This window comes from Mesocricetus auratus, unplaced genomic scaffold (genome assembly GCF_017639785.1).
Source record: "Mesocricetus auratus isolate SY011 unplaced genomic scaffold, BCM_Maur_2.0 Super-Scaffold_100676, whole genome shotgun sequence".
Taxonomy (NCBI): domain Eukaryota; kingdom Metazoa; phylum Chordata; class Mammalia; order Rodentia; family Cricetidae; genus Mesocricetus; species Mesocricetus auratus.
Window position 1 is genome coordinate 130763697 of NW_024429266.1, and position 72089 is coordinate 130835785.

At 38.2% G+C, this 72089-nt stretch overlaps 1 pseudogene and 2 gene segments (V, D, J or C); 1 reads left to right on the plus strand and 2 right to left on the minus strand.

Annotated features, from left to right (window-relative positions):
* Positions 1 to 14335: 14335 nt before the first annotated feature.
* Positions 14336 to 14958, minus strand: LOC101836294. The segment is given in 2 exon segments: positions 14336 to 14730; positions 14910 to 14958. Coding segments are annotated over 2 exon segments (444 nt in total).
* Positions 14959 to 28828: 13870 nt separating this feature from the next.
* On the plus strand, positions 28829 to 41177 carry LOC121136539 (annotated as a pseudogene).
* Positions 41178 to 51743: 10566 nt separating this feature from the next.
* Positions 51744 to 52386, minus strand: LOC101839661. The segment is given in 2 exon segments: positions 51744 to 52066; positions 52190 to 52386. Coding segments are annotated over 2 exon segments (372 nt in total).
* Between the last annotated feature and the right edge of the window lie 19703 nt (positions 52387 to 72089).

The following is a 72089-nucleotide window of genomic DNA, read 5'->3' on the forward strand; positions in this document are numbered from 1 at the left end:
TATTTGGCTGTTGCCACTTAGAAGTCAATATTACTTAATGAGGGACAACAAGGGGGTAGATTCAGAAGGGAGAGGAGTTGGGAAGGAACAATGAGGAGTAGAGGTAAGGATAACAATAATCAGGATATATTGTATTGAAAGTCCCCTACCCAGGACGCCTAGAAAAAGAAAAGCAAGGCCAGGCTGTTGCCTAATGAAAGAAACCTAGACCAGGTGTCTCACCCTCAAAACAGGATGTCTGTGATCACTATAGCAGTCATGGCACCCGGATAATAATTGCTGGAGCATGCTAGGAACTTTCATATGACAATACCAGGACACCTAGTCCTTGGCAACTACCCTTGCCCCCAGTTGTGTCTGATCACCATAGTAGTCATGGGACCCAGATAATATTTGCTGAAGCGTGCTGGGGTCTTTCATAAAGTAATTCCAGGAAACTTAGTCCGTGGGAACTACCCTTGCCTCCAAGATGAGCCAATGAAATGCCTGTTACTTATGTAACCATTAAAACTCTATAAATATTGTACTCCCTGAAAGCCCGGTATGCTCTACACCCGAGTTGCAGTAGCATCCGCAGGTGCCTGTGTACTCAATAAATCACCTCTTGCATTTGCAGCCAGTGGTCTGGCCCCGGTTCTTGGGCAGAGGGTTCAGTTCAGTGCCTGGCACTTTGATGCCGAGGTCTTTCAGTATGAGAAAATTTTCTATTTTCAGTAAAAGAAAAAATGAAGAAACTAATATGGTTTTTGTTTTCCAATGTGTTTCTATGTTTTGGTTATTACAAATAATGTTGCTATGAACATAGCTGAACAGATGTCCTAGTGGTATGAATGTACATCCTTTGGGTACATGCCTAAGAGTAGAACTGTAAGATCTTGAGGTAGACTGATTCCCATTTTCCTGAGAAACTGCCATACTGATTTCCAAAGTGGTTGTACATGTTCTCACTCTCACCAGCAATGGAGGAGTATTCCCCTCAATCCACATCCTGTTGTCATAAGCTGCCACTGGTGTTTTTTACTTTAGCCATTTTGACATGTGAAGTAATCATGCCACATATCCACCCCCATAATACAGCTGTGGAAAAGAATAAAGAAGCCATGCTGTGGTGTGGTTTTACAATTCAAAGTGAATTTTTTAAACCTAACCTGGTTTCTCCATGGTCTTTATCTCTTGTGTCATTTTACATTAAATCACATGGTTTAAAATCTTCCTGTCAAAATTATAAAACTCAGATGTTCCCTTAGGGATATTTTTCTGAAGTCTCTTTTTCCCTGGACCACACCATGCCATCTCTCTCTTCCCAAAACTTCTCTATCATTGTCTGTCTCTGTCTATCTGTCTGTCCCTGCCTCTTCCTTTCTTTCTTTCTTCCTTCCTTCCTTCCTTTCTTTCCTGCTTTCTTTCTCAATCGCTCTCTTTATAATCTATCAACATTAAAAAATTCCTCCTCAGTTTTTAACTGAAGGCATCTTTCTCTTTAAGATTGTGTTATATTACCACAACACTTTTTAAGTTATAATATTTGCTTACATGTACACATGTGCATCTTTTTTTTGGTTTTTCGACACATGGTTTCTCTGTATTGTTTTGTTGCCTGTCCTGGAACTTGCTGGGTAGACCAGGCTCGGTCTCAAACTCAGAGAGATCCACCTGCCTCTGCCTCCCGAGTGCTGGGATTAAAGGCGTGCGTCACCACCGCCCGGCACACATGTGCTTCATGTGTTCATCTAATGCCTGTGGAAGCCAGAAGGCTTTAGAGTCAATTGCAGCAGAGATAAAGATGGCTGTGATGTGCTTGCTGGGAACCAACCTGGGTCTGCCTCAAGAGTAATAAATGCTCTTCAACACAAACCCATCTCTCTAGCTCATGCTGTTTGGTTTGGGATTTGTTTATTTATGTGTTTGTTTGTTTATTCATTCATTCGTTATTTTAAAGCTTTGTCACCCCAAGACATGGATCCTGATCTTGACAACCTTTCTCATTTTATACCTCAATCCTAAAGTGTTAGTATATGACTGCTCCTTTAGTAAGCCAACAGCCACACCACACTTCCCAATTTATTTAGCAATTGTGAGCCCTGGGTGGAGAAAAATAGTCTTAGAGTTACTTAAGTAGGAAATGATTAGCCACAGGTGACTGGCATCTCACTAAAACTTGTCAAAAGCTTTGTGAAATATAGTGGTTTGAAGATGCAATGTCTCACAACTTCGAGTTTAAATACATGATGCGAGATGAAATCATATTTTGGAATTGTGCTGGTTATTTTTTGCTTGTTAGGCTTTTTCTTTTTCGTTTCTTTTTTTGTTGTTTGTTTTTGCCAACTTGACAAAAGGTAGAATCATCTGGGTGTAGGAACTTTAAGGGAGCGGTTGCTCAATCAGCTGGCACTGTAAGTGAGTCTGTGGGGAACTTTCTTGATTACTAGCTGTTGTGGGAGGTCACAGACCACTCTAGCTAGTACCACTCCTGGATAGGTGGTACTTGTATATATAAGAAACAAGTTAAGAAATCCACAGTGAAAATACCAATAATACTCAAAAACTTTTAGAGGTTACTGAATTCCTTCCATGAATTCCCTTCATGATGAACTGTGAGCTTTAACCTGAAATAACACCGTACTTCTCTAAGTTGTTTTTCTTCATGATGTTTACCTTAGCGACAGCAATAATCTAGATAAATGAGTTTCTTGAAGCATTGGCATATGTCTTATCTGAGAAATGAGTCACTTGCAGAAGTTATTTGGACACATATTACTTGTGGCCATTTGTGTTGTTGCTCTCTGCTACTAGGCCCATGATGAGGTTAACTGAGAGACTGAAGCAAGCCTTCATAGTCATAATAGATTTTAACCACTGAAAATGGCTCAAATAAATCTTTTATTTAAATAAGAGCACTTTAAAAAAAATTTGAGACAAGCTTTCTCTGTGTGGTTTGGAGCCTATCATGGAATTCACTCTGTAGACTAAATTGGCCTCAAACTCACACAAATCTGCCTGCCTCTACATCTCCATCCAAAGTTCTGGGATTAAAGGTGTTCACCACTACTTTCCAGCTTCTAAAAAACATTACTACCTATTTTATATTTGGGATATGCAAGTATGACTAATAAAATGAGTCGTTTTTTAAGGATGTAGATCCTAAACTTGGGGATTCTCTAATGCTCATTTAAACTGCTAGTCTGAAGCAGAGAGCCTCCAAATTCTGTTGCACACTGGTTTGTTCAGGAGACCCAGTGTTGGTATTCGAATGATCTTCATTCACTACAACATATTCTTAGAATTTTTCTCATCCTTATCATGCAGGCAGTCCATGAAACTTTATGAAGATGATAGTTGATACTGAATCTTTTGCTTTTTGCTTCCATGTCTCATAATGTGGCCCCTAATTGAGGAAACAGTATAAGATAATAGTTATCTAGGAAGTACACTTCATGAAGAGCTGATAATGATGTTGCAGTGACAGTTATAATTATTAACAAAATAAGAGTCCTTATTATGTTATATATTGAAAAGAAAAAGAGGAATCTCATTTATATGAAACAGTTTCTATAGGCTCCATACCTTGTGATGCACTGGCATGTAGAACACCAAAAGACATAAAGTTATATTCTTTTAGATGAATTATATATTTAGTATATACTTATTATTTATTAGTATTATTTTGCCTTCTCCCATTGTTTTAGTTATATTGTGTTTCTCTTATTTGTTTTCATTTTGTTTTATTTAAAGAAAAAGATAATTACACTATTTGAAAATCCCATATTAATATACAATGATTGTGATTATTCTCTCCCACATATCTAATCATCTTCCTCCCATTCTTAATCCCTCCTCAAATTCATGTCCATCCCCTTTTATTTGATTGTGTGTGTGGTGTGTGTGTGACTTCATTGATTAGGTACATCTGTATGAATATTGGGTTGGAAATATTCATTGAAACTTAATGGAGTCTTCAGTGTGTGCACAGCTGAAGGCAATCCCCACTTTGATAGTTCATCAATGAATGCTAATGAACCTGTTCTCCTACTCCATCCATGATTTGCTACTGTCAGATTCATTATTGTGCAGCTGCCATGTGCACACTCCACAGACATTGTGTTGGTAATTGCCATGTTTTCTGCAGAAGATGTATTCACAGGTTTTCTTCCTGTTTTCCAGCATTACCTTTCTGATCAGTAGAGAAAATGGTATGAATGACATGTTTATGGCTTAGTATTCTTCATTTGCTTACAAGAACTCTGTGAAGCCCTGAATTTCTAGACACCCCAATTCACTGTAAAGAAGTTTTTCTGATTAACAATCCACAAGGAGCTTTTCAATGCATATAAATACAAACATAGGTGGAAGCTTGACACTTTTTCACACTCTAGTAGAATATGGTAGAAAAGAACAATTATTAGATACTATTTGTTCATTTATTCAGTACAAGCATTGGTAATACTGTTAGTTTACCAAGTATAACTTCACTTGTAACCTGGAATATGAGTGAACCAGAAACATATCTGAAATATTGGGTGGTTGCCCTTAACAACCTGGTGACTGCCATGTTTGATTCTTTAAATTCTTGCTTGCTTGCAAACCACTTGCAGTATTTAGAGAATAAAATGGGAATATAAACTACACCCTGAATCAAAGCCTTTCAGGATATATGTTGGGTTAAGTCTTTCACTGGATTCCAGAATGGTTTATTCCAGAAAAATTCTGAGTAAAATTTTACCTTCATAATACTACCACTTAGAGTCTGTGATTTCCATGCCAGGTGAATTATTGTTGTTCTTGTTTCTTTGTTTTTCTTACTGTTTGATTAGTTTTCCCTTGTTTAAGGTACAAGGCATAGATGCATTCCTTTGGAGTTATTCTTAAATACAATCAGAAACATTTGTTATTTAACAACAGTGCCACTACCATTCAGATGGTGCTTCTTTTTATCCTCAATATATGTTTTTATTTAAATTAGAAATGTGAATGTTTCACATGTCAGTCCCAGCTTCCTCTGCCTCCTCCCTTGTCCATACACCAGTTCCCCAGGCCCCCACCCAATCCCAAGATCATTCCCCAGGGAGGGTGAGACTCTCCTTGGGGGGATCTCTAAAGTCTGTCATTTCCTCCTGGGCAGAACCTAGACCCTTCCACATGTTTCCAGGCTGAATGAGCATCCCTCTATTTGGAATTGGCTACCAAAGCTTAATCATAAACCATGGTGAACACTGATCTTCTACCCAAGGCCCTAGTGATTTCTGTGGCCTCCTCTCTGGCACTACATTCATGGAGTCTAGTTCAGTGTCCTGTTGGTTTCTCAACCATCAGTTTGAGATTCAAGAGCCCACCCTTATCCGGTCAGCTGTCTTTGTGGATTTCATCATCATGGTCTTGACCCCTATGCTCATCACTCCTCCATCTCTGTCACTAGCTTCCAGGAGTTCAGTTCAGTGTTGAGCTGTGGGTATCTGTCTCTGCTTCCATAAAAGCCTTGATGAAGGTTCTAGGATGGCATATAAGGTAGTCATCAACCTTACCATCAAGGAGGGGCAATTAATGTAGTCTTTCCACTATTGCTTAGTTTGCCAGTTGATGTTATCCTTATAGATCGCTAGAGATCTCACTAGAGTCAGCTCAATCCTCAAGCCTATAATGACTTGATCTATTATGGTATCTCTCATTCTGCTCTCCTCTAGTCTTACCTCGACTCAACCTTCCTGCTGCCCCATGACTTTTTCTCCCCTCCTCTTATCACCCTCTGTGTTTCTGGATTACCTCTACTTTCCCCCGATGTTCCCAATGTGCTTAGGAGATCTTGCCTCATTCCACTTCTCTGGGGTATCTTGTATCTCTCTTGGGAACCTCCTGTTTCCCAGACTCACCGGCACTGGGATTGCAGGCTGATACTACCCTGATCCATATCCAAAATCCATATATGAGTGAGTACATACCATGTTTGTCTTTTGTGTCTGTTTTTCCTCACTCAGGAAGGTTTTCTTCAGTGCCATCCATTGGCCTGCAAATTTCAAGATTCCATTGTTTATCTCTGCTGAGTAGTACTCTATTGTGTAAATGTACCACATTTTCTCTACCAATCTTCAGTTGTGGGGCATCTAGGTTTCTTCCAGGATATAGGTATTACATATAATGTTTCTATGAACATAGTTGAACAGATATCCTTGTTGTGTGAATGGGAATCTTTTGGGTATATGCCTAAGAGTGGAATTGCTGGGTCTTGTGGTAGACTCAGACCCATTTTCCTGAGGAATCTCCATACTGATTTCCTTAGTGGGTGTACTAGTTGGCACTCCCACCAGCAGTGGAGGAGTGATCCCCTTTCTCCACATCCTCTCCAGCACAAACTGTCATTAGTGTTTTTGATTTTAGCCATTCTGACAGGAGTAAGATGGTAATTCAGAGTTGTTTTGATTTGCATTTCCCTAATGGCTAGTGATGTTGAGAACATTCTAAAGTGTCTTTCAGCCATTTTATACTCCTCGATTGAGAGTTCTCTATTTAGTTCAGACTCCCCCTTTTAATTGGTTCTTTTGGTGTTTTGGAGACATGCTTCTTGAGTTCTTTGTAAATTTGGGAGATCAGTCCTCTGTTATATGTGAGGTTATTGAATAAATTTTGCCAATCTATGGGATACCTTTTTGTCTTCCTGACTGTTTCCTTTGCCTTACAGAAGCTTCTAGATTTCAGGAGGTCCCATTTATTAATTGTCGATCTCAGTGTTTGGGGTGCTGATGTTATGTTGAGGAAGCACTCTCCTGTACCAATTCTTTCAAGGGTATCTCCCACTTTCTCTTCTAAGAGGTTCAATGTGGTTGTATTTATATTGAGGTCTTTGATCCATTTAGACTTAAGTTTTGTGCATGGTGATAGACATGGATCTATCAGCAGTCTTGTACATGCCAATATCCAGTTATGCCAGCACCATATGTTGAAGATGCTATCTTTTTCCTTTGCATAATTTTAGCTTCTTTGTTGAAAATCAGCTGTTCATAGGTTTGTGGATAAATGTCAGGGTTTTCAATTCAATTCCATTGGTCTACCTGTCTATTTTTGTCCAAATACCAACCTGTTTTCAGGATTATAGCTCTATAATAGAGCTTGAAGTCAGGAATGGTGATGCCTCCAGACATTGCTTTGTTGACAGTGTTGACTTGGCTATCCTGAGTTCTTTGTTTTTCTATATAAAGTTTAGAATTGTTCATTCAAGGTCTGTGAAGATTTGTGCTGGGATTTTAATGGGTATTGAGTTAAATCTGTATATTGCTTTCAGTAAGATTGACATTATTACTATGTTGATCCTACCTATCCAAGAGCATGGTAGATCTTTCCATTTCCTGGTGTCTTCTTTAATTTCTTTCTTAAAAGACTCAAAGTTCTTGTGATACTGGTCTTTCACTTGTTTGGTTAGCATTATCCCCAGGTATTTTATGTTGTTTGCGGCAATTGTAAAGGGTGATGATTCTCTGATTTTTTTCTCAGCCCTTTTATCATCTGTGTATAGTAGGGTTAGTGATTTTCTTGAGTTGATCTTGTATCCTGCCACATTGCTAAAGGTGTTTATTACCTGCAAGAATTCCCTGGCAGAGGTTTCTGGATAACTTATGTAAACTATCATATCATCTGCCAATAGTGAAAGTTTTACCTCTTCCTTTCCAATTTGTATCCCCTTAATCACTTTTTGTTGTCTTATTGGTCTAGCTAGAACTTCCAGTACAATATTGAAGAGATTTGGGTAAAGGGCACAGCCTTGCCTTGTTCCTGATCTTAGAGGAATTGCCTTGAGTTTCTCTCCATTCAGTTTGATGTTGGCTATTGGTTTGCTATATATAGCTTTTATGATGTTTATATATGTACCTATTATCCCTGATCTCTCCAAGACCTTTATCATGAAGGGGTGTTCCATTTTATCAAAGATTTTTTCAGCATCTAGTGAGATGATCATGTGACTTTTTGTTTCTCAGTTTGTTTATATGGTGGATCACATTGATGGATTTTCATATGTTGAACCATCCCTGCATCCCTAGAATGAAGCCTACTTGATCATGGTGGATGAGGTCTCTGATGTGTTCTTGGATGTGACTTGCCAGTATTTTATTGAGTATTTTTGCATCAATGTTCATAAGGGATATTGGTCTGAAGTTCTCTTTCTTAGTTGTGTCTTTGTGTAGCTTGGGTATCAATGTTATTGAAGCCTCATAAAAGGAGTTTGGCAAAGACCCTTCTGCTTCTAATGCATGGAGTACTTTGCAGAGAACTGATGTAACCTGTTCTTTGAATTTCTGGTAAAATTTTGGAATGAAGCCATCTGGTGCTGGGCTTTTTTTGGTTGGGAGATTTTTTATGACAGTTTCTATTTCTTTAGGTGTTATAGGACTATTTAAATTGCTTATCTGTTCTTGATTTAATTTTGGTAAGTGATATTTATGCAGAAAATTGTCCATTTCCTTTAAATTTTCAAATTTTGTGGGGTACAGATTTTCAAAGTATGCCCTGATGATTCTCTGGATTTCCTCAGAGTCCTTTGTTATGTCCCGTTTTTCATTTCTGATTTTGTTAATTAGCATGCTCTCTCTCTGTATTTTGGTTAGTTTGGACAGAGGATTGTCTATTTTGTTGATTTTCTCAAAGTACCAACTCTTTGTTTCATTGATTATTATCAATGTTCTCCTGATTTCTACTTGATTGATTTCAGCCTTCAATTTGATTATTTCCTGGTGTCTGCTCCTCTGGGGTGAGTTTGCTTCCTTTTGTTCTAGAGCTGTCAGTTGTGCTGTTACTTCTCTAGTATGACTATTTTCCAGTTTCTTCTTGTGGACAGTTAGTGCTATGAGCTTTCCTCTTAGGACTGCTTTCAAAGTGTCCGATAAGTTTGCATATATTGTGTCTTCAATCTCATTGAATTCTAGGAAGTCTTTAATTTCTTTTTTTATTTCTTCTTTGACCCAGAAGTGGTGCAACAGTGTATTATTCAATTTCCATGAGGTTGTATGGTTTCTTCAGCTTGTGTTATTGTTGAATTCTAACTTTAAGGCATAATGGTTTGATAAGATACATGGAGTTATTCCCACTTTTTTGTACCTGTTGAGGTTTGCTATGTTGCCAAGTATGTGGTCGATTTTAAGAAGGTTCTGTGTGGAGCTGAGAGGAAGGTATATTCTTTTGTGTTTGGATGGAGTGTTCTATAGATGTCTGTTAAACCCAATTGGGTCATAACATCTATTTGGTCCTTCGTGTCCTTGTTAAGTTTCTGTCTTGTGGTCCTGTCTAGTGGTTAGAGTGGGGTGTTGAAGTCTCCCACTACAAGTGTGTGAGGTTTTATATGTGCTTTGAGTTTTAGTAATGTTTCTTTTAGGAACATAGATGGCTTTGCATTTGGGGCATAGATGTTTAGAATTGATATTTCATCTTCGTTGATTTCTCCTGTGATGAGTATGAAGTGAACTCCTTCTTACTCATTAGTTCAAAGTCTAATTTGTTAGATATTAGGATTGCTACCCCTGCTTGTTTCTTGGGTCCATTTGATTGGAATATATTTTCCCAACATTTACTCTGAAATAATGTTTGTCTTTGAAGCTGAGGTGTGTTTCTTGTATGGAACAGAAGGATGGGTTCTGTCTTCAAATCCATTCTGTTAACCTGTGTGTTTCTATGGGCGAGTTAAGACCATTAATATTGAAGGAAATTAATGACCATTGGTAGCTCATTCTTGTTTGTTTTGGAATGGTTGTTGTTGGTGAAATTGTATGTGTATTTCCTCTACTTTTTCTTTTGCCTGTTGGTAAAGTGGGATTATCTATTGCCTATGTTTTTCTGGTAGTAGTTAACTTCCTTGGGTTGGAGTTTCCCTTCCAGACTTTTCTGTAGGGCTGGGTTAGTGGATATGTATTGTTTAAATCTGGTTTTTTCATGAAATATCTTTTTTCTCTATCTCTATTGATTGAAAGTTTTGCCTGGTATAGCAGTCTTGACTGGCATCCGTGAACTCTTAATGTCGGTAGAATATTTTTCCAGGACCTTCTGGCTTTCATATTTTCCATGTAGAAGTCAGGTGTTATTCTTAAAAGTTTGCCTTTATATGTAACTTGGCCTTTTTCCATAGCTGCTCTCAATATTATTTCTTAATTCTCTATGTTTGGGGTCTTGATTATTATTTGTTGAGGGGATTTTTTGGGGGGTCCACTCTATTTGGTCTTCTGTAAGCTTCTTGTACCTTCATTGGCATGTCTTTCTTTTGGTTGGGAAAGTTTTCTTCTATTATGTTGTTGAACTTGTTTTCTGGCACTTTGAGGTGGGTTTCTTCACCTTCTACTATACCTATTATTCTCTTAGTTTAGTCTTTTCACCGTCTCCCATATTTCCTGGATATTTTGTGTTAGGGATTTGTTGGACTTAAAATTTTCCTTGGTCAGGCCATGTGGTGGAGGCACATGCCTTTAATCCCAGCACTGGGAAGGCAGAGGCAGGCAGATCTCTGTGAGTTCGAGGCTAGGCTGGTCAGACCGCCTCCAAAACAATACAGAGAAACCCTGTCTCATAAAAAATTTTCCTTGGTCGATGTGTCTAATTCTCCTAGTGTATCTTCAAGACCTGAGATTCTCCCCTCCATTTCTTGTATTCTGTTGGTTATGCTTGCATCTGTAATACCTGACCATTTCCCAAGCTTTTTGATTTCCCGCATTCCTTCAGACTGTGCTTTTTATTGTTTCTATTTCAGATTTCAGCCCTTGTACTGTTTGAATTGTTTATTGCACTTTTGATTTGTCTTTTGCTCCATTTCTTGCATTTTTGGATTGTTTTTTCTTCCATCTCTTTAAGGGTTTTTCTCATATGCTCTTTGAGGGTCTCTATCATTTCCATGAAGTTGTTTTTGTATCATTCTCTTCTAGTTAATTTGTGATAGGGTGTTCCAGTCTTGTTGGTGTTGGGTCTCTGGACTCTGGCGGTATCATATTTGTTTTTCTGTTGTTCTTTATGTTTTTATATTGTCTCCTTCCCATCCATTCTGGAAGTTGGTTGCAGAGGGTGCCTCTTCCTCTACTGATGGGTTTGGGACCACGGTTCCCTTCTGTTGGGTGTTGACAAGTCCACTGTTCTGGTAGTTCAACACTTCCTGGAGTCGTGGGTGGAAAAAGTGAACCAGGATGTTGGGGTGCCTTGGAACTCACTGAGATGCAGTGGTATACCCCAGGCACAGGAGTTTAGTCTGGAGACAGACCCTGTTATTCTTTGTCTCATGGATGGAGCAGGAGACCAGGATGCTAGGGTGAGTTTGCTCCTGCCTCTGGGATGAAAGCCACTGTGCCCGCCCTTGAGCACATGCAGCCAATCTAGTTCCCTGGGTGGAGCAGGGAACTATGGTCCTATGGCTCCTGCCACCTCTGCCAGAATTGAAGCCTTATTGGCAGAGCACAGGCCCAGGCAGGTGGACTGTAAATGGGCCCTGGTTTACCTGGACCCATGAGTGGGGCAGTAGACTAGGGAGCATTGGCTCCTGCCACTGGGATGGAAGATGCAGCAGAATACCCCAAGCACCGACAGTCAGTCTAGTCCTATTTCCATCCAGATGTCACTTCTTGCTTCTCATAGGAGTCTAGATGGTAAGATAAATAGAGAGATGAAACCATTGAGGTTTTGTATCCCCTAGCAAACTTTATGGCATCTTCCAGGACAATAAAAGCTAATCAACATGGAAGATGCTTCTGGTTTACTTCCTTATTTCTCTGTATTGTACATCTCAATTACATGGTGTAACCAGAAATATAGTATTATCTTGCAGCTCTTATATTAAAGCAAGAAAAAAATGATAAGACTCTCTAACAACTGGGTAATATCTATGTCATCCATAACCGAAAACTCAACAGTGATTAATTCGTCTCTGCGATTGGATATTTGTGCAGTAGTGCATTTCTGAGAATAACTTTCTCTAGACCTATGGAATATATACTATAAAACTATTTTAAATTTAATAAATTATATTCTTGTTTGGTTACAAGACAGTAGGTTACCATGTGGTTCCTTCATGTCTATACCTTCTCTTTATTGTGTTATTTGTTTACTTGATGCTTTTTCGGTCATTCATGTATTCTAGATATTAATTCTCTATTGTATGTTCAGTTGGCATGGCTTTCTACCACTTGACAGATTGACTACTTAATCAATTCACTGTTTCTTTTGCTTTACAGAAGTTTTATAGCCTCAGGAGCTCCAACTGTCAAATTTTGACGTTATTTCTTGAATGATCACTGTGTCTGTCACTCCTTTATTTTCATAAAGAGGCACCAGGACTGATACAACTGCAGGGAAGCATGGTGGCAGCAAAAGGGGCACTAAGAGTTTTATATGCAAAAACATAGGCAGCAGGGAGAGAGAGAGCATTGGGCCTGGCATTTCTGTAGTAACACAACTCATACAACAAGTCCATACCTACTGCACCTAGGCCAAGCCTCTTCACACTTTCTTGACTGATCATCAACTAGAGAATAAGCAGAAAATATATGAGCCTATGGAGACCAGTCTCATTCAAAGTATCCCTGTCCCAGTCCTATGCAGAATGTTCTCATATACTTCTACATGTTTTAGCAAAGTCCCTAGCCACATATTCCATAGCTTTTGGATTTTTGTGTTTCAAATTCAACTGTGAGGTATTTGGACATTTTGGAATCTAGCTTCCTTTTCTGTGTGTGCACATTCATTTTTCCCAGCACCATATTTTGGTAGTACTCTTTTTCCTCTTTGTTCGTTTGTGAGATTCTATATTCCCATGTTTGTTAAACTTTTGTCTCTAGCAGCTTTGATAAAGATTGAGTATTCAGATTTGTTTTAATCATCTATGCATTTTTCTGTGATAATCACTGCAGTGTTTACTATTACAACTCTATAGTATACTTTAGGATTAGATATGGTAGTACCCCAGCATTATTCTTTGCACTAAATTCCCATACAAATCTTAAGATTTTTCTATCTATGCAGTTTTTATAGATATTATTTCATTGTATCTTTATATCGCTTTGGGTTGGACAATCACTTTCACTATTAATTCTACCAATTCATGAGAATTTGAAGTTATTCTGTTATCTAGTTTTGCCTTGACATGTTTCTTAAAATTTTTAAAGAAAAACTTAATGAATTTCAAACATAAATTAACAGGACAATTTCAGAGAAATGATCTGTTACTAACAATGAGAAGACAGAGAAACATGGATAAAACTTTTACCAGGATGACAGAGGCAGTGTATTTTCAGTAAACAACTGTGCTGAAGGAGAACAACCTTCCAAAGGAGATTCTGAATCAGATAAGGAAGAAGAAACAAGGTGCAAAGCCTTCTGGAGACATCCAGGAAAAGGGCCCAGGAGAGATGCCAGCTATACTTTCCTTCAACTGACAGAATCAGAGTACAGAATAAACAAATTCTGCCCCAAAAATTACTTGAAGGAGAGCACTGAAGTACAGAGGAATTTCACAGAGAAATTTTATTACCCCAAAATGCAAATGACATTTTAAAGAAGTATGTGATGCACCATTTGAATAAAACCTTGTAAACACAAGAATTTCCTGTGGCTGGAAGAATAAAAGAGAGTCCTAATGCAGTCCCAATGAATGCCAAGATAATGAAGTCTTTGGCTATTTAATCCACCATCAATGGCCCCAAAGAGACTGAAAGTGTTGAGCTCTCACCCCTACATTTACTCCTAGAAGAAACCTAGGTGGAGAGGGTCTGAGAGGAGTCAGGGTAGGAGAACTCTTGAGGAAAGTATATTATACAATAGCTAAAAGCAATCACTTAGACCATACTGTGCTCTCAGTTGTAGAAAGCAGTGCTTCATGGAACTTTTTTAAACTTTTGTTTTGCTATTCTTTCTCACTTATAATGTCATTCTACTCCAAGATATTGGAGAATTTCAGTTTCTCCACAGCCATTAAGAAGTGTTCACATAGCTTAATGCACTCTGATGTACCTGTCTCTATTCTGTCTTTCTCAGAACTTCAAGGGAATCCAGCAGTCTGAAAAGCCCCACATCACAGTAGGTGAATGGGAATCACAAGATCAGAAGTCACTGGGATACTTGTAAGCATTGCTGGTGTTGAATATAATTTAATTACACAGATGACCATAATTGGTTAACCCTGCTCACTGCCAAACTTACTGTAGCCAGTGTCTTACCAGACACATTTCCATGACAAAATCTTTCATAATAAAAGACAACTCCTGTAAAAGAATCTGCCAGATTAATACAAAACTGATTGACATGGGAAGTGTTGAAAGTAGGCAAAAGAACATATCTCTAAACAACATCAATACTCCCTTAAAGAAAATGTGGGAAACCCTGACACATGTCAATTAAAACCTTGGCCACATTTCATCTCTTTGAGAAAGCATCTGGACCCTGGGGATACCAAGGGTTTTTGTTCCAGTCTGTAACACTGTGGGGGTGGGCTGCTACTCCCCTGCTGACAGTAGTAAGTAGCAGCATTTTCAGCCTGCATACAGCTAATTGTGAGATAATACGAAGTCTCAGACCCACTGCCAATGAAGCTACCATGGACTCCAGCAGCCAGGTAGGACGTGCTATAAATCAGGAGTTTGGGGGGAGCTCCTGGTTTCTGCTGGTACCAATGCAAGTAATTCGAGCTTATACTTGAGCTGGCTCTGCAGGTGATGGTGACCTTCTCCCCATTAGATGCAGTCATATATGTTGGAGACTGGGTAAGCACAATTTCTCCTTTGGACACTATGGCCAAGATAAAGTTATGACAAAAGAGAGCGGTTAGTAAGTGTAGATATACAAAATAAATTCATGTCAACCAATACTCAGAAGAAAGAACTGAAAAATAGTTCATCTTGAACTCAAAATTCCCTAGTAAGAAGAGAATCTTAGATTCTGAGCTCATAACTCCTCCCCTGTGTTACCTGTGACACTGATTAGAAGGAATCTAAAAATCTGCACCCGAAAATCCATTGTGCTTTCTAATCTCTGTCTCAGGCTAATTACTGATTTTCTCATGAGTATGTTTCTTTGAAACAACTGGGAGTCATTTGAGATTTATGAGTAGAAAGTATGCAAATATCAAGATGTATGTCAGGCTGTTCATGAGTATAAACAAAACTGGTCTTTATTTAGGGCAAACATGGTTAAACCAGATTCATTAATATATATTTGTAGATATTACACTTATGAGGACAAAAGAATGTGTTTGTCTTTTCCTCATGTTTGGTACCTCATTTACACACAGAGTAATGCTATTGTATTCCTGTGAAGTCTGGCTTAATTTCATCCTCTGGGAAAAGTCAAATCTACTCAGCAGTTTGAGGCTTAAATCTTCCATGAATAAATTCTGTGGAGGATGCCTGTTTATAATGTTCTCTGAGAACTTTCAGATCTTTTATCTGATTTTTGTTTTCTTGGATGCCACTCAACTGAAATCTGCACTTGGAAGCAAGCATCAAAGTGTATGGTCTGGAACTGCAATGTGCTCACAGAAATTTCTGCAATAGCCAGAGACCCCATTTCCAGGAGAGTAGGAAAAAGAGTGGCCACTGCCTCAGTGAAATGGATGGAAAAACAGGAAACAATTTTGTAAGACTCTGCCTCATGTGAAATTTAAGAGAACCCTGGATTGGAGGTTCAGGAAGACGCACTTGGCTAAATAACCACCATTAGCAATATGCACCCTGTTCTGTTGATATTTAGCTCATGACATATTATCATCTGTGATTATCTGAACACACTTCACAAATAAATTACATTTTAATTATTAAAGAGTGACATCTCCTGAATTTGAATATTCATATAGAGTTTTGATGAAAAACTGATTTTATCTTGCAGTAAAGTTCCTGTAATCTTGGAAGTTAAACAGAGTCCATGAGGGAGATGAACATCTTCCTAGTTCTCCCCTACAAAGCAGCACTCTCATTCCTCCCATCATGAAAGACTTCTTTCATTGAGTATCAAAGATTAGGTAAAATGATAATGAAAATTTGCACCTAGGTGCACACAGTGAGAGACACTGACCTAAATTTTTTAAACAAAACTGTAAAGAATGCTTTACTGAGCACTCAGTTCTAAGTACTGGCTACATTTTCTTCAAGAAACTCAGTGGTCTCATATTAAAATTTTTATGCTTACTAGTTAGATGCTAGCATTATTCTTTTTTCTTAGCAATTAAAGAGTTTCCAATATAATTATGAAAATAGGGTTTATATTTCACAAGTAAGGGCACTAAATCATCATTGTTGTTCTACAAAACAAGCACTTTAGCACATTGATGAAAGAGCTTCCTGTTGATAAAGGACGTTATCTCCATCACCTCATTCCTTAAGTTAGGGTTTGGTCCTCAAGAGACCCTCAAAAGCAATATTAATTGTCTTGGACCTACTAAGAATGAGGGACATCCACACTTTTCTTTCAATTTATTTTGGTTTATTTATTTTATTCTATTTATATGTATGTTTTGTCTGCCTGTATGTTTTACCACAGGGATGTCTGATGTCTGAGGAAGATAGAAGCGGGGTTACAAATCCAATGGAACTGATGTTACCAATAGTTGTGAGCCACCAAGTGAATATTGGAAACTGAACCTGGGTCTTCTACAAGAGCAACAAATGCTTTTAACTCTTATGCCGACTTTCCGTCCCATGGAAAATCCACTCCAGTCTGCTCTGGCATTTTTACTACAGCAAGCTGGATCCTAGAACCAAGGGATACTGTTTCTAGAAGTCAAAATTCTGGGAAAGGCTTACTTCCCCAGACAGTGGACTGTTGTTTAGTAAGATAATTGTGAGTGTGGTCAGTTCTAAAATAATGCTAAAGGATGTAAGCAGAGACTTGGAGAACTTCCCGGGGCCTAGTTGATCAAGAGTGTAGGTACTGCTTACTTTCTTGTGGTACAGTGACTGTACAGCTCCAGGGCTGGTGGTATTGACTAGAAATATATGCGTTAGTGCTGCCCTCTTCTGGTAAAATGGCTGTTTTCATAATGATCAGTGCCATAATCTAGTGTGCTTATGCTGAAAAGTCCAGAAAAATGTTCGTGATCAAAAGCTCAGACTGGAGTTATTCTTTCCTCCCAGCAGTCAGAGGAATAAGAGGCATAAGGAAGACTAATGTCCACATAGTCACACATATACATATACACATTCCAATTCTTGCCATAATTAAAGAAACATAAAGAAGAAAAAATTTAAACACAAATATAAATATGTCAAAAGTGTATGTGCAGAGTCATAGAAAACTATATCTGTAACATTCTATTTACCTTCTTCATAACATTGGTGGTACTGATTATCTGCTAGTAGTTCTTTAATAATTACTAAAAAACCAAGCTTTTGTTTTCTAAGAATTTTGGGCTATCTGTCTTCAGCCTTATCAAGTAGTAGTGGTACAATAAATTCTTGTTGAAATTCTTCTGTCTGTGTCTGATTATTTTTCTTCTTTTTCTTTTTTCTTTTTTTTGGGGGGGTTATGAGACAGGGTTTCTCTGTATTTTTTTTTTGGAGGCTGTCGGTCCAGCCCAGCCTCGAACTCACAGAGATCCACCTGCCTCTGCCTCCCGAGCTTATTTTCATTTATAAGATTTTCACCATATTGTATTAATATTGGACACAATATTCAAACTACTTTTATATTTGACACATAATCCCACTATGGCTATTCAGGATAAAATATTATTTAACACATATATAGTAATTATAAATGATATTATGTCAATCGTGGCTAAGTCACTTATCTTTACATTTTTTGCCTCTATTTTTAGTCATGTAAAGCAGCACCATACAGGGTTCTAATACCAAACATTATGATATTTCACATTCTCAATGTGGGAAAGATTTTAACTTTTAATGATACTTAACTCATTCATCCTGCATTGCTCTTTATAGGTGTCTTAGTTATGTAGCTGCAACAACAGAGTCTATCTAGGTGAAAAATACTAGACAGTTCTCTTTAATTCACTTGGTTCAGAAGGACAGAGAGTACATAGAAACCGTTTTATCAAAGAATATAAAGAATATGTGGTTTTTTAACTCTTTTTTATTTAATCCAGAAACAGTCTTATCTTACATATCAATCCCAGTTCCCTCTCCCTCCCATCCTCTCATGCACCCCACCTCCTTTCCCACTCCCCAGGGAAAGTGAGGTCTTCCATAGAGGATCATCAAAAATGGATCAAGTCATTTGGCTCAGGGCCTAGACTCTCCCCTATGTAGCTAGGCTGGGAGGGTATCCGTCCATGGGAGAATGGGCTCAGAAATTCAATTTGTGCTCTAGAAGTAAATGCTGGTTCCACCAAAAGAGGTGCCATAGACTACCTCGGGCTCCTAACTATGACCCACATTCAGCGGATCTGGTTCGGTTCTTTTTTTTTTAAGATTTATTTTATTATTTTTAATGATGTGTGGAGGCCTCTGTGTAGGTATACTCATGTGTATGCCAGTGCCCATAGATCCCAAAGATGTCAGATCTCCTGGAGCTAGAGTTGCAGGTGGTTTGTGAACAACCTGATGATGGTTCTAGGATCCAACTACAGTTATGGGGAGGGTGTTTTCTTTTTTCAAGACAAGATTCCCCTGTGTAACCTGGATGTTCTGGACTTGCTCTGTAGTCCAGGCTGGTCTTGATCTCAGATCTGCCTGTCTCTGTCTATAGAATGCAAGAGCAGTATTCACACTTAACTGCTGAGTGATCTCTCCAGCCCCCATAAACTATCCTTTAAACAGAGGTTGGGAGGAGGCCAGTTAAGATGGTTCAGTAGGTTAAGGCACCCGAGGAATCTTCCTTTTTTGTGTTTCATCATAGCCCTGTGTTGAAGAGACAACTTCTGTACCTCAGAGAAAATGTCAAAAGTCCTCATGTCTGAAGAATGCTACCTCGGGACTAGTGAGACAGCTCAGCCTATTAAGGAAACTGCTGCCAGCAAACTGTCGTCTCTCCTTCACACACTCACCATGGTATTAGCGTGGTGCATATGAAACACACACACACACACACACACACACACACACATGTGAATAAGTCAGAAAGATGCTAACTATACTACCTTCCTTGCCAGCAAGCTCTCCAGAGCCTAAGGCTTGGCTCTCCTCACCAGTTGTCTTGTGGAAGGTGTGTGCTCACCTCTCCAGCTCAGTAGCAGGAGCTGTCCACTCTAGTGTCATTGATGATCAATGTGCTGCTTCCTATTCTGCCGTGGCTGCCTTGGATCAATCCATGATGGCTATCTCCAGAGGCAGAGAAAGCCACTAGGTAGAATTTGAGTATGCAGAGCACAATCTAGGTGAAATGTGTAGCCCAAATGTTGTGAATTACTTTTCAGAGTCTCCAGTTTGAGTCTAGGAAAAAATCTCTCACTATAGAGCACAAGAAATAGACCTCTTCCACCCACGAGCAGGATAGAAGCACACTGATTTGTAGTTGGGTTTTTTTTGGGGTGGCCAGCTCCCAAATAACCCTGTACAATAAGTTTTTTAATATGGAGTTAGTATTTGTTAGTCATATATGGTAACTTACACTCTTATTGGTAATATCAAAACCACAATATGAGATTATAAATATGGTCTGAAAGCAGTTTCATGTTATGTAGCAAGGTCTCATCTAAGCATTTTGAAAAGAAATAAGTTACATGACTGTGTCTCATTACTCCAGGTCTTTATAAAGTGCTTTTAAACTGGTGGGATTGTAGGAGAGATACAATCAAATTTATCCGAATCTGTGGCAATACTTGGCCCTTGTAGCTACTTTTCCATTTTCATTATTACTGGCTCCCATGCAACCCTACTCCAGTACAATATATCATTTTGTGATTCTCCTTGACTCTCTTAAGAACTTCAAGGGAAGTCATGTATGCTGTGCCCTGAGTTTTTTTTAGATAGCCCATGATTCTTTTTTGTGAACGCTATGATCTCCAAGTTACACAACTTCATCTAAACTTTATACAAACATAGTATATACATACTTACGTAAGCATATCATATAAATACTAAGTAGTTATATTGATAATTATAGTTATATTAATTGTTCTATATTAATATTTTATATGATATTAATATTATATAGCTCAAATTATTAACTAAGTATAACTGGTCCCCTTGTAGCTTTTCCAAACATGCTTAGTATTATCATTCATCCTTTCCTTCCATTTCTTTGTTAGTTTCTTACTTACTCACTTTCTACCCCTATACCAGCTAAATTCCACTCTTCATCCCACTTTTCCAGTTATTCCTTTTGCATAAACAAACCATCACAATCAAAACACCAATTGACAGGACAGTGTAGATGAGGGAAATCTAATAGGAAAATTGCAGGCAATTAATGGCTGCTAGTAAAGGGAAAATCTGTCTTCTCCAGGAATGAATCATTCAGTAAGTAACCTTTCCCAAGAGACCACCTCTAAACACACACACTCACACACACACACACACACACACACACACACACACACACACACACAATAATATGGACTCAGTAGGAGCTATTTATAAATGTCTTTATCATCTTTCTGTTTTTCTCTTACTCCCTCACTCCTTCATTCATTCATTAACTCAATCCTCTCTCTCCTTCAAAGTGTGTGGAGGGATCATGGGTGTGTAACATTAATAATGAAGAAGACATCAAAAACTTAAGATGGCACGATAGATGAATATGGAGCTAATTGAACTGGAAATATGGCAGTTTAGGATTGATATAAACACCGAACTAAATTTATATTGACACCCTTATCCCAAGAGCAAATAAACATGGAGAGAATACACATATAAATTGAAAAGTGCAATTCATAGTTCTATTCTTTGTTTTCTCTGTACCTCACCGGTTCAATTTATTTCTATAACTTCATTGGTAAAATACCACCATTTTCATCCTCCCTAGGTTGAAACTGAACTTTTATATATTTTCTTCATTTTTCAAGCAGCACGAAAGCCCTTTTGCCCTAATCATTGTTCATTTTTTCCATGACCCTCATTGGTTTTCCCAGGTATCTGTCTGTACTTCTGCCTTTTCAGATTCTCAGGGTCTTATTAAATGAATCAAACAAGCAAATACACAGTGAACTAGGAAAATATTTTACTCAGAATACAAGTGAAGTAAAGGATAATTACACTGCAATTCAGCATCATTCTCTTTACGAAATGTATTCAAAGATAAATCTAGGAGCTTTTGTTTGTCATACACAAAGAGAAGATATTAGCTCCTGAAAGGTCTAATGTATATAATTTTCTGTATTGATTAATATTGTTTTTAAATGCACATATTATTTTCTCATTATATACCTAATTTTAATCATATGCATGGTAAATCAAAAACATGCATAAGATGGTAAATAGACATCTTTCATAAAATTTTCTTTTAAGAACAATGTTTTGCTACACAAAATCAAATGTAGACAGTAAAGGTCAACTACTCCTACTCAAATATATCTTCCTGTGTGTTGCCCATGCTTGAGGACACTATTAAGTCATGGTTTTGAATGAATTGATTGCCTTCTTGGAAGAATGGTGTTTATGAACATTTGTGAAGTTGTGGTACCCTGTTGAAAATGTTTTTATTGGAATGGAATTTGTCCATAAATCAATCTCAGTGATCCCATGGTTGCTAAGCAATGCCTACACTTACCTGCCCAACTCTAACTCAACCCTTCCCTATAATGTCTTGGAAATTTCACTTGCTATGGTGAGAACGTCTACCATAGGTTCACACAATTGAATGTTTGGACACAAGTTATTTAAACTTTTTGGGAAATATTTGTTTATGGAGCTGTTATATCACTGAAGGTGAGCTGTGATTTCCAAATTTCAACCCTTTCTCATTTGGTTTTTTGCCTCTCTCTGCCTGCTATTTGCACTTAACAATTTAAGCTCTTAGATAATGCTCCAGAACTATGAATGCTGCCTACTGCCATGCTTCTCACTATGTTGGTCCCAGAATAATATTTTGGGACTAAAAGCCACCAAATTAAATTCTTTACTTTAATATTACCTTGGTAATGGCATCTTATTAGAGTAATAGAAAAGAAAGCCATTAAATAAATTACAATAAAGCTACATTATGCAGAACCAGAGAGGGTAGGCATACAAGAAGTTACTAGAGAGCACTTGGATCTTCCTTGGGTGGGTAAATAGAAAAGACTTTCTGGGTGTTCTGGACCTAGGTGTGTCACGAATGAGAGGTTCACATAGGCAGGGGTTGAAATATGTGATTTAGGGAGGCAGTAAGAAGAGAGACAGCTACAGTTAAAGAGCATTTGAGCAACATTTGAAGGGCTATATGTACTCTTTATACAATGGAAACTTCCCACAATATAATATGCTGATCCTAATGACTTCTCCAAATAATTATGTAGACAGAACCCCTACTGGCTATCACTTGTCACAAAACGAAGCTTCCTATACCTGGATTGCATGCCATCCAATTGAGTTTCTGGCTAATCACTTCCATGAAAATCTTCTAAAAGCCCAGACTGTTGACAAGAGAATGTGTTGCTCTTCACAAACTAATGATCATTGATAAAGACAACACCCACATAAGTCATTGAACATAGAGAGTTCAAGCTGGTACCTAAATAAGTGTTCTGTCCTCATGTTCTACTGTCTATGATAGTAAAAGTTATTTTTGCAGCCTACCAGGTGAACACCAACTCACCCATAAAATATTTGATAATAATCTGTTCTGCCTGCAAAATATACTAGGGACATGGTGGTACAAATGTTGTGAAAGTAACCAACCAATGTCTGATTTGATATAATGAAACCCTGCTCTGTCTGATGATAGGTTGGTACCTTTTTTAACCATCATCCGAAAGTCCTCCTCTAGCAGCATATTAGAACACATAGAAAGAGCAATAGCAAGACATTTTTTAGAGAGAGATAGAGACCTAGGAATTCACAGCTCTACATGTGATGTCTCCATCAACACCTCTCATACACACAGAGCTCAGGAAACACTATGGCAGAGGAGGAAGAGGAAACAAAGGGTGTAGGAGACAGAATGGGTGAAGGACACCAGGAGAACAAAATCCTCCATGTCTGATGAGCAAAGTTCATATGAACTGAAAGAAACTGAAACAGCATGCATAGGACATAAGTTTGTCTGCATCAGGTCCTCTGTATATATACTGTAGTTTTCAGTTCACTTCTTTCATGTGAATCCTGACTGTGTAAAAGTGTGGAGCTATGGATTTTGGTGCTTCTTTTGGAGCTCCTTTGTTTCCTGTCACATTGTCTTTTCCAACTTCTAAATGATGGTTTTCATTTTATCTTATTTTTTTGTTCATTTGTTATTGTCTAGAAGTGTTTTATTTTTAATATGATAACAAAATGGAGTAGATCTGGATGAGAGAGGAGGTGGGCAACAACTGAGGGGAGTATTGGGAAGGAAAAAGTTTTGCAGATAAAAGAATAATTATTAAAAAGAAAGCACACCAAAAAAGTCACAATGAACAGTACTATACTAATCATCCCTCCATAAATATTGCACTTGATCCTGCCTCCAGCTTCCATCCCTGCTTCAGAAATGGACTATGATGAAGAAGTGAAAGACAAATAATGCCTCCCCTACCAAAATAAGAAGATTAAAAAGTAATTAAACAAAAAAAATAGTTAAACACCTGCCCTTCCAGCAAAGAGAGAAATCAACAAACAGTTAATAGAGGCAAGCTTCTTCTTCTCCATGCATAGGATAAGGGAGTTGACACCTTACCTTAGGACTATGTTGTCAGGAATATTACCCTCAACAAAAAATCAGATTGTCTGAACACCAGTGATTAGGGTTTCTCAATTATTTAGTACTTATTTATTTTTATGAGTACTGCTGATTTTGGTTACATATTTGTTGGTATACCATATAAGTACAATGCCTCAGAGGCTAGAGGAGTGGAATGTCTAAATCATCCTTGAATTGTAGTTATATGGAGTTGTTAACAGTCATATGTGTGCTGGGAATCACACTTAGGTACTGTAGAAGAGAAGCTAGTGTTCCTAATCCTAATATCAAGAGGAGACACAATCTTCCAGCAACTTTACTGATTCTATGGCCCTTACAGTCTGTTCATCAACTTTTTCCAAAATATTTCCTGAGCCTTGAGCTATGGGAGTGTTTAGCAGATAGATGTATTCAAGTGACTGTGCTCCATAACTCAGTGCAGATCTCAAAAGAAATCATCCTTGCTTACAATGATTCCTAGAATAATAACAAAATAACACTGGGAAATATGTTTCCAAATAACTTCAGAATCTCATGTAACTAACCAACTTGGTCAGTTAAACAATCTTGTCTTATTCTGTTTGTGACAGCTCAGGTACTCAAGAACTACTTCTATCCAGGACACAGAACATCATGGGTTTTTTGCTCCTTTCATCTGTGTATATGAGGTCTCTATCTAGGTTTGATTTAGATAAAATCTATTTCCAATATTAATGGGAGGTTTCAAATTATTGTAACTGAATTCATATTGTCTTCAAAACATATGAGTTTTTTCTCAAAAATGATTATGTTCTTGAAAATGGTGATAGAGATATGAGGTGTGTCAGAATAGTTAGGTGAATATGTTCAGAACATGATGGGCTTTACACTCAGTGACAAGGCTGACTCTAAAGTGTGTGGTCATAATTTTTGCATTGATGAATATATCAAAGAATCTGCAAAAGAGAAAGAATATTTACTACTCTCATTTTTTCCATTAATATGAGTATCTTTCATGTACTGACACCATATATTTACTATATGTTTAGACTCAGCAATAAAATCATGCTCAAAAACATAGTTTATCAAAATGGTAATTTGATTCTGAGTTGATAGCAATTGCCTTGAAAAACTATAGTTGATATACAAATGTTTTTCATCTTATTATACTGAAGATCATTGAAATTGTAAATAAAATTTTAAAGATCTTGTTTTTGTGTATACAATTGTTTAGTATGCTTATGTGTCTGTTACCCTGTTATATCCTGGATACTCTGGAACTGGAGTGTTTTCAAGCCACCATTTTGGTGCTGGGAAGTGAACTCAGGTCATCTACAAGAGGAAAATATATGAATGTTGAGCAATCTTTCTAATCAGACCCTGAAAGTTATATTTCAGTTGGCTTAGTTGTCTTTTGAAAATACACAGTAACATTTATAATTTTCCCCTTTCCATTAACTGTCCTTAAAACTCACCCCAACCACATACTTTAACACTTTCTGATGCATTTCTGGTGCATTCATTTCATAGAAGCACAGAACATTGACATGCACATTGATTTTATGGAGTGTATTTGTTCTCTACAGACAGAAAGGAGTAAATTCATTGTTACTCAGGCCTGAGGTCAATAAAGTTTCTATTGGAAGACAGTTTTTAGAAACAGAAGCTGCCCCACACCTGAGGAAATCAACAGAGAAGATCATTGTTTTGTTTTATTCTATGAGAATTAAGACTTCAATAGCAACATATCTATTTATGATTGGGTTGACACAGTCTCTGGCACTTTCAGTTGGCTACTTCAAACTTAACATCCTTCATGGTGTTGAATTCTCAGAATACTTTCTAGACATTAATGGTAATGAGATATGATAACATGGAAGGAACTGAGTCCATCCTTGTCCATGTTAAATTGTTCTTTCTCCAAACTCTTCTAGAAGCCCATTTTCCAGTACGAACCATTGACTTAGAAAAAAATAACAATACAGTTCATGCATGATCTAATTCTTGAACTGCTGGTTAAACCTCCATGACATCCATTACAGGTGTGTTAAATGATGAGATTAGGCAGAGGGAAAAATTTGTCTGGAAGATTATTTTCCTAGTTATAATATCATGAATGAGGTCCTTGGAGTGTGGTCTATGTACTGACTTGTGAAGGAAACGTAGCCTTTACACATTAAAATTGCTATTATTTAGTGATGAAAAAGAACAAGGACACAAATATTTCTCAGAGCAATAGCAAGATGTTGTAAGATCATGAAGTTCATAGCTTATTTTCTCATGGCCATAATAGAGAGGTGATGTTGTCTTGTGTCTCAATTCTAAGAAACTTTTGACCATCTTCCAAAGAGGGGGTAAAAACAGGGAAAAATGATTCATTTGCATGTATTCCTACCATTATCAATAGTCAAGATAGCAAAAGCAGAAAAAAACACATCAATAGCTAATGAAATGTCATGTCTTGACAGTCTTTCTAATTTCTATAATGATCCTTTGAAATTGGGATGGAGATTGGGATGTGAGGTGTATTGAGTAAAATGTTTTCTTTCAGACTGATTTATTGACATGATTTCTTTCTATGTCCTTAATGTTCTCAACTTAGGAAATCATTTGGCATGCTTACCAGCAATATCCCTTCAGGTTACAAGGTTATTTAATCCTGCAGCTGCATCAGCTCTGTGCAGGACTGAGGTATGTGCCCATGAAAAAGCAAACAGATGTGATACTGATCCTCCTATCAAAAAACGTGATTGTTTAGGAGCACAGACCAAAAATACAATTTTCTCCATCTGTTAAACAAGATGTTGTTAGGATGTCTAGCCTCTTCTGCCTGTGAGAAAGAAATATGCCCAGACCACACTCACTGAAGTGGTAAGGAATCATGGAAAATGCTGGAACACAATGAACAAGAAAGTTCTCTTGCCCATACCATTCTAATGAGTGACTGTCCAAAGTTTGGTGATCTTGAGTAGATTGATATGTATTATTGCCTCCTCTTGTGGAGAGATTATTAAAATGAGAACATGGTTGGTAACTTGTTCAAAGGGAATAAACAAAAATGATAAAGTAGTTCATGGCAAATTTTAATGTGCTCAGCAAAAATTAATGAATCAAACTTGGAAATATTTATTCCTGTAAGATAATCAGTATTAGCAATAATTCTACATTGGCTATCACACAAAAATATGTTCAAAACACACACACACACACACACACACACACACACACACACACACACACACACATGAAACTTAATCGCAGAATTCTTGCCTACTGTGAAAAGATAAACTTGAATTAGAGACACAACATTGAATGGAGGCTACTATATATGAATATATGTAGCTATACTTTTACATTCAAATTTTACAATTTAAATACACATTCTACAATGTTCTAAACATATCTTTTATGTAGTAGAATTAAGTCAAATTGCCATAAAATGAAAGATTTGCAATTTTCTCATATTAGTGCTTGGTTGTTCGACACACCCATTCCAACATGCCTCAATTATACAAAAATGCAGTAAGATGGCTAACTGTTGGTTGTTTCCTCCTCTAATCCTAGGCTGACCTGGTCTACAGAGGGAGTTCCAGGACAGGCTCCCAAGCTACACAGAAAAAACCTATCTCCAAAAACAAAAGCAAACAAAAAAATAGGATACTATCATCAAAATAAATTTTCCCACCTAAAGAATAGTTGATTGATAATTCTGCTTTCATTGTTTAGCCTCCCCCCTGGAGACACAGGCAGTCTCTGATGAAGGACTAATCTGCGGGAAGAGATTTTGTTCATGATAAATCTCAACTAAGGATGATTATAGTCAACATCAGAAAACCTGAGGCCATGGAGCAGCCTATTCCAAATCTGACAGCTTTTCAGCTGGGTCTCTGAGCCCACAAAGCCCTTGAAAAAACAGAGAGAGTGCCAATTTGTGATTCAGAATTCAGATATTTTCAGAGACATTTCCACAAAGGAAACACACCACTAATAACTCATTTCTGAAAGAAACATGGCAGAAAGAAGAACAGTTCAGCCTTTGGCTTTTCATAAGTTGTTTTTCCAAGCACACTAGGATTTACTCTTATAGAGTTTCAGGAATGCTTCTGAGTATGAGAAGCACGGAATATTTTTGTACAGGCAATTGTTACTATGAATTTCCCCTTAGCATCTCTGTCATTGTGTTCCATTAAGCTTGGTGTACAGTGTATTTATTTTGAGTTCTACAGCTTCTTGTATTTCTCTTTTTCTGTCTTGACCTATTTTTCATTCAGTAGATAGTTTTCAATTTCCATGAGTTTATAAGAGTTGTGTTGCCTCTGCTGTTGTTATCTAACTTTTATCCAAGGTTGTCTGATAGAATGCAGGAACTTTTTTAAATGTTTCTGTATCTGTTGGGAATTTTTTTGTGTTCAAGTGTGTGATAAATTTTGAAGAAAGTACCATGAGTGTCTAAGAATAAGATACGTTCTTTTTTGTTTAGGTGTAATGTTCTGTAAATATGTGTTAGGTACATTTGGTTCAAAATGTCTGTTAGCTCTAGTATTTATTTCTTTCTTTCTGGATTTATGCAATAGTTGTGTTCTTTTACAAACTTCACTGCCCTTGTGTTTGGAGGCATGTATATTAAGAAATGTTTTCATGGTGGATTTTTTTCCTTTGATGACCATATAGTGTCCTTACTGACTCTTTTGATCAGTTTTGATTTGAAGACCATTTTGGTAGACATTAAAATGGCTACACAAACATATTTCTTAGGTCCATTTTCTTGGAATAACATTTTCAATCATTTTACCCTAAGATGAATATATATCTTAAATTTGAGTTGTGTTGCTTGGATGTAGAAAGATGAATCCTGTTTTCATATCCAATAGTTTAGTATCTGCCTTTTTCATTTGTAGTTGACACCTTTGATACTGAGAGATATCAATTTCCAATAATCATTGATTCCTGTTGGCTTCTTTGATGGGATGAGATTGTGAAAGTAAGGTTGAAGAAGAATATATTTCTGATCTCTTGAGGATGGGGTCAGAGAGGGAAGTTCGATCACAATATGTTTCCTGTATAGATCTGGGAATAAGACTGAGGGACTAGATGTCAGAAGCAAGAGAACAGGTATATATCTGCAATTTGTCTACTGTTTGCCATGAGAGAAGCATCCATTATGTTAGCAGAGATTGCTATTCTCGAGGTAGAGTATGGAGCAAAGGAACAAGTTCGGGAGGAAAGTTCAAAGAGGAAGAACTGTGAGACCCAAGGTAGATGGGATCATGGAAACATAGAAGGCTGCCACAGGTGTTCTGTTGGCAGGTGTTCTGTTGGAGAGTTTGGGATGAGATTAGGAATTGGGTTAAAGAAGCAGAGAGGAGAAAGCCTATAAGCAGCTTACTTTCTTTTCTGGAAGAATATTCCTGCCAGATTTAGGGGCTTGATTACAATGACATGGAGGGGGGGATGGTTTGGAGGATATGATCTGTGGGACCTACAGGAGATATAGGCACAGTGGTCTTCTGTGGCACTTCCAGGGAAGAGACTGAGTGATTGGACCTGGAAAAATGGAGGGCCTTCTGTTTTGCCTTATGAGTTTTGTGATGACTCCAACATGTGATGCCACTTAACTGTTCCTGGTGTAGTAAGTGATAAACTTAACTTAATCAGGATCAAAGTAGTTACTTTTGTACATCTGAGGCAGAAGAGAATGGCCAAGTATTATGATGAAAGACACTTTCCAGGGTGTTCCTACTAACCATACAATGACCTTCCATTCTTGACTGCACCTGAGAAATAGTCAATTGAAGTTAAATTTGGAAGAACGGGGCTAGCCAGTCTCATAATCCTCTTTTAATGAGAGATTTTTGCTGTGATTTGTGTCACTTTGGGGGGAGTATGGTTGCAAGAAAAAGAGAAGACCAAGAGACTGCTATTGGGGTTCAAGCTTCAAGCTGAAGATCAGAAAAAGCAAAGCAGCCAAGCCACTAACTCTTGCCTCTACATTAGGGTAAAAGAGCTGATCACATCTCCATGAGCTCTCACCAAGCCTCAGATTCCTTCCTCTCCTCAGTGTGGCTAGAGAATAAATGCAATCCTACCCTCAACGTGGCTGGAGAATGATAGCCAGCTCTGAGACGCTGGTTCTGTGATTAAATGTATGCAATCTGAAGTGCTGCAGTCATTGTTGTGTGAGCTGTTTCTTTAGGACTAGATGTATTTTGTGTAGCTCAGTGTGGCCTTAAACTAATGGAGATTCATGTACCTCTATCTTCCAAGTGGTTGGATTAAAGGTGTATCTCACCACTGATCAGCTTCTATAGTTAACTAATATAGCTACTTCCCTTTTTTGATGTCCAGTGGCTTTAATAAATCATAAACAATATATCACCCCAGGGTATCATAACCCTGATGACAGTAATACGCTAGAGCATCTTCACACTTTATGCTGCGAAGGAAACACTATTTCCAAGATCCACTGCCACTAAACCCCTATGGGTCCCCATCTGCCAGATTGGATGCACTGTAAATCGGGTTCTTAGGAGCTTTCCCTGCATTCTGCTGATACCTAGATAACCACCTATCAATGTCTTCACTAGTCTGGCAAATGATGATGGCTCTCTCAAAGAGGTGCAACACAGAGGGTGGAATCCAACTCATCTGTTCATCACATCTGACACCTGGCAATAAAGACACAAAATGAATATTCACATGATTCAGCAGACTAGAGGGGAAATTAACAAAAAAAAAAACAGCAGCACTGATCACATTGAGCTAATCAAATCTGTACTGTTGTCCTTTCTTACCTAGGAACCAGATCAGCAACCTCCTAGGAGGTTAATGCCGAACTTCTCGTCCATGCTGGGTTCTGTATGATATTCACTTCTCCATATGAGGCTTAGCATGTGAAGAAGTCCTTAGGGCAGTTTGCTCTACTCTGATCACAGGCAAATATTTAGGAACTACTTGATGCTGAGTGCAGATAGAGAGAAGTTTTAGTTCATTAATCCTGCAAGTCTTTCCCCTCCAGATCCCTCAGGGGGTCCAAGTTATAACTGCATTATGCATACTTTTCTGCAAAGAATGTGTTGTCCTCTAGGGGTCAAATATTTTATTGTTCCCTGAGGGCATCAGACTACTATCTAGGTTTCCTTGCTATGCTTTCTTCAGGTAATTTGAGAAATACAGGCAAGTTCACAGACTCATTTTGTTGACCTCTGCCAGTATCATTGATATCTATTATCATTTCTGTAATATACTTTGTGTTTCATAAAGGAATAGTAAGAATACCTATAATCACACACACACAAATAAAAACATTGAGCCATAATTTATGCAGAAGGCAATACCTACTACCACTGACCTGCAATTTTAAAGTTTAAAGTTCTTCATCACTTCACTTGTGATGATATAATCATCTTACTTTAATCATAACCAAGTCAAGATGAGAATATTTTTCTTTCCTGTGTGAAAATGTAGTAACTCCCTTATTATATCTTCTTAAGGCTATCTATATCAATGCCTGATATGCATTAAATACTTTAGATTATTGAATCTGCTCTGTCTATCTTAATGCAAATAATTGTATTCAAAAATAGAAATCATGTCACCATCATGTGGACTTTCATGCCATTGATTCTTTTATGTTCTCTCAACCTTCATTTTCAATCATTATTATATATCTCAACTCCTTCCAAAATAAAGTTTGTCAACAGCTTTGGCAAGGAAAATAGGGCTCAATCATGATAAACAGAGGTTATCTCTACAAGGGGTGTTAGGGTAGTTGGTTCAGAGTTTCTGACTAAGAATCACAGAATTTATCTCTATAGGAATAACATAGATAAACTATTATGCAAGGGCATAAAGATGATAGTGACAACATAAGGAACATCAGAATGCAGCAATTGTGTAGGCATAGGTGAGGAAAAATTTTTGCAAAAAAGAGGAAGGCTATAATAGAGAAGGGTTTTCCATAGAGGTATTGGTTAAGCCAAGTTAACTAGTATGCTAAAGGATATATTCACCAAAAGGAACAGGAGTTTTATCCAGTTGAAAGAATCATATTTTAAAAAATGCATTTTGGAGAAACAATTAGTGATATAAGATAGGGACATGAAGAAATATCTCTGTGTGTGTGAATAGAGAGTTAGAGAGATGGATTATTTATTTTAGTGTTTATATGGTTTGCACAACTAGGCATCAGTAGCACCAAGTATCTATATACCATAATTCACTGACTGAGAAGAAACCATTTATCTATATGGAATGTGTATTCCTGAATCTTGCATGAGGTCAGTATAAGAAGGGCCTAAGGAACATTTACAGTAAGAAAAAACTATTTAGATAAAGGAAAAGCAAATATGACAACTATAAGTCAAGTTTATGTAACATAAATTGAAAATACTTGAAAACATTTTAGAAGCACAATTATCAATGTTTATTATGCTAAAATTTGAGGTTAAAGAAGAAAACATCAACTTATGCTGAAATGCCAAAGAACTATTGGATTGAAATCACTGATGTCTTCTACATAATTCCTTCTTGATGAAAAAGGGAAATTTATATATGCCACAGAGCATTTCATGCATCTTAATGCAGCATCTAAATGGGCATCATATAGTGAAGGAGGCATCCTGAATCATGAACCTTTTACATTATGCACAAAATTCCTCTGGCTTATGAAATGAGCTACATTTTCAGAATTTGCACATTGAAGTTGTAACTAGCAGTTTCTCAGAATGTGCCTGTGTCTGGAGACAGGGTATTAAAGCGATATCTGTTGCATGACAGTTTGAATGCCTTCTAATCCAAAAGGATTGCTTTCTTTATATGTAAAAAAGAAAACTAGTTAAATGCCTAGAGCTGATAAAAATGGGACATATGTTAGGGCTAATTTTAGATTTGGTGGAAACTCAGCTCAAATTTTCAAAACACAAGGAGTAATGTATATTACCTACACCAATATATAAGTGTTGCTTTTTTTTATGCTCAGCATCATGTGTTAGTGTCAGATCAGACCCCAATTTTTGCATTTCTTGGGCGACAAATATATTGACAGTTTTCTTATTACTGTGATAAAATACCTGATAAAAACCTGGTACATGAGCTAGATTATTAGAGCTATTCCTTAGGGTTAGATACCATACTCAGTATCAGTAAGACCATGATATAATCCTAGTACATGAGGTAGCTTGTTGGAGCCCATTCTCTATGGAGAGATGCTGTGTTCTGTCTTAAGGCATGAGAGAGGGGCCTGCCCCTGCCCCAGCATACTATATAATACTATGTTGACTTCCCATGTAAGCCCATATCTGTGAGGAGGAGTGGATTGGTGGTTGAGGGGGAAGTCCTGAGTATATGTCAATAAAGCACTGCTGGCCAATAGGGAAGCAAGATAGGTGGGACTAGGAGTCCAGGAGGACTCTCGGTAGGAGAAACAGAGGGAGTCATGATGTAGCCCACCAGAGAAGTAAGATGTCTGGCACTTTTCTCCACTAAGAGAAATACTTAGATTAACAATTATGGGATAAATACCTAAGTCAGAGCTAGCCAGTAAGAAACAAGCAAGGCCAACAGCTTAATAATTAATACAGCGTCTTGTGTGTTATTTGGGGACTACTACAATGCAGCAGAGCCCAGCCAACTGGTGGGGAAAAACCAAAGTGGCTGTCAAAGAAAAGACTTCTCCCTACAGGTGGTGGTCTAGGGGATACATGAGAGGAGGTGGGAGGAGACAAGGGCGAGGACATGAGGGGTGGGAGGGAGAACTGTACTTAGAATATAAAATAAAGTCAAAAAATAAAAAGTAATGCAAAACAAAACAAAACAAAAAACCTTAACTGAGGAAGGGATTACATAGGATCATAGATTAAGGACACAGAATTCCTTCATGATGGGACTTCATTTTGACAGCAGCTTGGGGAGTCAGACTGACACACTACTCTGAAGTCACAAGGCAAAGAAAGATTAATGCTCATACTTAGTTCACTTTCTCTTGTTTCATGCAATATGGGAACCTAGCCCTTGACCCTTGAAAAAATGAACTTCCATGTCTATAGTGGGCGTTTTCATCTCTAATAACCTAATCCAGAAAATTCTTCACAGTCATAAATAGAGATTTGTCTTCTTGATATTTCTATATTCTTTTAAGTATATAATAATATTAACTTTCACATTTAGGACAGCTACAGTTAGGTATTTACTCAAAGAATAACTTGTTAACACATAATAAATACATTTTCACATAAATTTCTTGCTGTGGGAGGACTTATCAAAATAATCAATATGACATATAATGAAAATATGGTTTACATGTATAGAATGACATATTTTAATAGGGTACATAGCAAGAATATGGTTAATATGTATAGAATGAAATAGATTTAATAGGACACATACAGAAAATGTATACAATGAAATATTTTCAGCCTTAAAGAAAAATAATGCTTTTCACATTTTCCATTTCATTGCCAGTGCTAACTGCAAAAGAGGTCATTAAGTCATGTAATTTGCAGACAAATGAATGTAGATGGAGACAATCATAATAAATTAATTATGAAATTAAAAAATATATATAAATAGCATGCCCTGTCCTTTATGTGTTTTACATTTTATAGATACATGAGATGACATGTGAACTAAAGAAACGAGTACAGACATAAAACTGTCTGGGAAAGAAAGTTGCTGCTCTGCAGGTTTGTGGGTAAGCAAGAAGGTACTAGTGGATTATGGTGTAGTAAAGCTCAAAATATATTATAAACATGCATGCAAACGACTGTGTATATAATGTCTAATAATAATTTTTATGTAATATAAAACAATTTATGAGAAGACTCTGAATAAGAAGCTTCAGAGGAAGAGCACACAAACACAAAAAGGCATTTATCTATAAGCCAAGGCAAGAGGATTCACAGAACAAAGATATTTTGAAGCCTCGATTATTCACAGATCAGTAATAGTAACAATAGATACCTGATTTATTGTCTGTTCAGTCTGTGGAGATTTAAGTGCATTCTTGGAACTATGTCTGCTAAGAACAAATAGCATAACAATGAACCAGTGAAAGCATTTCACGCAAATTTATGTGATTGACCCAGTTAATTATGTTAGTTGCTGTATTATGGGTTATTCTCCAAGAAAATTCTATCACTGATACGGCCCATTCTAGTGTGAATGATCATTCCCAGCAGTTGCTTCACCTGATCCCCATCTCAATCAGTCTTCACTTTATGTAAATTCTAGTAGCAAGTGGAGCTGGGGTGTGATTATGTATCAGTCTTAGGGTCATGAATAAGGAAATGTGTGGAATCTCAATCAAATCTCAACAAATGTTTAGCATAGAAAATTGGCTATGTGTAGCCAGAAAAATTCACAATTTTCCTTGTGCTAATCTTGTTACTGATCAAAATCATAGATGTCTATGTGAGCATGAAATTTCGTACGAAAAACATTATAAAGTTAATATTGACTTCATTATCTATCTAATTGGTTGTGAATGGCAGACAGTGAGATTGATAATATATTTTAATCCAGACACTTATTGCTTAATTTAATTTTCATTTCATTTTCATCATTAGAAACACTTGCATGTTTCGATTTTCAGTGTTGATTTTAGTATATAAACAGTATTTCTATGTACCTGGAGGTGGTATTGAAGTTTGTGTTAAAAGAGGTCTACTCTAAATTTAAACTTAAAAATAAATAATAAAAAAATCCCATAAAAAAGAGGTCTACATGCCTCAATTCTAAAGTACTTGGGAACACAAACATGCTCTCTCATGCCAAATGATTTCAGGCTTTTTTAAAGAATTTAGTGTGAATTCTTTTGTGGACTAATACATCAAGGAGGCATTTTTATATATTTTATTTGAATGTTTTCTCTTTTTGAATGAGTTGTTCAGATAATTTTTTAAAGAATTCAATTATAACATTGTTTAAGCACCCTGTTCCCTTTAGCCCTTTTTAATTTAAATTTTGAGATTTAGCTTTTCTATATCTAATTTATGTCTGTATATGTGTATCTGTGTATGGTGTATGCACATGTGTTCACATGCCTGAGGAGGTCAGGGACTGAATTAAATGACAGTTTTCAGCCACTGGATGTGGTATTGGAATAGAATTCAGAAACACTGCAAGAGTAGTACATATTTTTAACCTCCAATTCATCTCTAAAGCCTCATTATTATAATTATAACTTTAAATGGAGTATATTTCCATATATATTTGTGGTTTTGTTCATGTGAGTGCAGTGTTTAAGGGAGTAAGGAGAATCAACATATCCCCAAGAGCTTGACTTTGTGGAGGCACATTTGAGCCAACTGACCTATGGGCAAGAGACCAAATTCTGGTCCTCTATAAGGAAAGCCATCACTCTTGTTTGCTGAGAATTCTTTCTACCCTGATGAAACACTGTTATAAAACTGTTTTAATTTTATTTGAAATGGTTATTGAATTGTTAAAATTTTTAATTTCCTGGACAATTTATTAACTTCATTGATCCCTCACAAGTTTCACCTAATTGAGTGAATAATTTAAAACAGGGCATGTATAGTTTCTGTGTGAGTTAGAGGGACAACTTTTTCCTCCCTGAGCCTATGGGTTGCAGCACCCTGAGAAATGTAGAGATGATTTTTAAATACTAAAAAATATTGGTGGGGTCTGTTTTTACATTTTCACAAATGTGCAAATATAATTTGGTGAACTCATATTATATCCATGCATGGAATTCTCAAAACATAATTATCTAAGCAAACTTAGATGTTTTAATAGGACATGTATGTGGACACTCTGTGTACTGCTAGATTGTTAATTACCATCTCTGGTTGTTTCCTTATCCTTCATGAAGGCAGGGACAGAACAGGTTTACATGGAATTTATCAAGCTGTGCAGAAGTGAAGTGATTTTAAGACTATTATGGAAAAAGTATACTAAAGATGACAGAAAAAAGTAAATAAGAGAGGAAGGAATAAGAGAAATAAGAGGAAGAGGAATATTACAATGTAATATAGAAAAGCTTTACTGGTTTACTTCCTACGTGTTGTGTCACAGTATGTTATGGAACATTAGTAACCAGTTAGATCCAGGATACAATTACAAGACTTCTGACTAATGGACTTAAGGCATGCATGAAAGAACTACATGTGAGTATAGAGAAGGATGATGTGGCCACAGGAAATACAATGATACAAAGGCCAAAACAATTGATGGGTAAAGTTTCCCTTAGTACATTTCTGAATTGCTACCACATACATCTTGTTCTCGACTGATTAATCTTATTTCTATAATTCTCCTTTTTATAACTGTGAGAGACTATATCACCTTCATTTAAAGTATATATTTTGGCAATTTGTTACAACACTCCATGGATCAAATAGCACCTATGTAGATTAGAAAACAAAATATGAGAAATTTCTCAGGGTGATTTAATTTCATATGAACAGGTGTAAGATGCTTATACCTTAGGAAGAAAGCCCACCAAACCCCATATTTTATCTTGAACTCCATGATGGCTATATAATACATATTGATGACAACTGATCTCAGATGCTCCCAATCCCTGATGATTTCCCTGTGCCCAGAACATATCCTACAGCCTGAGTACTTCTTGAAAAATTTGGTCACAATCTGTATTGGCATCAGTTACAGTGAAGACAAAGTATGGATATAGGAGTTCCCACTTAATTCTTACTATTATAAATGCTCTTTGTTCTAGGTGAGGGAAGGGATAACTCTGAATTCCTCCAATCATAGTCATTATTGATGTTTGTTCTTAGAAGAAAATTATGTAGAAATATTATGTGTGTGTGTGTTTAGTTTCTTCTACTTTTCCAATCTTAGGGGCTAGATGAAACATCCTTGTGACCCAGTCTCCATCATACCTGTCAGCATCTATAAGAGACTGTCTATCACATTTAAATGTCAGAGAAGTCAAGATATTAACATTTACTCTCACTAGTACCAGAAGAAACTTGGAAACATTTATAGGGTCATGATATATGATGTATTCCCTTTACAACCTAAAGTCCCATCAGGGTTCTCAATAAAAAGCTGTTTGTCATCACTGTACATAGGATGTTCTTAATCATATTTATAGTTTGTATATGTACCCTTTGATATATCATCAACAAATTTTAGTTCAGTAAATAAACTTCACAGAGTCATAGATCAGATGGAAAATAAACAATTTCACTAAATATGTAGGAGTGTTTTGGGAAGTTGATAAAGTATCCAGTTATAGAAATATAGAGCTATAAATTTATCTTAATGGAACAATGTCCTACTGGGACTTATGTTATAACAAGGCATTAAGTATCATTTTAGAATTAAATTGAAGTGCAGAGCAGATGCAATACAACAAAACAGATATTCCATCTTGAATTTTCCTCAATAGATAATTATAGGTGCTTCTATTTGTAATTTTGAATGGAGTAGTACTTTTGGTGAGGTTCCAAATATATATGATACTCTTTTTTGATTGATATGCTTTGTCAAATTCTGACAACATTTTCCCATAAAGTATGTGATTGTAGTCATATGTGTGTTAGATCATGCATATACGTATGATAATAGGAATATTTATATAAAGGATAATTTTAAGGACACTGGTTACACTGCAATGTAGTTATAGGCTGGATTGTTTGATTACTTCCTTATATATCTTTTCAACTATATTCATAGCAGCATTTTTGGCAATAGCCAGCACCTGGAAGCATCCTAGATGCCCCTTAACAATAGAATGGATACATAAAATGTGGTACATTTATACAATGGAGTACTACTCAGAAGAAAAAAAGCAATGGAATATTGAAATTTGCAAGCAAATGGATAGAACTATGAGAATCCATCCTAATTTAGGTAAGTCAGTCACAGAAAGACAAACATGGTATGTATGCACTCATGTATTGCTATTAGACACAGAGCAAAGGATTACCAGCCTACAATTCACACCTCTAGAGAAGCTAGGGAACAAGGAGGACCATAAGAGGAACATGCAAAGGCCCCAAGTGAAGCAGAAAAGAAAAGAGGCCCTGAACAAATTGGGAGCATGTGTAAGTGGAAGGGAGGTAGGAAAAAGAGGAAGGAAGAAGAGGAGTGGGGAGGAGAACATGAGGGATCAGGAAGACTGAGTGGGGAGAGGAATAGAGGAGAGCAAAAATCAGGGAGGTCCCTAAGAGAGATATGCATGGCACCAGAGAAGGGAAATGGGACAGCAACTCCTGAGTAGGTGGATGGAACAAGGAGCTGGGGTAAAGTTATGGGGAGAAGACAAGAGGAGAGGTGTAGTGAGCTGTAGGTGTGTTCGCAGCTACAGTGCTACCATACTTCACAACGATCCGAGGCTAAGAGCTAAGGATGAAAATAAAGACAAAGACAGTGGCTCATTCTTGCAAGGAGAATGTCATTTATTATTACAAGATTGGAGCCTTATATACCAAAGGCAGGTATGATGGAAAAACACCAAGGTCAGAAGCCTACCTTCCCAGGGCCCTCCAGCAATGGGTGGGCCCAAAACAGGAATTAGCTTTTAGACAGTAAACAGGAACTTGCATGCAGCCCTTACTGGGAGGAGGGGATGAGAAATGTTTTGCTAAAAGCCCCTAGTAACAAGCAGTCAACAGACCCCCATGGGGGAAGGGTACAACAAATCCCCATTTTATATATAATTAAAAAATTAGCATCTGGCTTAGGTTGCCCGGGACGTTAACATCTATCTTACCCGACAATGAGAAGTCTGCCCAGGCCTCACAAACTCTCTGTCTTAGGTTGGTAGATGTCCCCCAGGATGTACCTGTCATTGATAACTCATTTGTCTTGCTGGCTCAACCAGGCCTGCACTGAGGGGTACAAAGAAAACATGATCTGCTTTGTAAGAAAATGGCACTGGGCTTGTGCCCAATTGTAATTAGTATAATTTTTGGAATTAAAGGTAGAGGCATCCTCCCCTGGGGGTTTATCCAGCATGCCTGTCATGGCAACTGGCTAAGAGATAGGGAAGCCAAAAACTGCAGCTGCTGTGATGTCAAAGTCACTCCTGTGTCGTGTGAGGATGAGTTGGTTCTCTCCTGACTGTTCCATTGGAATAGGCATGACACCTGGGACACGGACCACCAAAGCTGATCAACAGCTTCTCAAACGCCATTCCTGGAGGAGATAATTAAACATTTCTCCCGAGGGAGTTTTACTGAATATTGCAAATGTCCAAGCAGACAAAACCATCCCGAGGGCTGCCTTTCCTAGGCTATGGTTGAGGCTGATTATCTGACACTGAAGACCTGCCAGCATCAGGACAGGCAGGGATTTTAGATAAAAAGCCACCACCTAGAATCTAAAATGGCTTGAAGTTAATGTCAAAGATACTTCAGAGCATAGCCAATCATGTCCTGTTCACAAAAGAAGAACATATGAGGCCTTTTAATGATTTTGTGAAAAGCAACTTTGACGTGGCATGAAGATTTTTCCTTGATATACATCAGATTGTCCCACAAGTGATGCTGTAAATCATAGTCTTTCCTTCATTAGTGATGGTAATGTACTTGCTTTACATCGGCTGCTTTGGAACAATCAGGAGAAAATTGGCCAGTATCTTTCCAGCAACAGGGATCATAAAGCTGTTGGAAGACGACATTTTTATAAGATGGCCATGCTTCTTGCATACCTGGGTCCTCCAGAGCATAAGCCTGTGGCAGATACACACTGGTCCAGCCTTAACCTTACCAGCTCCAAGTTTGAGGAGTTTATGACCAGGCATCAGGTACATGAGAAAGAAGAGTTCAAGGCTTTGAAAACTTTAAACATCTTCTACCAAGCTGGCACTTCTAAAGCTAGGAATCCTATTTTTTATTATGTTGCATGAAGGTTTAAAATTGGCTAAATCAATGGTGAGTTGCTGATATGTCTTGCTGACTTTAAAGCCATATTATGCAAAGCCATATGAAATTGTAGTGGACCTTACCCATACTGGACCTAGCAATCACTTTAAAACAGATTTTCTCTCTTAGTGGTTTGTTGTTTTTCCTGGCTTTGCTTACAACAATGTCTCTGCACTTTATATTTATAACTGTAACTCCTGGGACAGGGAGTACACCGAGTACCATGAACGGCTACTGACTGGCCTCAAGGGCAGCAAACGGCTTATTTTCATAGACTGTCCTGGGAAGCTGGCTGAGCACATACAGCATGAACAACAGAAACTCCCTGCTGCCACATTGACTCTGGAGGAGGACCTAAAGGTGTTGCACAATGCTCTGAAGCTAGCTCACAAAGATACCAAAGTCTCTATTAAGGTTGGTTCTACTGCTGTTCAAGTAACCTCAGCAGAGGGAACAAAAGTTTTGGGGCAATCCGTGTTTTTAAATGACATCTACTATGCTTCTGAAATCAAAGAGATCTGCCTTGTGGATGAGAACCAGTTCACCTTAACCATTGTGAACCAAGGCACACCACTTACCTTCATGCACCAGGAGTGTGAAGCCATTGTCCAGTCTATTATTCACATCAGGACAGGCAGGTTCCTCATTAAATCCTAATGAATCTATAGGTGGCTAACAAGTATCAGCAGGAACAGAGTGCACACAATGCTCTGGAACCCAAATTGGGGACTCACCATCTTATGGGAAAACATAAACAGACCCCAGGGCCCTAAACAAAACTGGATCTGGTCCTTTCCAGAGACCCAAGGTTAGGTCTTTCCATTTAACTAGAGGTATTTTTTGTACAGCAGATTACCAATGACAATCTGCTGCAGAATTGCCAAAAGCATCCACAATTAAAAATTTAAGATATAGAGAATAAATGATAGAGTAGAGTGAGGGGAGCCAAGGTGGCCCCCAAGATTCCCCTTCTTTACTTTAGCTAAATAGGTTTTTAAAGTGCGATGAGCACATTCCACAATAGCTCGTTCTTGAGGGTTGTAAGCAATTCCAGTTTTGGGGGAGATATAAAAATTTAGACAAAAATGATTGAAATCTCTGCTGACATAAGTGGGGCCATTATCGGTCTTAATTTGCTTTGGAACCCCCATGTAAGCAAAAGCCTGTAAACAGTGGCTCTTAACATCTTTTACTTTTTCACCAGAGTGGGCAGAGGTGAATATCAGGTGGGAAAAGGAATCTACAGAAACATGGACAAACTGTAATTTAGGCAAAAGTCCTCTAGGAATAACCCCCAAGTGAGGCAGAGGAAGAAATTATGCACAAAAAGGGCAATCCTTGACTATTAGAACAGCCTGTTTTTAGGTAATCCCAGTATGAAAGCTCAAAAACCCTGCACTGAGATGAAAGTGCTAATGTAAGGATAGTGCTTTAGTGAGCCCTTGTAAAACCACACCAATTTGAGCATACCTGTCAGCCATTTGATTTTCTTCCATGAAGGAGAGTTGTAGAGCTAAGGCCAAGGCTGAAACTTCGGCCATTTGGGCAAAAGTTGTAGGAATTCTGGCTATCTTAATGATCGGATAAGACACGACTACAGCTGTATCTTTAGAGGAACTATCTGTGAAAACCACTTGCCCCTTAGAAATAGGCTGAGAGACTACAATTTTTGGGAAAATTAAAGGATGCGTTTTAAAAAAGGAAATCAAATTATTGAATGGGTAGTGATTAACAAAATAACTCTGGGTAGCAGAGAGAAAAAAGGCCCAGTTATAATTATTATTTTGTAGCCATTTTATTTGTTGACAGGACAAAGGGGTAACAACCCTATCCGGCTCCTCACCATAGGCTTGCGAGGCAATCCTACCAGAGTGTCCCTCATCATCTTTCCAAGTTAATAGATGAGAACTTTTACTAGGTGACTTTGCTATGCCTATGCCCTGTAAGCTGCTATCTGATTCTTGTAGGAGTCAAGCCTGGGGCTTGAAAAATGATGGATGTGTCTGAACCAGAGTCTGCGAGTCCCTGATAGGAGTGTCCCTCAATAGTTAGGATCATCATTGGTCTGGACTCCATAGTGGACACCCAACAAGCCATAGGTTCTGTAGACCCAAACCCTCCTTCTCCTCTTACAGGCTTAAGGAAGGGATTATTAGTTGTAAACTTAGGGAACAAAATTAGTTGAGCAATTCTAGCTCCTTGGGGTATAACAGTGACTCCCTTGTCAGCTTTTACCATTATTTTGATCTCTCCTTCTGTATCTTTATCAATAACTCCCAGAATGACTCTGACTTCCTTAAGTAGAGTTCTACTTCTTCCTAAAATCAACCCAACTGAGCCTGGTGGTAAAGGGCCCTTGAATCCCATGTGCAAAGCTTGGGGTCCCATCTGAGGAGTCAAAACTGCTCTGGTGGAGGAACAGAGTTCCAGCCCTGTGTTACCTGGCATACCTCTGACAAGGTCCTGGATAGGGTGGGGAACAGGTATATCCAGGACTCTGTACACCTGGGAGTAAGAATGCTGGAGAGGACCCTGACTCCTGTTTCCTGAAGGTGGCAGAGGGTAGCCCTGTACAACAGTCTTAGATCAACAGTTTCTGGTCCAATGATATCCTCTTCTACAGAGGGGGCAAAGACCTGGCTCTGAATGAGGGGGTGCAATGGAGTCCTTAGCAGGACAATTTTTCTGAAAGTGGCCTGTTTGCTTGCATCCGAAGCATGTCTTAGGTCTAGGCCTCTCACTGACCTTTCTATGTCCTTGTATAGCAGCAGCGATAACTTGTACCATAATGTGATATTCATCTATATATCTTCAAATGTGAATATAATCATTGAGACTCCTGGTTTTGTGATGCCGTAAATCATCCTTGCAGTATTTGTTAGCGTTTTCAAAAGCTAATTGTCTTAATAAAGGCATAGCATTTTCAGTATCCCCAAATATACGACCTGCAAGTCGTAGGAGCGGGTCCACAAACTCAGATAGGGTTCAGATGGTCCCTATAGGATCTTAGAAACTTGGTCTCCTGCAGCCTTATGAGGCAAGGCTTTCCATGCACGGCCAGCGGCTTTTGAGATCTGTGCATAAACAGCTGGGTCATAAAGAATTTGCTGGCCTAGAGTTGCATAGGATCCTGTGCCAGTAAGCATTTCTAAATTCCTATCAGGAAAACCGGCAGCCGCATTGCTCTGTGCTTTCTGGTTACACAGTTCTTGGTATTCGCCCCTCCAGATCAAATAATCTACCCCCAGACAGCGTAGCACGACATAATTGTTGCCAGTCACTGGGGGTACAATTTAAGGGTGTAAAGGATTCAAAGTTGGCCAGAGTGAAAGGTGCATGAGGCCCATATGCCATAACTGCCTCCTTTAACTATTTTATATCCTTAAAGTTAAGAGGGGAGTGCTCTCTCTGACTCTGGCCTTGAGGATTAACTGTCTCTATACCTGGAAACATCACTCCACCCTTCTGCAGCTAAGGAGGGGCTGAAGGAAGACAGAGAGAACTGAGTTCAGGACTACAGGCAGGGGGACATGACTCAAGGGAGAATTTTTTAAATATGTTTTTTAATTTGAGGACGCCTTTATCCATCTCAGCCCCTGAAAGGGGAGAGGACTCAGAAGAGGACACATTGGAAGCTTGAATTAATCTAGTAGACTCTAGGTCTTGAGTCTCTGTGAAGGTATCCTTAGTTTTCCTGACCTGCTCTTTCATTACCGTATTATCGCTAATAAGTGCACCCTTAACAAGATGCCAAAGAGAAAAGACAACTATTGGTATGGCGGTTGGCCCTTCTTTATGCAAAGTTCTTTGTAGGTCCACGCTAACCTGGTTCCAATCAAGGGAATTAAGATCACCAGAGACCAAAAACCAAGGGCTGACTTTATGTATAGTTTTTAAGAAGTTCTTAGCTGTCTTATGTCCAATAATTGTGCCCTGGCATTGTAACAATTGTATCAAATGGTCCTCCAAAACAGGGTAGGAACTAGCAGCACCCATACATAATATACTCACTCCTAACCTTAAGAAGAATGCTGGCTGGCTTTCTGTGGGGGTGGGCTCTCAGGAATTCCCTGACAATTTTGACACCAATGGGTCAAGTCAGTGCTGGAGCCTAACTCTAAATCACCCCTCTACAGGGGCTGACCCACCATCTAGAGCCTAAGTTTTTAAATCACCCCTCTATGGGGGCTGACCCACCTTCTAGGGCCTAACCTTTTAAATCACCCCTCTATGGGGGCTGACCCACCTTCTAGGGCCTAACCTTTCAAATCACCCCTCTATGGGGGCTGATCCACCTTCTAGGGCCTAACCTTTTAAATCACCCCTCTATGGGGGCTGACCCACCATCTGGGGCCTAACCTTTTAAATCACCCATCTATGGGGGCTGACCCACCATCTGGGGCCTAACTCAGTACCCTAAATTTGGTATCCCTATCCAAATACACCCTCCTACCTTACTTGCTGGCCAGCATTCAGTTTTTCTTCTTTTTCAATCTCGATGGGACCTCCATCTGTAGCGAGCTGCAGGTATGTTCGCAGCTATAGGGCTACCATACTTCAAATCGATCCGAGGCTAAGGGCTAAGGATGAAAATAAACACTCAGACAGCAGCTCATTCTTGCAAGGAGAATGGCATTTATTATTACAAGAGTGGAGCCTTATATACCAAAGGCAGGTATGGTGGAAAAACACCAAGGTCAGAAGCCTACTTTCCCAGGGCCCTCCAACAAAGGGTGGGCCAAAATCAGGAATTAGCTTTTAGATAATAAACAGGAACTTTCATGCAGGCCTTACTGTGAGGAGGGGATGAGAAATGTTTTCCTAAAAGCCCCTAGTAACAAGCAGTCAACAGACCCCCATGGGGGAAGGGTACAACAGAGACGAGGACATGGGGGAGGAGGAAACTTGAGTCAGGGGAAGAATAGAAGAGAACAGGATGTAAGATACCATAATAGAGGGAGTCATTATAGGTTTGAGGAACTAATGAGATTTCCAGAGATCTGCAAGGATGACAACAACTGGCAATCTATGTAATAGTGAAGAGGTTACCTTAAATGCCCTTCTCTGATAATGAGATTGACAACTACCTTGTATGCCATCCTAGAGTCTCCATCCAGTGACTGATGGAAGCAGAGGCAGACACCCACAGCTAAACACTGAACTGAACTCCTGGAAACTAGTTAAGTGATGGATGCAAAATGAGCAAAGGGATCATGACTGGGCGGATGAAGCCCACAGAAACAGCTGACCTGCACAAGGAGTTGCTCTTGAACACCAGACTGAAGGCTGAGAGGTTGGCATGGGACTGTTCCAGAACCCCTGAATATGGGTGTCAATAAGGATTACTCAGAATGTTTTGGGGCCTTTAGTGTTTATCCTTGGCATCCAAATGGACTTTGTGAGGCCATTCTACATGGAGAGATGCTCTCTCAGTCTAGACACATGGGGGTGGACCTAGGACCTCACTGGAATGATATGACAGAATTTGGAGATGCCCCATGAAGGGCATCACCCTTGCTGGAGAGTCGAGTGGAGATTGGATGGGGAGTTGGGGGGTTTGTTGTGGGGGACAGGGAATGTGGTGTAGGAGAGGAGAAGAGGGAGAGGGAATTGTGGTTGACATGTGAAGCAAGCTTGTTTCTAATTTAAATTAAAAAAATAGCTTGAAAATCAAGCCTGAAAACACATGTTCTATCTTTAGGATCCTCTTAAACTCATCCATGTAATCCACCATATTAACAAACTGCAAAAGAAACACCACATGATCATCTCACTTGACGCTGAAAAAGCCTTTGACAAAATCCAAAACTCCTTCATTATAAAAGTCTTAGAGAGATCAGTGATAACAGAAACATACCTAAACATAATAAAAGCTATATACAGCAAACTGAAAGCCAACATCAAACTAAATGGACAGAAACTCAAGGCAAATCCTCTAAAGTCAGGAACAAGTCAAGGTTGTCAACTATCTCCAAATCTGTTCAATATTGTACTTGAAGTTCTTGCTAGACCAATAATACAACAAATGGAGATCAAGGGCATACTAATAGGAAAGGAAGAAGTCAAATTTTCATTATTTGCAGATTATTTGATAGTCTATGTAAGTGACCTGAAGAATTCTACCATGGAACTCTCACAGATGATAAACACCTTCAGCAAGGTAGCAGGATACAAAATTAATTTAAAAAACAGTAGTTCTACTATGTATAGACAATAAAGAGGGCAAAAAAGAAATCAGAGAAACATCACCATTTATAATAGACACAAAAAACATAAAATATCTTGGGGTAACTCTAAACAAGGAGGTAAAAGACCTGTATGACATGAACTTTGAGTCTTTAAGGAAATTAAAGAAGATACAAGAAAATGGAAAGATCTCCCATGCTATTGGATAGGTAGGATCAACATAGTAAAATCGCAGTCTTACCAAAAGTAATGTACAGTTTCAAAGCAATCCCTATCAAAATCCCAGCACAATTCTTCACAGACTTTGAAAGTACAGTCCTCAACTTTATGTGAAAAAAAATAAAAGACCCAGGAAACCCAAAACAACTCTGTACAATAAAGGAAATTCAGGAGGCATCAGTATCCTTGACTTCAAGCTCTACTATAGAGATATAGTTCTGGAAACAGCTTGGTATTGGCATAAATACAGATAGGTGGACCAATGGAATCAATTTAACACCCTGATATTGACCCATACACATAGAAACATCTGATCTTTGACAAAGAAGCTAAAATTTTACAATGGAAAAAATAAAGAATCTTCAACAAATGGTGCTGACATAACAGGAGGCTGACATATGCAAGACTGCAAATAAATCCATGTCTATCACCAAGCACAAAACTTAAGTATAAGTGGATCAAAGACCTCAACATAAATCCAGCCAAACTCAACCTCTTAGAAGAGAAAGTGGGAGGTATCCTTGAAGGAATTGTTACAGGAGACAGCTTCCTGAACATAACACCAGTAGCACAGACACTAAGATCGACAATTAATGAATGGGACCTCCTGAAACTGAGAAGTTTCTGCAAGGCAAAGGACAGTCAACTAGACTATAGGGCAGCCCACAGAATAGGAAAAGATAGTCACCACATCTGACAGAGAGCTGATCTCCAATATTTACAAAGTATTCAAGAAGCTAGTGTCAAAAACACTAAATAATCCAATTAAAAAGTCGGGTACTAAACTAAATAGAAAATTCTGAATAGAGGAGTCTGAAATGACTGAGAGACACTTGAAAAGTGTTCACAATCCTTGGTCATCAGGGAAATTCAAATTAAACAATTCTGAGATACCATCTCACTCCAGTCAGAATGGCTAAAATCAAAATCACCAATGACAGTTTATCCTTGAGAGGATGTGGAAAAGGGGGAACACTCCTACATTGCTGTTGGGAGTGCCAACTTATACAGCCACTTTGTAGATGAGTATGGAGATTCCTGAGGAAAATGGGAATCACTCTACCATAAGATCTAGCAATTCCACTCTTAGGCATGTATGCAAAGGATTTACATTCATACAGTAAGAACATCTGTTCAACTATATTAATAGTAGCATTATTTATAATAGTCAGAACCTGGAAGCAACCTTGATGTCCCTCAACTGAAGAGTGGATAGAGAAAATGTGGTACATTTACACAATGGAGTACTACTCAGTGGAGAAAAAACAAGGGAACCTTGAAATTTACAGGCAAATAGATGGGACAAAGAAACCACCCTGAATGAGGTAACCCAGTTACAAAAGATAAACGTGGTATGTATTCACTCATATATGGATTTTAGACATGAAGCAGTGGATTGCCAGCCTACAATCCCACTGACAGAGATTCTGGGAAACAGGGAGGACCCTAAGAGACATGTGCATGCTAACCAGGTGAAAGGGAATGGGAGATCTCCTGAGGGGATTGGGAGGATGGGGGGATAAGGGTTAAGTGGGAGATGGAAGAACAGGAGTGGGAAAAGATGAGAAGAGTGGAGGACATGGGGGAGCAGAAATGTTTTGTCAGGGTAAGAATAGAGGAGAACAGGATGAGAGATACAGTAACAGATGGAGACATTAAAGGAGAGATATGACACTAGTGGGATTTTCAGAGAGCTACAAGAATGACACCAACTGGCATTAAGTATACCTCAAATGTTCTCCCCTTATAATGAGAGTGATGACTAACTTATATGTCATCCTAGAACCCTCATCCAGTGACTGATGGAAGCAGTGTCAGACACCCACAACTAAACAGCAAACTGAACTCCTGGAACCCAGTTGCAAAGGGGAGTGGCTTCCAAAGGAGTAAAGACTGGCCTAATGAAAACCACAGTGGCAGCTGACCTGAACAAGGGGGAAAGCATGGACCCCAGACTGGTGACTGAGAGCCTCTGATAGTAGATCAGTATATATCCCTTGCATACAAATGGACGTTGGAAGCCCACTACACATGGAGGGATGCTCTCTCAGCCTGGACACACAGTAGAGGGCATAGGCCCTGCCCAGGAGTATATAACAGACTTTGATACTCCCTCCATAGAAGGGCTTACTATCCCTGGCAAGTGGAGGGCACATGGAGTGGGGGGCTGTGGGATTGAGAGAAAGGGGAGAGGGAGAGGGAATTGGGAGTAACATGTGTAAAAATTAAATAATTTAGGAATAAAAAATAAATAAATAATTTTTAAAAAAGCAACCTCTTAAAGGAGGAAGGAAAGAACTGACTTCACAAAGTTGTTCTATGACCTCCACAGATGCACCACACCATGCCCCTACCTCCACACACACACATCAATAATAAAATTTAAAGATAGCATGGATGTAAAGCAAAAAATGAGGCACATCAATAGAGTGAGCCATTATAGATTTGAATAGAATTCTGGCACTAGGGAATTGTAAAGAGATCCACAAGGATGACCCCAACTAGGAACCCAAGCAATAGTAAAGAGACTATCTTAAATGTCCTTCCCCTATAATGAGATTAATGATTACCTTAAATGTCATTCTAAAGCCTTCATCCAGATCTGATCGAAGCAGAAGTAGAGATCCATAGCTAAGCACTGAGCCCAATTCCTGGAATCCGGTTTCAGAGATTGAGGAGTGACCAACAAAGGGGTGAAGACCATGCTTGGAAAACTGGCAGAAACAGCTGACCTGAGAAAATGGGAATTCATGGACCCCAGTCTGACAGTTGGGGAAACAATATTGTTCCAAACCAGGACCCCTGAGCGTGGTTGTCAGCTAGGAGCAATGAGCAGTCTATGCGGCCTCTAGCAGTGGAACCAGGATGTATCCCTAGTGCAAGAATAGTCATTGGGGGCCCATTTCCCGTGAAGGAATACTCTCTTAGCCTAGATACACAGGGGAGGACCTAGGCCCTGTGTCAAATGACTTGACAGATTTTTTGTTTGCTTGTTTGATTATGTGTTCTGTTTTCTAAACTTTATATTATATATTTAAATTAGAAACAAGCATGCTTCCCATGTCAATCCCAGCTCCATCTCCCTCCCCTCCACATCCACTCCCCCCCATCAACCTCTAGCCTCCCACCCAATCCCCACTCCATTCCCCATAGAGGGTAAGGCCTATCATTTCATTCCAGGGAGGATCCAGGCCCTCCCCAAAGTGTCCAGATTGAAAAAGCATCCCTCATTGTGGGATGGGTCCCCAAAGTCCATTTGTGTGCCAGGGATTAATACTAATCTACTATGCCAAAATCACATAGATTGCCTGAGTCCCCTCACTGACACCGACATTCAGGGGGTCTGGAACTGTTCCATGATGGCCTCTCAGCCATCAGTCTGGGATCCAAGATCTCCCCCTTGTTCAGGTCAGCAGTTTCTCTGGGTTTCACCAGCCCAGTCTAGACCCCTTTGCTCATCACTCCTCCCTCTCTCTCTGATGACCCCTCATTCACCCTCCCTGGGGAGTGGATGGGGGATGGGATGGGAGTGTTGCTGAGCAGCATGGGAGGATGGGAGGGAGAGGAAACTGGGATTGCTATGAAAAATAATATTGTTACTAAGTTAAACAAAATTTATATAAAAACCAGCTCCTTCCTTATATGTCTCCATATGTATTTGCTGCACTAGAGTCTACTATGGAAACATAGGTTAGAATGACCTAATTTCTTTGTTTGGAAAGTGGTGTTCATGTTGCTTCATAAAGTTGTAGTTCCAACTTGACAAGTGCTTTTTTTGGAAAGTTATGTGTGTGTTATTCAGGCACAGTTTGGTTCAAGGTTGCTAAGCTATCCTTACACCCAATCTGCCCTACTCTAACTCAGTCATTCCCTATAGTGTTGTATCATAGAAATTTTACTTGCTGTTGTACTTTTAATGAAAATCAAAATTCCCCCATAAGGTCACAAATATGACGTTTTGGTTCCTAACTGTCAGATTCTTTGGGAATGCTTAGGAGGCATGGCCTTGTTTTAGGAGATGTTTAAAGGTTGGTGTGCTCTGAGGTTTCAAATACCAACACCATCCTCTCTCTCTCTTCATGACACTTGCAGATAAGGATACAGGTTCTATGTTCCTGCTCCAGGGCAATGCCTGCCTGCCTTTTGCCATTCTTTCCCATCATATTGGTCATGGACTAACCTAGAACTGTTACCCTCCAAATTAAATGCTTTCTTTTATATAAAATGATCACAATGTTTTGTCAAAACAATAGAAAAATAAGACATTTGCACTTCCTGTAAGGACAGAAATGAACAGACTATCTAACTATCAAATGAAAATCCATATATTTGATATGTTAATTGACACACTAGCTGAGGAACTCGTGTTCTAGGAGTCGTAATTTCATGAAAAAAAATGGACTCTAGATTCTGAGAAAAATCTGGTCTCGGGATCATTTTGTATTAATACAAGCTCCTTAAAATTATAAATATTTACAATTCCCTTGTGTTTTTGTTTACTATTGCTATTCTACCAGCACACATGTTTGTGTGCCATATGAGTGCAATATACTCAGAGACTAGGATAGGTGCACAGAAACCCTGAAATTTAACTGTTGCCATTTTTCTGCTACTCAGAAAATCGTGTTTATTTAATGGAAGTCATGAAAAGCATTCTGTAATTTTGATGCAAGTGTTGTGAAGGGGACAGAGATTTAGGACTTAGAAAAGATTATATGATCCCTATACAAAAATATCACATTGACTTTAAATTCTGCCAAAGAGAAACACTGTCAGCAGCTAGTAAGCATCGGTTCTCACTTATGCTTATTGAGTGGTTTATGTCATGGCTTGAATCACTGTGGGTGGAGTACTAAAAGCCTGCTGACAGAAATAAGTTGCCACATCTTCAGGCTGCAGGCTGCTGATCTTGAGAGAATACTGTGTACCAGATCCACTACCACTGAACCTCGATGGGATCCCATCTGCCAAGCTCTTTGAATTATAGATCAGGAGCTTAGGAGGTTCCTCTGGTTTCTGCTGATACCATGCTAAAGCATTGTAAATGTTCTGACTTGACTGGCATGTGATGGTGACAGTGTCTTCCAGTGATGCTGACAATAACTCCGTAGACTGAGTCAACTGGATGTCACATTTGGCACCTGAGATTGGAGAATGGAAAACAAATTTCCACATAATTATTCCTGTTGTAGGACAACATTCCCAGAGACCAGCCAGCACTGATAACACTCAGCTGAATAAATTTCCAATGATGTCTTCCTTACCTCTAAGCCAAAGCAGCAGCAACCCCAGGAGCTGAGTGGGGGCCCTCATATCTGCACTGTGACCAGTGTGAGGCTGACTCTAGCACAGAGTGTGACCTGATGATGGAGAAGTCCTCAGGGCAGCCTGTTGTGCTCTGGCACATGCAAATCAGCAATGGCTGGGCACAGCTGCAAGGCTGTTGAGGTCAGTGTTTCATTAAGAGCTTGTGGTCCTCTTATGTATCAGATAACATAGGCAGTATACATTTATTTTTAGAAAATGTACTCCTTTTTGGAGATTAAAGAGGAGCTCCAGTGTATAAGTTGCACCTTATTTTCATTTCTGTTATTTTCAAAATAGAATTTCCTGTTCAGTGTCCCTCAGTGGAACTATGACATATGGTACAGTTTTCAAATGATTGCAGGTCCTTTCATAAGTATCTGTAGATGTTGTTGTGGTGCAGCTTTTTGTTTCCTCTTTATATTTGAAATTTAAGTATAATATATCTCCCTTACCTTTCTTTCCTTTAGAATACCCTGAAAATAACTGTTCCTGCTTGTTCTCAAATTCATGAATTTTTTTTATTTTCAAACACACACACACATATTTAAGTAACACTATTGGATCTGTATAATGTTACATGTACACATGCTTTAAGATTTGATAATTAGGACATGGACAAACAACTGGCTTGCTCTTCCCTGGGCAGAAGTATCTCTTCTTTTATGAGTTTTCTTGTGTTGTCTGTACTTCCTTGTGAAGAATTGAGGTTTCATAGATTCTACCAAGCAGTTTTTCATGTTTATTGGTATTGTTCTTGTTCAGCTCACATATCTGGACATGCTCCTGAGATCTTACAGTTATAGTGCTAGATGTCAATAGGAGATACAACCTCAGAGTGAACACCCTGGAATTCTGGCTCTCTACAATCTTTTTACTCCATTTTCTAAAATGTTCCCTGAACTCAGGGTATCTTTTGGGACTGTTCTCCAAAACTCACCAAGCAGCTTCTTGCTCATGATGACTTCCAGAATGGTAAAATAATAATTTTGAAAAATATGGTTTGTAATGAATGACAGGATCTCCCATAAATAACTCAGTTTTTCAGATAAGAAAATCTTACTTTACTCTATGTGTGATAGCTCAGCTACTAAATAACTACTATCAAGTCCAGATGTAATCATAAAATGTAAAAATGCTCTCTCTCCATATATTAGGCTAGAATTATATCTATGCACAATTAATTGAGAGATTTACGATTATTGCATCTGAGTTTTATTCTCTCACACAAATTATTGTCTTTAAGTAATACAAATTTTCTGTTACAAGTGTCATTCACACCTTTGAATGAACAGTGGTTACTAACATTGTCTATGCTATAGACACAATAAATATTCCCATTTTAAGAAGACACGCCTATTTGTTTAGATTCAAGGCAGAGGGATACAAGCTGTGTGGTAAAGAAGCATGTAAGAAAGTAAGGTAGAAGGTACACATGGGGAATTAGAGTGATAGTAGGGTCCAGATTGTGTCTTCATTGGTAGTATGGTTATAATAGATTTAGTGTGATTTTCCATGAGGGTTGAATGGAAAGAGTTTTACATGTCCAGGTCATTATTCTGTGGGAGACAGAAATCTACCTAGGTTAGAATTATACACACACACACACACACACATAGAACCTGTATATTTTGATGGGCATAGGAATGATTTAAAAAAGAATGGGTAGGTGACTACAATATAAAACTGATTGATTAATGTGAAAAATCAAAGACGTGGGTGACTCTGAAGTGTGTGGTCATAGTGTTTGCTTTGAAGTACAGCAAGGAGTCTACAGTAGAGACAAAAATTATGTCCCATGTCCTGATTATATACATTAATATAAATATATTTCATGTGTTGATAACATATTTGTATTTTAATTAAACAATTACATTATGCTCACGAGCATAGAATACATTAAAATGGTAATTAATATCACTGTTGGTAGTAACTTCCTTGAATAAATAGAAAGAGTTCATTTCCACAGATTCATACCATTATTAATATTTAAGATAGAAAAAAATGCCCAAACAGACATATCAATAGTCATTGAAATATCACACCTTGCCTGTATATCCCCTTCATATAATGATCTTTTGAGATCAGAGTAGTGGCATCACATTTGAGCTGTATTATGTCAAATCTCTTCGCTCTGACATACGGACGTAATTTCTTCCTATGGCCTTCATATTCTCAACTATGTAAACATGTTAAGATGTTAACCAGCACCCTGTATTCAGGTTACAAGAATCTGCAATCAGCACCCTCTATTCAGGTTACAAGAATCTGCAATCCAGCAGCTTTACCAGCCTTGTACTTCAGCACTGTACTACAATGGGTGAATGGAACAGGAAACATGCATGCTATTAGTCCTCCTGTTGAGGAAGGTCATTGTTCAGGGCTGTTGTCCTAAGACAGGGTTTTCTCCCCATCTACAATACAGGGAATTGTTAGGATGTTAGGATCTCCACTCCCCACTGGATAACTGTGAATATAAAAAGTGCCGGATCACTCTCACAGTAGTGGACAGAGACTATAGGGAAAAATGCTGAATGATAAAGAAATCAGAAACTATAAAATTTTTTTGAACCTAGTATTACAGTTACTGTAACTGGATGGCATTTCAAAGGCTGGCAATCTTGATGGGACAGACATGTACATCATCTCCCCCTGCTGGAACGATAGTTAAAATGAGGACAGAGTTGGCTCTTTAAATGGAACACAGAAAAAAAAATGAAAAAAATATTATTGGCAATTATCATTTGCTGCAAAAACTAAAGAATTGAACCTGAGGTTGTTCCTTTGAATGATCAAGAGCACTAGGGAGAATAATGCATAGATGTAAGGCATAAGTATGTGCAGATACATATATCAAATGTCCAATTCTTGTTACTAAGAGGTGAGAAAATATTCTGCTAGGGTATGGCTTAATTTATGGACATCTTGCCTACTATTAAAAATATATCTTCAATTAGAGACCCAGTATTTGCATGAATATGGCCTGGGGGTAGACTCAGTAGTAGTCCTAGCTCTTGGGGCTAGGAGGAAAAAATGCTAGAATAGCAAGATCTTTACTGCAAGGTTGAGGACAGGCAGTGTAGCTAGAATTTCTAGTTCCACCAGGTCCTGCTGCTCTTCATCCCCAAATAGCAGAGACATGTATTATTATTAAATTGTTGGTTAATGACTAGAACTTCTTATTGTCTAGCTCTGTCTTCATTATTTACCCATAAATACTAACCTATATATATTTTATGTGATCTTGCCTTACCAGAGGATGACCAGACCTGTCATTGCTTTGACAGCTACATGGTATCTCCTCTCATGCCCTTTCCACACCTACCTTTCCCAGAATTGTTTGCATCTCCTGGTCCGACCTAACTCCCTGGCTCTATTGGACAAACAGTGTTTTATTCATCAACCAATAAGAGAACCACATATGCAGAAGAACTTCCCCCATCATCACAGGTCTACGTGAGTCCTGGACTTGATCAGGAAAAAAAAAGTAATTTTTGAAACCAGTTAGGAAATATTGATGACAATATGGTAATCATAGATAATGAAGTGAATAATTAGTACTCCCTACACAAACTTTAAATACTCATTTGAATTACTTCAAATAAAATATGTGGATTAGCCAGAGATTATATATTTATATACGCATGTGTGTGCGTGTGTTTGTGTGTGTGTGTAATATTTGGAAAATCCTAATCATACATATAATTAGAACTTGTGTTTGACAATATTGTGGCAAACGTATGTGTAATAAATCTGTTCCATAATTGAGCAGAAAATTTTATGCTATTTCTGGTAGCTTAATTAATGTGTACCTTGTGAGCTGCTTCCAGAGTGATCACCTGGATGCCTGGATGTTGCTGCTACTGCTACTGCACCTAAGGGTCAAGAAACATCCCCGACACAACAGGCAGGTAATGTTTCACATTTAAAATAGAGTAGACGGAGTGTATTGGAAATGTAATGCCTTGAAAGAGATGTTTTTTAAATTATTAAGTTGAATCATTGTAAAAAAATATAGTTCAGGATCTCTGTATATTAGTGTGTATGTTTTTGAGTACTTACAAATCTTAAAGACTGGATTCTGAAACTACACTTTAGGAAGTAGAAGAAAGACTCATTTTTTATAATTTGTACATTTTACAACTTTCTTAAATTCCTCAAGATAAAAACAGACATCACTGATGAAGGCTTAATCTGGGATAGACATGTTGTTACTCACTACCTTGGAAATGATTATGAAAATAAGAATTCTAAAATTGCTGTATATTTTCTCAAAATCCTATACATTTTCCCCAGGATCAGTACCCAGTGTAGGAAATCTGAATCACAGATTTTAATTATTCCTCTGCACAGGGTACCAAAAAAGAGCACTACTAGTTGTCTTATCTTAATGTCTCCATCTGCACATTTCCTTTTCTTTCATGCAGGCAGGGGTTGCTTAAGGTCCGGTAACTAATCTCAGCCATGCTTTTGTTGCAGAAATATTAGGATAATCTGGCACTTTTCAGTCAAATTCTTGACCATATTCTGTCTTCTAAGGGGGGATCTGCTGTGTCCTTTGTTTTGTTTTGTAGAATTGAGAGAATGGAATAACACACTTCTTTTGCAATAGCACACTTTGTTGTTCATGATGGTGATTGTGATAGAGGAAGAGGTCCTACACTCATCGTCAGTGAAACAAGCTGGGCCCCCAGATGCCTGTTTGGATGTGCCATGGTTCAGAAGCTTAGGAGTGGATCTTGGCTTCTGGTGGTACTAGTGGCGCTTATCAGGGCTGCCAGTTGAGCTGGCCCTTCAGATGATAGTGAAACTCTCTGCCTAAGAAACAGAAAGGGATAATGGAGACTGGGGGATAATTATTTCTTCATTAGTTATGTGAAGGGAAAGATAAAATTAAATAGGATTTAGTAGAAAGTAAGATTCCATAAAAAGAAATGTATTATGATAGAAAAGTAGAGGATAAAGCAAAGGGAAAAATGAAAGAACTAAATAAGTAAAGGAATAAAGTAAAGGAGCGAGGAAGGAAGGAAAGCTGAAGATTCTAAAATAAAACTTCTGGACACATCTTAGAATCACATGAAGAAATGATCACAGAACTATTCCTTCTCTGGAAGGTGGACATTGGGTTGCAAGGAGTTTCTGAGAACAACGTGTTGTTACTCACAGGTGATTTGAATACAGCGATTCTGTATATTCGAAGCTGAAGTTAGATAATAAGAATAGTTAGACATGTATATGTATGCACGTGTGTATGTGCTTGCTTGTCTTTTATCATATGAATCCCAACTTATGTGATTACTCAACTATTAATAAAAATAATTTCTTACATATTTATCATGAAAAGCATTTTCAAAATTTTGTTCATGGCTTGGGAAAGGATAGATATTTTACTAATTTTACTTTTTATGCCCACTTTCTATTTATGTCTCTCTTTGGCTTCCACAATCTGGCAAATACACAATTTCTTAGTAGGAGACCTAAGGTTAGCAACAGCGTTCTCAAATCTGTTTCCTTCTCTTCTTTATATTATTTATGTCACTGTTGGAAGAAGCCTATTATGTTGTTCATGCTAATAGGCTACAAAATCTTCAGATTCCAGGGAGCTGATGGTGAGAGCACACTCTGCCTCAGAACCAATGTCACTGAACCTGGGTGTGATGCCTGTCTATAATTGAAATGTGTAAAGTTTGAGAAGCATAGCTTTCCCAGGCTTCTAGGGATATTAAGATAAATACATATCTTGACTTGCTTCTATGGATATTAAGATAAATAAATATCTTGACTTACCTGGAAGCTGATGATTTCACTGTTTCCAAGAGAAAAAGTCAGGGGAAGATGGATAATGTGTAATGTGGATATCACACTAGGCAGCTGAATTGGGAAGATTGAATATAAATTCCTACAATTACTGTTGCTGAAAGAGGACTTTCTGGAAGCCCCTGGAATCCCTGATCAATACTGTCCTTAGTAAATATTCAATGTTGATCTCTCTACCATAAAGCTTGAGTCAACAGGAGTCCCAGGAACTGAGTGGAGGTCATCCTGTCTATGCTGTATATTGATTGATGACTCTTGTATGGTACACTATCAGCTTATTCAATCATGCTTACAGTGGGATATGATCTCAGAATATGAAATCAGCTGTAGCTGGACAGTGATAGACCAAACTTCATGCTGTGCTTACTTCAGTGACTCAGCACAAGCATGATGTCTTAATATGTTAGGTCAGACTAATATAGGACAGATTTGACTTCAGGGAATGTGCTTATCTATGGTGACCTAAGAATGATCATATCAATCAGTGGTTTTATGCATTTTAAAATTTCTTCCATGTTCAACACATCATTCCCTTGCTATGTTTCTGTGTATGTCACAGATTGTCAGGTTTGGTACATAGCCAGAAAATTCAAAAAAGATTGCAATCTCTATTCATGGTTACCTGAAGTCAAGTGGATTCTTCATGACAATGCCTAATTCTGTTTGTGTGGGTCCATAGTATAATACACCAATTTTGGGGAGCATAATTTCCATGGAATTACAGGTTGTTGCAATTACAATTGATTTTACTCCATTTACAATTCCTTAACCACCCCAAAGAAACTTCTATCCAGGCCACACAAGGTCCTGGGTCATTTTTTTTCTTCTTTTTCTTCTTTTTCATACTTTATTTCATTTATGGAAGTGTTTGCCTTTCTATATATGTTTGTGTTTCATATAATTGTTCCTTGCCTGTGCATATCAGAAGAGCATATTACATGCCATAGAACTGGAGTTTCAGATATTTAGAATCTGCCACATGGATGGATCATTTTTCTTTCAGAAAACACATATAAGTTAATCAAAAAAATTTTCATTTGTCAGATGTGCAGAACTTCCACTTGAATTGTTTTAGTAAAGTCTAAGGAGTTCAAACACTGTAGACGATGGTCATTTGTGGTTGCTTGAAAGAAAGTGGACCCCATAGATAGTAGCATTATAAGGAGGTAGGGCTTTGTGGGAGGAAATGTGTAACTGTGGAGATAGACTTTGAGGTCTCTTACATTCAAACTATGCCCAATATAAAAGATAGTTCACTTACCGCTGCCTGCAGATCAAGGTGTAGAACCCTCAGTTCCTTCTCCAACATCATTTCTGCCTGCACACTGCCAAATCCCACCATGATGATGTTGGACTGAACCTCTCAAAGTCTAAATAAATGTTATCCATTATAAGAGTTGCCTTGGTCAAGGTGTCTCTTCATAGTAATAGAAACTCTAAATAAAATGCCATTACTCTTGACTGCTATCCAGAATTTGATGGCAAGTCTGCATTGTAGAAGACACAGAACATAATAATAACTAATATCTAAGAATGTCAATTATATGTAATTTAATCACTCCAAAAAGTGACTTGCTAATAATATGACCATTTTTGGAGTATCTCTAGATGGCTTTACAGAACAAACTAATGTTCCAAAACACAGTTTTATCACTGCTAGAAACATTTGAATGAGTTTCAGAGACTTGAAGCAAGTAAATTAAGATCTTTCTGTTGGAAACCCATGTGAGCAATTTGTCACTGTGTGTCAAATATAAAATTTACCTCCAGCCTGATACTGCTCATGTGGTTGAAAATCAATTCAGAGAAATCAGTTTTCATTGGATGGCCAGGCATATTCTTATGTTCTGCATTCCTGAGTTAGGAAATACATACATACATACATACATACATACATACATACATACATACATTCTTAAAATGATAACTGTCATGCTAGCCATTCAGTGTGTGAAAACTCTATGGATGCTTCAATTCACGATCCAAAGAACATAAGCTTTGGTAACTTGATGTGTTACCATCTTGTTTTTATTTTCCTTTTTTCCTCCCCAACATATCCTTTATTCCTGGTCATGAAGGAATATTCTTCTACATGATCCCTCCACATTCTCCAAAGTATGGAAGGGGAGAGATCCCAAACTAAACAAACTTTATCTTTTTTGTTTTTTTTTTCTGTTTCCTTTTACATTCCTTTTTTCTTTCTTTCGGTCTTTCTTTTTCCCTCTCATTCTTTTTGTCACAGTTATTTTTTATTTAACTTTTTACACATGTTACTCTCAGTTCCCTCTCTCTCCCCTCCTCCCCTTGCCCTCCATTCCCCCCAATCCTCCACCCCACTTCCTTCCCCTTCTAATTCCCAGGGAGACTAAGGGCTTCCATGAGGGATATTCAGAGTCTGAAATATCATCCAGGAAAGGGCCTAGGTCCTCTACATTGTGTCCAGGCTGAGAGAACATCCCTCATTGTGGAATGGACCCACAGAGTCTATTTGTATGCCAGGAATAAATACTGATCTACTCTCCAAGGTCCCACAGATTGCCAAGACCTCTTCTCTGACACCCATTTTGGGGGATGGTGGGATATCTGGATCCATCCCATCCTTACTTCTCAGGCATCAGTCTGGGGTCCATTCATTCCCCCTTGTTTAGGTCAGCTGTCTTTGTGGTTTTCACCAGCCTGGTCTTGATTCCTTTGCTCATCTCCCCTCTTTGCAACTGATTTCCAGAAGTTCAGTTATGATTTCATTATGCCAGGATTTTGTAGCATTGAAGTTATGCTTGCTAATAGAACACTTCACTTTCATTAACAACAATGAACAAACTGAATATTTTATCACAATTTAACAGAAATGTCTCATAGAAAGAAAGCAGAAAGTGGTGAAGCAGAAACTTTGTTCGGTTAATGGCAGAGGCAGCCTCACTTGTCTAAGTGACTTCTGAAGGGGTACAAAAAAGTTGAAGAGAAGTGCTTGACAAAGGCTGCAAATAGCAGAGATCAGGTTCAGAGACTACAGGAGACTTCCTGCAAATGAAAGGAGCCCCATTTGCTTTCTCTACAACAAAGAGAATTCAAAGCAAAACAACAAACAGCCACTAATCAGGTAGATTATGTGAGGGGCACTCAATGAAAAATGGAAAATTATAGACAACAGAATACACCTGTTTTATCCTAGTATCAACAGAAAAGATGTACACATAAGGTATATAGACATACATATACACAAAACACCAAAACTGATAAAATAAAATACTACAATATTTTAAAAAAGGACAAAAACGGTGTGTAGCTGCCTGATCTGATGAAAGTAGCAGAAGAAAAAATTTTAATGAACCATGGCAAAGGAGAGACACAAGGAGAAATGCAGATGAATTTGAAAATTAATAGTGAAAGAGACAGACAGCTTCAATTCTGAGTGCTTGGTTATTCATAGGACAGAAAATTATAGGTTTCAGCAGGGATATAAGTAAAACAGTATCCTATCCTGGCATTTCCCACAACCATAAATGTAGAATAATGGACCCACACTGTTGAAGCGATTTTAACTACTAAGTCATTTTTCTAGTCCCTAGAGTTGTACAGTTCTCTGGAAAGGTCAATCTTGTGGCCATGAAATTAGTTTGCTCTAAGTGGCTTCTCATACTGTGCATCTCTCAACTGTGAAGAACAGAGTTCATCTGGAATTTTGTTTCTGCATTTTCCTCTGTGTTATGCACACAGCCACTAGTGGGTCTAGTTTGAGGACTGATCAGAAGCTCTTCTCCTTAGTATCATACATGGTAAGTAGATAGTCGTATTCCTGTTAGTTGTTCCTAATCTCTGGCATTGAAAATGTATAGTTATAAAGCCATAATGTCCTATGGGAAAGAAATATGAACTGGTTTAGGGTGGGCATATGTCCTACCTTCCATACATCACACATTCTGCAACTTAGTTTCTGTTCATAACTGATTGCAATCACTTTTTCTCCCTACCAGAATTTCTTAAATGATCTTTTGGATTTATGGCCCCAAATAACAAAAGTTAACTGTGTATGGTGGTTTGACTAGGAATACCCCAATAATCTCATGTGTTCTAATGCTTGTACTATAGGGAGTAACACAATTTGGAATTGAGCCCTTCTTGAAGTAGACATCACACTTCAGGAAGAATTGTTTCACTGGTAGCATGCTTTGAGGTCTAATATGCTCACTGTCTCTTGCTCTTGCTGGGGATCCAGATGTAGAAACTCTCAGTTATATCTCAAACACCACATCTGCCAGTTTGCCACCATGCTTACTACCATGATGATATGATAGATTAAAACTCAGAAGGTATATATTAACCACAATTAAATATTTTCCTTTATAAAAATTATCATAGTTATGGTGTCTCTTCACAGCAATAGAGACCCTATCTAAGATAGAAGTTGATACTAGTGACTGAAGTAATGTTTTCATACATCTGAGCATGCTTTTTTTGAAGGAATGTGGAGCTGGAACTTTGGATTTGAAAAACAGTAGGAAACTTTAAGTGGGGCTTAATGGTCCATCCTAGTTGAAACATGAAGGACATGGGTTCTGTGTGTTATATGAACTGTAGGGAGCTGGCTCAAGATGTTTCAGATAAAAAGGATTATAATATGTGGCCTAGATATTATTCTTTTGATATTTAGGTAATGAATGTGGCTACTTTTTGCTCCTGTCCAAAAACTCTGCTGAAGGCTTAATTGAATAGTTTTGGAGTAATTTTGTTGAGAGTCTAGTATTGACTCTTGTGTGGTTTATTGGTGTGACTCTTGTGCAAACCTCTAATGAAAAGGAGCAAGCAAGAAAATATAAATACAAAATGTACAGATTTAGGATAAAAGGGTCACTAGGAAATGAGTTGGAGATAAGTCCTATGTTCAAGTAGACAAATAAGTTAAAGAAAATGCTGATAAATGGAATAAAGTGAATGTTAATACCAGAACAAGGTGCCAGTGCCATCCAGCTAAACTTTCAACATGTGGAAATCAATTAATAAAAAAATTAGAGTCTGTGTGGTGGTTTAAGCCTTAAAATCCAGAACCCTCAGGACAAAGATTGGTGAATCTCTTATTTTGAAGCCAGTCTCATGTACAGAGCGAGTTCTAGGACATCCAAGCTTAGGCCCTGGAGGAATCCATGGGAACCAAAGCTGGTGAAGATTTGTTTGAAAAAGAGGGCCAGGTTTAGCTCGCAAAAGTGGCAAGTATTAGAACTTTCACTCATGTGGTTCTGGATTTAGAATTAAGGGTTGAAGAAAGGGGTTATGGAATATTCTTCGTCAGCTAAAATAAAAAAGCTGCTGATACCAGGTGTTTCAGGTGTGTCAGGATGTCCCTGAATGGACACATAGAGATAACATTGCGTGAAATTGATGGCAAAGCCTGGAATGCCTTGGAGATATCATGATGTTGGGATTCCAGAATCATGAGACACCTGTTGAGGAAAACTGCTAACAGGGAGTGCAACAAAACTGAAAGGAGTTGGACATATGAAGAGCACTCTGACATCAGACATGAAGATGTGAAATTTAGAGATTTTGATCTTAGTTTTGTCTAGCATTTCTTTACTGTTTTCCCATTCTAACCTTTTGAGCATAGAGTAATGTATATCTTTTCCATTGTATGATGGAAGTATGTGATCTGTCTTTTCAGTTTGATTTTTCAGGGGATTAAATTTATGAGATTGCATGACTCCATGGAGTTCAGGGAGTGGAATGTGGTGGTTTGAATAGAAGTGGCCACCATAGACTCATGTTAGAAAGTTTAGTCCATAGTGAATGGCACTATTTAGAGCCTTGTTGGAGTAGGTGTGGCCTTTCTGGAGGAATTATGTCACCGGAGTCAGGCTTTGAAGTTTCAGTTGCTCAAGCTTTACCAGTGTGTTACTGTCTCTCTCTGCTTCTTGGTCATCCAGAAGTAGAACTCTCAGCTATATCTCCAGCACTATGTCTGCTTGTGTGCCACCAGGCCTCGAAACATGGAAATATTTCGCTAATACTCTGGAACAGTAAGACAGTTTTCTTTTTTTAAGTGTTACCAGGTCATGTTGCTTCTTCAAAACAATAGAAAGCTTGACTAAGACAATGCATCTGGTATCTTATACCTACCTTTCATCATGATGATATGTAGTATACAGATAACAGTGATTGAGATTTGAATCTGTTTGCCCTCAACTAAGAATTCTGGTAGTCTGTGAACTAACTAAGTCTAAAGATATTTACTGTATTTTATATTTTGGAAAATGGTGTATATGTACATGGAACTTATTTGTAAATATTTATGAGCTTTGGGTGTGTTCAATAAATTATTTGGTTCAAAAAGATAGATGGTTTTTCTGTTTCTTGGAGCTATATCAAAGTACGTGATACAAGGTTCTTCTCAAGGAAAGGGTTTCTTTGGCTATATTTGGAAACCAGGATGTACACCAGAGCATTGAAATCTTGTTACTTTCTGCTGGAGTCCCTTTGCATATATCACAATATGCCTATACAAGATGATAAGTGGACTTTGAACCAGACAAATTATAAGAGAGAAAGCCTGGAAGTGGACAGTCTGATGATTGAAACCACCCTCTTCACAGTACTCCTTTGCAAAGGACATGGATTTACAGAGGCAATTACCCATTCCTAGCCCCACCTCTTGAAAGGTATACCACCTCTTAGCAATGCCCTAATGAAGCTAAATCCCTAGGATATGATACTTTGGGACAACTCTCCTTTGAAAACAGACAAAATGCCTTATAAAACAGGTCAATAACATCTCAGCAGAAAAGACAAAACAAAACAATAAAAGAAAACCTAATGAGGATAGTCAATGCTATAGGGAATCCAATATATTTATTTACCAGAGAGAGAGAGAGAGAGAGAGAGAGAGAGAGTCACACAAGCTGGGGATCAGAAGTGTGGCCAGCTTCCAAAATAGGAGGTCCTTTTTCCTTTTGCTTCCTTTTATTTCTACCTGTGCTAATTTACATGTCCCCACGCTCATGGGCAGATAGCTTTGTGGGGTTCACTCCCACAATTCCCATTTTAGTCTAAATAGAAGATTTAAATTTGATACAAACTCAAACATATACAACATATATACACCGAGGGTGATATGTAAGTTATAATCTACTTATATCCTAAGCTAAACATATCCATTCCAACTAAATTCTAAACTTATCTGAAAGGGATGCCTAAGTCTGAACACCTCCTTCCAATCACAACCCTAAAAGAATTGAAAATTAACACTAAAAGGTGTAAACTATCCTCTAATATCAATAGTAGGGAGAAGGGACATGGAATTCTCAAATTTACTTCCTCCTGAAGTGAGACGATGACAATCATGGGGACCTGTGGGAAGAAATTGTTAGTGTAACAAGAGTTTTAAGTAGGTTAATTAGTCTCTGTTTGGCAGGAGATGCTTGATTGAAGTTCTTGATTGGAGTTCTAATTTTTATTGAAGCTCTTATCTGAAGCTCTGGTCATATTGTAGAAGATGCACTGTATCAGTTCCTTATTCTGGAGTTGTGTCGAGTGATGTAGTCCTAAATCGGTTTCAGGATGGTGCTTGTCAGGTGGGGTCAATGATGCGGGGCAGTTCAGATGCATCCAGCTGAATCAGGCCGAGTTGAGGAAGTGAATCCCCATTCTCTTTTTGAAGCAGTTGAAGATTGCTGTCAGGAAATCCCTTGTTCTCTGGAAAATTCAACCATTAATGTTAGCACAGAAATTATTAACTTTTATATGTATGTATACTGGGAAAGGCAACACTAAGACAGATAATAAACATGAAGGAGATTAGAATTTTAGAAAAGAACTAAGTATACACAGATGACAGTCCTTAATTTTGTTTTCTTCTGTCTTATATCAATGATTCTTTGATATAATACAGAAATTCTGAATTGTGTTTTAACAATATGCTTGGGTTTAAAGCAGGAGAGGCAATCCAACTCTAAAGCCAGCATTAATTAGATAGTTGGGACTAAGACATATTAAGAAGCAAAGAAAAATGGAAATTTTAATAAAAAATAGAGAGATTCAGACATTGATACCACGTTGCATGTGTGATGGTCCTCTGGGTAGCTATCCTTTCTTCTTCAGGTATCCATACACCCAGTATTTTTTCGCTGTTCAGAACTAAGTTTTCCTGTAAAGACAAAAACAGAACACTTATCTTTCCTTTTATGAGGTCTCCTTACACATAGCAGCACATAGTAGAATATGATCTTGTAGATGAGCTGTCATCGTTCTTCCTCCTGAGACATCTTCTGTTCTGATTGAATCTTAATTAATTTTGATGGAACCCAAAGTTTTTCTTCTCCTGTGGAAACTAAAGCAAACCCCTTTCCCAACATAACACATATCCTTGTTTCCAGACTGAGGTCATAACATCTTTAAAATACACTGGTTGGTTCAGTTCAGACGTCTTCTCTGTAGTCCAGTGACTTTCTGCTGCAATTTGTCCTTTTTCATTAGCATTAAGAAAATTCAGCTTTATCAACGCATAATGTAACCTGTGTTTGGGAGTCTTTGTTCACCCTGGCAGTTTATGAAGCATCTCTTTTAAGGTTCAATTAGAACTTTCAACCATTGATTGTCCTGTAGGATAGTAAGGTATACCAGTTACATGTTTTATATTTAATATTTGAAACTTTTTCCAATTTACAGGAGAGGTATGCTGGAGCATTGTCAGTTTTTATTTTTTTAGGTATACCCATAACAGCTATCACCTCTAAGAGGTGTGAAATAACATAATCAGCTTTTTCAGAGCTGAGGGCAGTAGCCCATTGGAAGCCTGAGAACATGCCTATGGTATGGTGTACATATTTAAAACTGCCAAATTCTGGGAAGTGAAATACACCCATTTGCAAAAGTTCATTTCTGTGAATACCTTTAGGATTACAACCTGCTGGTAATGGAGTTTGATTGTAGAATGAGGAAGTGGGGCAATATCTTACTATTTCTTTTGCTTGTATCCAAAATCCTTCTTTAAACCTTTGCTGTTAACATGGTGTTCCTTATGAAATTCTGAAGCTTACATCACATTACCTATTAATAAACGATCAATTTCATCATTGCCTTGTGCAAAAGGAACTTGCAGACCTGTATGGGACCTGATGTGTGTTATATACATAGGATGAGTTTTGTTTCTGATGGTTTCCTGTAATTGTAAAAACAATGAGGTTAGTTTAGTGCCATCATGAACAAATTCTGCAGTCTCAATGTGCAAGACAACTCTCTCTGCATACTGAGAATCCGTGACTGTATTTAGGTTTGGCATTAGCATCCTGTTTCTGCACAGTCTGTATGTTTGGCATCTGTTTTCTGCCTTTTGTACAGAGTTGTAAGGGCATTGAACTACTTTACTTATATTTTCTGATTTATACCCTGCCTTACCAGATTTGTTTGCATCCGTGTAGAAGATAAGAAGTCCAGAAATAGGTGTTGTTTTTACGATACGTGGGAGAATCCAAATTGTTTTCTTTATTAATTTGATTCTTTCTGTTTTGGGATAATTGTTACTGATCGTTCCCAAAAAGTCACTGCAAGCTATTTGACAATGCTCATTATCCTTCCATAAGGAGCAAATTTCCTCATTATTTAAAGGTACAATAATTTCTGCTGGGTCTCTTTCAGTCAATTGGCAAAGTCTTAACTTTTAATATCAAATCGGGGATCTTTTCTATATATATATTCAATTTTTTATTCTGTTTATGTGGCAGAAATACCCATTCTAGTATGATGTCTTGCCCATGCATTAATATTCCTGAGGGGTATTCTCTAGATGGTAAAATAACCGGAATACAGTCCAGTTTTGGATCTACATGGTTCACATGTGCTTCTCATATTCTTTTTTCTACCCATTCTAATTCTTTTTCAGCTTCAGCTGATAGTACTCTTGGACTATTTAGGTCCTTATCTCTTTTAAGGCCATTTTCAGATGTTTCAAATGATGCTCTTCTACTCCAATAATCGTCTGTAGTTGGGAGTTTTCTTCTAGTAGTTTTTGAAGATCATTAAGAGTCTGGTAGCGATCTCTTCAGATCTGTACTTTCTGTGGTCTAATTTTCTGAGAGTCTATTTTATAACCTAAATAGTTAATAGAATCTCCTCTTTGTATTTTTTCTGGGGCAATTTGTAATCCCCAGTGAGGTAAAGTTTCCTTTACTACTTCAAACACCTTTTCCAAAGTGTCCTTATTTGAATCAGACAGTAATATGTCATCCATATAATGATACAATAACGAATGTGGAAAATGTTTATGAATTATTTTTAGAGGTTTATGCACAAAATATTGACACAAAGTTGGGCTATTTAACATACCTTGTGGCAATACCCTCCACTGGAATCTCTGTACTGATTGAGAATTGTTATAAGTAGGTACAGTGAAGGTGAATCTTTCTCAGTCTTTTTCTTGTAATGGCATCGTGAAGAAGCAATCCTTTAAATATATAACTATAATTGGCCAATCCTTAGGTATTAGAGTAGGTAGTGCCATCCCAGGTTGAAGAGAGCTCATAGGCTGAATTACCTTGTTAACGGCTCTAAGATCAGTAACCATTCTCCACTTACCTGACTTCTTCTTGATAGCAAAAACAGGTGAATTGCATGCACTAGATGATTCTTCCATATGTCTGCCATCTAGCTGTTCCTGAACTACTCTATAGCCTCCAACTTCTGAGAGGTCATAGGCCATTGACCTACCCAGACTGGTTCATCTGTTAGCCATTTTAAGGGCAGAGCTTTCGGTTGCTCTGTAGGTTTGGCATTAGCATCCTGTTTCTGCACAGTCTGTATGTTTAGCATCTGTTTTATGTAATGTCTTACAACATTTCTTCTACCATCTAGAGCTTGTCTATGATTAATATCTGATACAGAAGGAATGTTAATTTTGGTATTCCATTGTTGTAATAAATCACGACCCCAGAGATTCATAGCAATATCGGTTACATATGGACTCAAACTTCCTCTCTCCCCTTCTGGTCCAATACATTCTATCCATCTCACTTTGTTTCACATGAGATAAGGTCCCAATTCCCAGAAATTTAACATTTACATCTTTAGAGGGCCAAACTACCAGCAGGTTTTTCTGAGTTATTATTCTTACATCTTTTCAAGTGTCTAAGACCCTGTAAAATAATTTACTATTCATTTTTACAGATAATTTGCGTCTACGATCTTGTTTGCAAGAATATACGTTTTTTGTTTCCTCCAGTATCAACTAGCTCCTCCTCTCTCAATAACTAATCTGTTATCCACAGTGCCATTAGTCTTTACAATAGGCTGTGGATTTTCTAATTGTCCTGAGAGGGGCTGTCCTCCACTGTTATTAGGAAAGACCGAATCACTTTTGATCTGGGGGTTCTCTGCTGAGAGGCTCCTGGATGTGTTTCCCAGCTGCAAAGACTTACCTTCTCTGCCTGTGGTTGACCAACATTCTTTGGTCCAGTATCTTCCTTTTCTACACCTCTTGCAGAGACCAGGAGGCTGAGGCCTTCTGTTTGAAGTATTTCTGGTAGAAGCATTATGTCTAGGTATGCTTTGTCTACAATTCCTACTTAAATGTCCTATTTTGCCATAATTAAAACATCTAGGGTTTAGATGTCTTTTGAAATTTCTGAAGATTGCTTCCCCATCGCAATTCTGTACCTCCTCATGGTTAGGCCATTTTTCATCCTGTTTTCTCTTAAATCCTTTAGAAATTGCTTCTCCTATCCAGGTTCCAGTCTCTGGATTGCCATACTCAACATTAGTTGTATATAAGACCTATTCCTCCAATGGTGTTGTCTTATCTTTAATGGCCACAGTATCTGTTTGTATTGTGGGTTTGCATTCCCATAAGCCAAAGATTCTGTAAGAAGTCGCCTAATATTAGCATAAGTTATCTGTAAGTCTATTGCTCTGGATAATCTTTGTACGAATTCAGAGAATCTTTCTCTCAAACCCTGTATCACTTTTGAATATGATTCAACTTTTTCTCCTGGTTCACAAACCTTGTCCAAAGCATTTAGTGCTGCTGTTTTGCATAAATGAAATGTGTGCTCATCATAACCAGCTTGGACTTCTGGGTCAGAAAATTGCTTCTCTCCAATAATCTTACTTTGGGAAGCTTCAAAGCCATCCTTCAAACATTGAAGTTTAAGGGCCTTGGCTTCCTGTCTCCACAAAGCTTTCCACTGTATTTGGGAAGACTGGTCCAGCACCGCAGATATTAAATCATGGCAGTCTGAGGGAGTTATCTTATTAGCAGTCGCCCATGTGCTTAGTAACTGTTTTACATAAGGGGTGTGGATCCCATAAGACATTATCGCTTGCTTTATTTCTTTCATGGGAATAGGTTCCCTTTTATATGTAGTGGAACCAGTTTGGTTCCTCCACGATGCTAGCCTTTCTATCATAGTTACTGGAAAGGCCACCTTAGGATGTCCTGGTAGCCTAGCGTCTGTTGCATGATCATCTCATGTTTCAGATAATGTATCTTCTAAATTTTGAAATTTTGCAACCATGTCATCTCTGAGGTCTTGGATTTCCCATATCAAAAATTGTTCCAAAATCTTGGACTGTTCAGTTAAGCGTGATTCCAAGCTTTTCATACCATCCTCTCTAAAAACTCCAAAGGCATCTATTCTTCCTTCCAGAAAACATATTCTGTCTGCTAGATGGTCATAATTGTCAGACACAGAATGAATTGACCCTGCTAATTTGGAAAATTCCTCCTGGCTAGACTCCATCTTAGCCATAATTGAATTAAATGTGTCTCGAATGTTGTTCTGATTAAATTCCAAATTATCTGTTTTGATAGCCAAATCCCCCTTTTCCTGAATTTTTTACTCTAATTTTTGAATCATTTGTACATGTTTCTTCCATGTGATTACATGTATTAGCACACTAATCATGAGCATGGTATACACATATATAGGAAAAATATCATAATTGTCTCTTACTGCATAACCCATGACATTGGTAACGAAATTTCTAAAATCCTGCAGTGTTAAATTACCTGCCATGTTATAATTAGATGTTCTTACCACCAATTAATAATTCTTAAATTGGAAAAATCACATCTTGTGTTGTCTTAGATTAAAATACCTAAGTTACAGCGCTTGGCCAGCAGATAGCTCAGGTGTACCTCCAAACAAGTCTTCTCTGGGGATAATAGGATGTTTCCCAAGGAACCTGTGAAAATTTAGCGAACAGATTTGGGGACAAAGAGGGATTGGGAAAGTTGGGGGACACGGTGCACTGTAGCAGAGCTCAAGGTGTCTTTACTAGCTGCTAAGCCAGTGGAAGGGAGAAGTAGGTAAACACAGGTTTGGGTCACTAATGGCTGGGCTTACACGCAGGTGAGCACAGTGCACTGTGGTGGTGATGGCAGAAAACGAACTGGAGGCAGGCAGCGAGGGCAACACAGGCAGCGAGGGCATCCTGCCAGGGGATCTGAAGCTGCAGCAGAAAATGGGAGGTGTGCAGGCCAGTGCATGTTGCGCTGAGGTAGCGCGATCCTGCTCTCACAGATAAAATGGCTGCGTTTCTGGGAGATTGGAATCTGAATTAAATCCGGGAGTGGTAGAAGCTGTGGGCTCTCTGGCGCAGCAGGGAGGGGGAGAAAAACGGGCATGCTACCAGGTGTGTGGCAGGTGGGCACACCTCAGCTGCAGCCACCCGGGATCTGGAGACGCAGCAGCCCGCAGTCACCTTAAGTAATTGATAGCTGTGCTGCGCAGTTTTGGCACACAACCACAGATGGCTGATGTTCTTTTTTCTGGCAGTGGAGAGGTGGGCTTGTAGGTGAGGGTATGGAGGGTAGATTTGTGGGGTTCACAACAACAAAAACACTTTGTAAGGTTTTTGTGAATTTTTTTCTTTATAAATTGTGATTGAATTTCAATTATAAAACTACATGTCCAGTATCTAGCTTTATTTCTTTATGTAAAAGTTATGATAATTAAATCATTTACTTATTTATTTTAAATTTTAAATTTTACTAATTTTAATTTCATATGTGAGTGCTTTACCTGAATGTATATGTTTGTAAACCATATGTGCTAGTGTTAC